The 70,533-nt window shown below is 43.1% G+C and overlaps 4 protein-coding genes across 6 annotated transcripts in view; 2 read left to right on the top strand and 2 right to left on the bottom strand.

Annotated features, from left to right (window-relative positions):
• Nucleotides 1-10,875, top strand: part of CABP4 (calcium binding protein 4) — a 16,201-nt gene extending 5,326 nt beyond the window's left edge. The window contains exons 2-6 of the mRNA XM_072985378.2: nt 4,307-4,337; nt 4,976-5,119; nt 8,206-8,315; nt 9,915-10,062; nt 10,771-10,875. Of these exons, the coding sequence (XP_072841479.1) occupies nt 4,307-4,337; nt 4,976-5,119; nt 8,206-8,315; nt 9,915-10,062; nt 10,771-10,799 (462 nt within the window). The 3' untranslated portion in view covers nt 10,800-10,875. The remainder of the gene's footprint in view (nt 1-4,306; nt 4,338-4,975; nt 5,120-8,205; nt 8,316-9,914; nt 10,063-10,770) is intronic.
• Nucleotides 10,876-14,336: 3,461 nt separating this feature from the next.
• Nucleotides 14,337-22,256, bottom strand: ACY3 (aminoacylase 3). Of its 2 annotated transcripts, none has more exons than XM_020806057.3 (7): nt 22,119-22,256; nt 18,819-19,071; nt 17,557-17,752; nt 17,346-17,442; nt 16,064-16,171; nt 15,203-15,312; nt 14,337-14,669 (listed from the first exon to the last, which is right to left on the bottom strand). In XM_020806057.3, exons 2-7 carry the CDS (start codon nt 19,049-19,051, stop codon nt 14,475-14,477), a joined length of 939 nt encoding a protein of 312 aa, XP_020661716.3. In that variant the 5' UTR covers nt 19,052-19,071; nt 22,119-22,256; the 3' UTR covers nt 14,337-14,474. The 2 variants fall into 2 exon arrangements, with proteins under 2 accessions (XP_020661716.3, XP_072841478.2); XM_072985377.2 differs by having other exon boundaries at nt 18,819-19,108; nt 22,119-22,198.
• A 3,974-nt stretch (nt 22,257-26,230) lies between these two features.
• Nucleotides 26,231-42,592, top strand: TBX10 (T-box transcription factor 10). The gene is made up of 8 exons (XM_078387140.1): nt 26,231-26,237; nt 34,269-34,530; nt 36,400-36,501; nt 37,630-37,801; nt 38,087-38,242; nt 39,291-39,358; nt 40,275-40,363; nt 42,219-42,592. The coding sequence occupies exons 1-8, from the start codon at nt 26,231-26,233 to the stop codon at nt 42,491-42,493; spliced, it is 1,131 nt and encodes a 376-aa protein (XP_078243266.1). The 3' UTR covers nt 42,494-42,592.
• Nucleotides 42,593-43,440: 848 nt separating this feature from the next.
• Nucleotides 43,441-69,525, bottom strand: TCIRG1 (T cell immune regulator 1, ATPase H+ transporting V0 subunit a3). Of its 2 annotated transcripts, none has more exons than XM_072985374.2 (21): nt 69,408-69,525; nt 64,080-64,431; nt 63,504-63,624; nt 62,818-62,896; nt 58,585-58,814; nt 57,747-57,838; nt 57,061-57,187; nt 56,734-56,816; nt 56,141-56,234; nt 55,186-55,398; nt 54,516-54,666; nt 53,950-54,089; nt 53,071-53,228; nt 52,875-52,965; nt 50,279-50,397; nt 49,727-49,940; nt 48,197-48,310; nt 47,135-47,248; nt 45,369-45,486; nt 44,900-45,071; nt 43,441-44,568 (listed from the first exon to the last, which is right to left on the bottom strand). In XM_072985374.2, the coding sequence occupies exons 3-21, from the start codon at nt 63,618-63,620 to the stop codon at nt 44,487-44,489; spliced, it is 2,508 nt and encodes an 835-aa protein (XP_072841475.2). In that variant the 5' UTR covers nt 63,621-63,624; nt 64,080-64,431; nt 69,408-69,525; the 3' UTR covers nt 43,441-44,486. The 2 variants fall into 2 exon arrangements, with proteins under 2 accessions (XP_072841475.2, XP_072841476.2); XM_072985375.2 differs by having other exon boundaries at nt 69,404-69,515.
• Nucleotides 69,526-70,533: the final 1,008 nt, after the last annotated feature.

The following is a 70,533-nucleotide window of genomic DNA, read 5'->3' as shown; positions in this document are numbered from 1 at the left end:
CCCATTTTTGTGATAGAGATAAGAAGTTATTTGGACAGAGCTACTGTTGATGTTCTCAATCCTTGGTCACTGTTTTTAAAAATTCATTCAAGATACCTTTAAGGAGCTCTGAAAACTACAGATGCACAGACATGCACGTAGAATTCTGTGATGCAAACAGCCTTTTTATTGCAAATACATGTTTCAACCAGCCTGACCGATAATTGTCCACATAGACATCATCAGATAACCAATACAGAAATCAAATAGATTATATAACTGCAAGTAGAGGCAGGAGAAGCTTCTCCCCCTCCCCCCAAAGCAAAACCGTGTTGGACTATGGTATGGACCATGAACTGTTGATATCAAAAATTAGGAGGAACAATGAAAATGCCTAAATATGATACAAATAACATCGCTGAAGAAGTTAGAGCATGTAAGGAACAAATCTGAGCAACTAAACTCAATTCACTATGAATAACAAGAATTGTAGATTGAAACCAGATATCTATTCAGGGGAGGATGCACAAAAGCTGTTTCTGTAGTCACAAGAAGAGAAACGTCTTGATGGATTACTACTGAAATTTTTTAAAGGATAAGCAAATGTAAAGGGTGATGGAAAGCAGGTCAGAATCCATAGAGTAGCTTTTCAGTAACATGCACATAGGGACAAAGAGCTGTTACAATAAATGGTGAAAAAAACTAAAATTACAGAAAAGGAACAAGAGATTTTATCCATAAGATCCAGAAAATCAAAGGGAAATATAAACAAGATTAAATAATAATCATGCGCCATCAAGTCAGCTCTGACTTATGGCAACTCTTTTCAGGGTTTTCCAGATAGAGAATGCTCAGAATTGGTTTACTTCTTCTGGAAGTGCCTTGGGATTGTGCAGCTTGCCCAAGGTCATACAGGCTGGCTCTACTCATAGGAGACACAGTGGGGAATCATACTCCCAACCTACCTAAACCACTGCGCTATCTAGCCAGAGGTGCTAAAAAGTCAACAGGAGAATATATTATCTGATCGGGATAAAATAAAGTGAAGATAGAAACAACATATTAAAGAACTATACAGAAGAAATGCAAGGATGACATATTCCTTTAAAGGAAAATCCTTTGAGAAAGAACCAGAAATTTTAGAAAACAATGAAAACTGTTCTCAAAGGAAGAAATAAATCACTGAAAGCAGTAGAGTTGTTTTGAGCCACAGAGCGTCTATCAAAAGCCTAACAAGAATATCCAAATAAATATGGAAAATAAAGCAATAGCCCATATAATGGAAAGCATTCAATATACAGTACTTTCCAGTCTCAAAGAAAGATGATGTAAAAAAGTGAGCTAATGTGGGACCATCAAATTAATTTCCTATTCAGTACAGTGATGCTCAACATTATACACTAAATTCTTCTTCCATATGTATGTGGGGTAAGAACATTGCCTTCCCCCCGTCACTACTTCAGCTTTACTTTTCCATTTTGACTGCTTTTCCATCTTGAGCTACATTATTATGATGTTTAAATTGTGGTGTAAACTGCGTGAGAGTTGTTTTTATGCTACTTTGTTGTAAGCTGCCCAGAGAAGACGCTGTCTAGATGGGCGGGATATAAATAAATAAATAAATAAATAAATAAATAAATAAATAAATAAATAAATAAATAAATAAATAAATAAATAAATAAGAAAGAACTGTCAGATGTTCAAGCTGGCTTCAGAAAAGGGAGAGGCACTAGAGATCCCATTGCAAATATACATTAGTTCCTGGAGTGTACTAAGGAATCTGAGAAGAAAATCTGTTTACATTCTTAGATTACAGTAAAAACTTGCCCTGCCCTGCCTTGCCTTGCCTGCACTAATTACCAATTGCATCCCAGGCCAGGTTCAAGGTGTTAACAGTTACTTACAAAGCCCTTCACAGTTTGGGACCATGTTACCTATCAGAGCATCTCTCCCCAAGGTCATCTTCCCATGCCACCAAATCCAGACTATGTTCCTCTGAGAGGCGATGGCGAAGGAGGCCAGAAAGTCCTGAACAAGAGGTCAGGCCTTCTCGGCAGCTGTCCCAGCCCTCTGCAATCGCCTCCTGGTGGAGCTGTGCTTGGGAGTCTGCTGAGAATGCATCTTTTTCATGAAGGGTTTGAAGGCAAACTGTATTGAATTATTCACCTCTATATGCCCATACGCATTTCACGATGACATTAGGTTTACAATGTTGGTGCTTTTTGTTGGGAGCTGGTTGTTTTATTTAGTTTGTACGTTGGCACTTTATTCATTTATATGTACACTGCCCAGAATAGTGCTGTCCACTTATGGGGAGATATGTAAATAACAGAAATAAATAAATATGTTGTGTGAATCAGGAAAAGCCGTGTGTCAGTTTAAAAAATAGGTGTGTTACATTTGATTGGTCTAATACATAACCTACACTTTGGACAAGAGACCCTTGCCAGGATAGAATGGAATGCCATCCTTCAATCTCGAGAGATTATGGTAACGTGCTCTGTATGGAGGACTTGGAGAGTGTCCTCTCCAGAGCACAAAGCCTGGGTAAAATAATATGGAGGATAGGCTGTTACCCAAGCAGCAAATCCCCCCTCTCCATGTCATTGAAATTGTCCAACGGAAAGGCAAGAACCAATACAACTGGTTCCAGTGATGTTGCAGGAGTTGCCAGAATGGCACGAATTGCCTCCGGGACTCCAGCTCCGGATTTTGCCTCGAGGTTAACTCCTGAAGCCTCTTCCATCAGTGGATAGAGCCACAAGGCAGTGGAGGTTTGAAATCGGAGTTTTTCTTCTCCTAGATGGGCTGCTTTCCAAGGCTGAGGAGCCCCACCTATCTTCCCATCTTGCAAAAAAAAAGAGAGGCAAAAATGTATCTTCCTACCTGTTCAGTTGTACAACTAATTATACAGAAAGCTGGATTAAATTTAAATGAAGGGGTGGAAATTGGTGGAAGAAACTTAAATAATTTAAGATATGCAGATGATATCATAGCACTATCAGAAAATAGCCATGATTGGAACTCACTGCTGATGAGGCCCAAAGTAGAAAGCGCAAAAGCAGGATTACAGAAGGCAAAAATAATGGCCAGTATCCTGTTCATGCTGGTGTAAGGTAATGCCAGCATAAATGTGTTGGGTATTACACCCAGCAACAAGGAATTGTGCTCTGCAATGCACAATTGGTCACATGACCCCGGCACAACCGATTGTCCAATGCGCTGGCTGTAATGCTTTGGGAATAGCACTTCTGCCTCAGTGCTTGGACAACTATCATGGGCGCAAAACTGCATGCAGGTAGTCATGCAAAAGGATTTGAGCCAATGCGTGTATAGCTTTAATATTTGACAATGAAGTGTCTGAAACTGTTCCTGAGAAATCGGGCACCAGAACTTGCGCTCTAAGAGGAACAAGTCTCCCAGCCCATCCTCTGTGCTACAGGAATACAATTGCTTGTAATGACATTCTTGAGAGTTCAGGAAGGAGCGAAGAGGTGGGTCCATTTTTTATTAAATACCAAAGTTCTACCAGCTCACACCAACAACCATGGAAATGTGTTGAGGGGAAGGAGTTGCCAAGCAGTTTCAGCCTAGCAGACCTTTTTCATTTATTTATGTATTTTAGATTCACTGCACTGAAAGCAAGCAGGAAAATTAGGTGCACTGTTTCTAGGCTGACATAGCTGAGAGGCTCTTGCCCCATCCCTGGAGAGCCCCTGTTGAGGCCTTGCTTCCCACCCATAGAGCTCACTATAGTGGCAGGGAGGTTTTCTGCAGTGACAAAACTTCCCTACTATTACTGATGCAGAGTCTCCTTCACCTCATCCTAGCCTACACATTGGACCCAGGGGGCTAGCATTGTTCTGCTTGAAAATAGATTAATGTCTCTTACAACTTTTTCCCCTCTGTTTCCTCTTCCATGTCTTTAACACTGCTGAAGGCAATTCTAGATTCAGTAAACAGATCTACACTACACAGTTGCAAGTGGTTTGATATCACTTTAATTGTCATGGATCCATTTAAGACATTTGTACTTTGGGATCTGTGGTACAAATCCTGGAATGTGATTCCCTGCCATACATAGTTCACTATAGATCTCTAGCAGAAGTGCACTATAGATCTCTAGGAGAACATTCAAAGTACCTCACCAACTTACAAATCCTATAGCATTCTATAGGATTGAGACCATGGCAGTCAAAATTGTATCAAACCAGTGTAACTGTGTGGTGTAGACACACAAAGCACTCTGCAAGGAAGCTTATGCCTTTATGCATTGTTCTCTTTCATCCTCTCTCTCTCTCTCTTTCTCTCTTCCCCCCCCCTCCAGGAGAGGGAGCTGTCCACAGTGGAGCTGGATGGTGAGTTGGCATTGATGTGGGAAGTAGGAAGTTGGGATAGATGGACTAGGATCTTGGTTTCATCATCAGAGGGGAGGGGAAGCCAGGACTGAGGGAGGGTTTGCTTTGAGTTTTGACCAACGTCCTTTATGTTTTAATCAAATTCATGGAGACTCTTCAATGACTCTACCAAACATCTGCATCTTCCTCTACCTTCTCCTTTGCCATTACTGTGGTTTTGTATGCATTTTGGTGCTATAGAGGGATGCCAGCATCTCTGTGCTACCTGCCACTTTGCCTCTTATTCCAGGGTGTCAGTGGCCAATGAAGGGTATGACCACTGTGGGTGGACAGGTAAAAGAGATGGGGGCAGACCCTCTTTTCACAGTTTGATTTAGAGTGATGACTTACCTTGGCTCATAATTAACTGCATTAAATCCCTGCAGAAACATATCCTTATTAGTGCATAGGCCAGCCATTCAGATGTCTAGCAATGATTCATAGTTTCAGGCAGACGCTAAGGCCATGCTTGTACTTTCTGTTGTTCTTGTTCCCTTTCTACTATGACATCTGTTTCCTGAATCCCCATATGAGGAAAGAGGTCAAGATAGGAAACCTTGTCTCATGCCTGTAAAATGTTTTTGGAATTTTGTTCACAGAGCTGCTAGATGCCTTCAAGGAATTTGACACTGACCAAGATGGCTACATCAGTTATAAGGACTTAGGGGAGTGCATGCGAACCATGGGCTATATGCCCACAGAAATGGAGCTTATTGAGATATCTCAGCACATCAAAATGCGCAGTGAGTTGGGTGTTTATGTTTTTTTTCCCCATCTATAAGATGCACATCCAAAACCAATCTCAAGAAATGCCATCCAATCCCTGTTAACCTTCTCTCAGAATTGCATCAGTTCCTATAGTCTCTGTTTACCAAGGGGAGTCCAAATTTGCTGATGTTTATCCTGTTCATAGAGTTCTTCTGAAGTCAGTCTGTTCTTAGGGTAATAAAATATTTTGGCTAAGATCACATGATATACTTCCACTGGATCCCATTGCTTTCCCTCTATCAACGATGCCCCTTGTCCTCTGCAGCCCCTTCAGGTACCCAATGAGCCCATAGAGCCTGATCTGGCAAGTAGGAAAGTCCTTTTGACCAGGTTTATGGCACCACAGAGGGCTGCAGTGGGAGGCTGAAGAGAAGGAATTCCAGAATCCACTGGTGTTGATCACCAAATAACATTACCAGTGCAACAACTAGCAGGTTTATTTTATAATTACCGGTAAATAGGTTGCAGGACTCTGTATGGCTTAGCGCAAAAAAAAAAAAAAACCCTATCCATTTTTCAAAACCACATGAAGACTTCAAGTCATCTTTGTTGAGGTACTTTCTCTGTTTAGGGTTGTTTTTGGTAGTCTGAAAATTGGCCCCTGGATCCATTCAAATTGTTCATTAGTGCTGTAGAAGCCTTGTTTGGAGGCTGAAGGACGGATGCATCTTGACTGGGCCTAGCACACCATGAGACCATTTGGGATGCTCTTCCCCAGGTACCTCCAGTTACCATAACATGCTCGCTCTGTATCAAGCAGAGGGAGAGTATTTTGAGTTCTACGATCCCAGTGATGCATTGAATTAACTCATGGAGATGCCACTGACATTCACTCTTGGCCAGCTCATTTTTGTTTGACATGGCATAATTCTTGGTTGATTCCATTTGTTTTACTGGAGGAAGGGTGGCTGTGTTTATGTTTTAGTATATTTTAGACCTTTTCTTGTTTTAATTGTATTTTATTGCTTTAAGTACATATGTACTTAATATCTATTATATCTGTCAGGATCAAAGGCAGCTTAAAAGCAATTTAATAAAGTAAACAAACAGGGATACAGTACAGTGTAACATTTGCCACTTTATAAACCACAAGTGGTTCGGTTATTTTTGATCGGCTAAGACTTAAGATGGATTGTAACATTTTAGAGAACAAGTATCATTTGACATTGCAATTCCATGGGATGTCAAAGTTGAAGATAAAGAATTGGAAAAATTAACAGAGACCTGGCAATTGAAAAATCTTGCTTGAAATATCAAACTTCAATGGTCTCCGTAGTCATTGGGGCTTTGGGAACAATATCAAGAAATTTCACACAGTCCTATAAGCAGTTGCGGATCTCAGAAATAACACCATCAAAGCTTTAAAAACCCTGACAATATTAGGAACAGTATATATACTACACCAATATTTAAAATACTTAGGTTTTTGGTTAAAACTTGCATTTGATATACAATACCAGTCAATGTTTTTATAATTTTGATTGACTGTGCCTGATATATAATAATAATACCTCAGTGGTCCCCATTGTCATCGGGGCTTTGGGAACAATATCAAAAAAATTCACACAGATTTCAAGCACAAACTTATGAAAAAATCCCAATATGGGTAGCACTAATAGAAGCATTTTCATTTAAAACCTTGAACCAGAAAGGAAGGTTAACCACATATGAAAATCTGCTAACAAATGAGTTGGAGATACTGTAAGGGATAAACAAGAGCTCGAAAAAATGGGTATAGCGGTGGACTGGTGGTCAATGGCAAAATTAGAATCAAGATACAAAAAAGACAGGGCTGTGGGTTTTTTTAAGGGCAAAGTTCAGGTGGATAGACTGTGGTTATATACGGATGAAGCAATAATTAAGAAAATGTATACCTATCTATTAGAATATGAACTAGAAGATGAAAGGGTGAAAGAAACAATGATAAAATGGGCAAATTTTTTGGGGTATAATGTAGATCTTGATAACTGGACAATGATGTGGAAAGAAAGCAATAAGATTTTGAAACCAGCAAATTTAAGAGAAAATGTACTCAAAATGTTTTACCGATGGCACTATACACCCATACGATTAGCAAAAATGTCAGAGGGTAACAGTAACATATGTTGGAAATGCAGGAAAAAGGTCGGAACTTACTACCATATGTGGTGGACATATGAAAAGGTCAAAATCTATTGGACACAGGTATGGGACTTAGTAAAAGAAATTATACAGCAGAGATTAGAGCTGAAACCTGAAATGGCATTACTGAATGTCATTTCAGGTGTAAATGACAATAAATTGAAGCATTGTCTTATGTATATACTCACAGCAGCTAGATTACTCTGGGCCCAGAAATGGAAAACAGAAGAGGTTCCGACGATGGAAGAGCTGTTAAAGAAACTATGGGACATGGCAGAGTTGGACACTCTATCAGAAGCATTGCGGGAATAGCCAAGAGACTATGTAAAACAAAGCTGGGGACTAATATATCTCTGGGCCCAGAAGAAGACTGAAGTTTAGGGTGAAATTTAGGATACATGTAGAAATTTATTAGTATATGCTGTAAACAGATATAGGGAGAATAGAGGACTAATGAGGCTGGAATCCTTGACCTCCAGGGGGGGCACTTTAGATAGAGGGGTTAGTTTAGTTCTCTTTTTTTTTCCTCTTTGCTATATGGTCGTCTTTTTTTTTCTCGTCTCTTCGTTTTGGTTTTCTTTTTCTTTTTTGGTATCTTGTGGTATGTTAAAAAATTCAATAAAATTCATTTAAAAAAAAATTCACACAGTATTAGCAATTGCAGATTTCAGAAATAACACCATCAGAGCTGCAACAAACAACAATATTAGGAACAGTATGTATAGTATGCCAATGCTTAACAGATACTTAGGTTTTTGATTAAAACTTGTGTCTGTTATACCATTCAATGCTTTTGTAATATTGATTGACTGTGCCTGGTATTTTTGAATAATAATAATATCAACCATTCTTCCTCTCACCCAAAGGCATTGCTGAATTTGACTAGCTTCTTTTCCTATGCTTTGGGGAAGTCACTTTCCCTTCTTCTCTTTCCCCATAGTGGGAGGCCGTGTAGACTTTGAAGACTTTGTAGAGATGATGGCCCCAAAGCTGCGGGAGGAGACAGCTCACATGGTGGGTGTGAGAGAGCTGAAAATCGCCTTCCGTGAGGTATGTACAAATGAAAAGGCAGGAATTAGGGAATTGCAATATTTGTTACCTATGTGCATTATATTTCTATTGTCCCTACTATTGAGATGAACTGTAAGACTCAGAGAAGAATTTAAATAGGCTCCGACTGTGATTGGCAGCTTGACAAGGAACACAGCAGGCCTGGAAAGGGGCAAGAGATTCACAACTGCCCTAGCCTCCTTTCACCACCAAAACAAGGCTGGACTCCATAGCAGATCTATTGCACTGACTATATCAGTGATTCTCGTACCTGATTCTTATACTGTACAGGATTTCTCTGCAAGTTAGCCTATACAAAATAGCTGATTTGCAAAGAAATATTGTATAGGAAGGAGAAGGTAAGATGGAGGATTCCCCCCTTGTTTTGCTTTACCAGACACATATTCTTAAAGAAAAGGTGAGGGAGCTGTGTTTTTGCTCTTCAGCCCACTCTCTGTCCTTTGTCACTTTTAAATCAACAGACATACCTTTCCCTTCCAACAGGGCACAAAATGATACCAGTTTGAGAACTAGTATCATTCTCCCTAACCACATTTTGAAGACATGTTTTCTGATGCAAACTTGCTCGGTGGACAGCATATCTCCATGTCAATTACATTCTAATCTATAAAATGTATCTATCATAAGGTTGCCTATGTTTGCTTTGAGTGCTCCTAGCCATAGCAGGTCTACTGAGTTAGAAATTATGATTGGCAAAATGGGTGACTATCTTTCATGCATCCCCTCTTATGTGAACTCATTCACAGTATTGACAAGTATGCCCCCTGGTTTCCAGGACAGGAACAGCAATCCCTCTTGGCCATCTGATTAATGTTTGGCCTGTGTTATATTTATGCTTTTTGTTGGCTATATGCAGTTAGTAAAATTGGGGGGTGGAGGTGGAACTATGCTCAAAAGCACTCTTTCTGTCCTAGTGTTTTGTCTGTGCTGTCTCTTTTGTGGTGTTCTTCTGTGCAGTTAACGACCTTCTTAAATGAGAGACATCTGCCACAGAGCTTTCATATTATGAAATTAGGAGCCACCTTTCCTCATAAAGAAAAATTATTAAATCTCACCTAGATAGAGGTGCATAACCTGCAATCAGCCTGTCACATGAAAATGAGATATAGGCTCCCTTCATTTCAGGGCCAGCCCAAAACATTTTGCTGCCTGAGGCAAAGATAGCAATTCTCACCATATCATGCACTGAAGTGAACTGGATTGGCAACTGAATCTTAACTTCTACATTGTCAACAGGATAACATCATTCACCACAGTCAAGAGCAGCTGAGCCCAGGAGGTATCACACACACACGGTTCTGATATCGAAGAGAAAGGAATGGTTGGAGGTCTAGCACTTCTCTGTGCTATGACAGGCATAGGTGGAGGCAACCAAAAACAGTTATAAATATTCCTCAGCTCAGGATAGAGGAGTGGGAATAGAAAGGGGTGAGCAGTATTAGTGAGTGTGGGTAGCATGAGAAGAAATGGAAGAATCAGGGTGTGGGAGAGAAAGTAGTGGGGGTTTTCCAAAGAAAGGAGCGCATGAGAGATAAAGCCATACAGCCTGTCTCTAATACGCGTCCTTTTTTCCTCAAGTTTGACACAGATGGAGATGGAATGATCAGTCTGGCAGAGCTGCGGCAGGCCGTGACGGCTCTGCTGGGTGAGCAACTCAATGCTCAGGAGGTGGATGAGATCCTGAAGGATGTTGACCTCAATGGGGATGGGAGCGTTGACTTTGATGGTGAGAGAACTGAGTGCATTCTCTATTAACCTTCCTCTCTTAAATCTTGGGCCTACCTGAGGCATCAGGGCCTTTGCCTCAACACCAGTAAGGATTGGCTGGTCATGCAGAATGCCTCCATTACTAAAAAGGGAAGAGGCAGATTTCCATTACAGTACTCTCCACCGCGACCCATTGGTTATAGATGCAGAGCGCTGTCTCTGTCCTGCAAAGCACAAGCAAAAACTAGAAGGTCCCCCACCTCCTTATTCATCTTGGAAGGTTATGTTGCTGCCTTCATCTACCTACACACACACCCATCTTTAAAGATAGAAAAACCAGGTTCATTTTTCCCAAGGACAAATTTATTCGATTCTGTTTCCAGATCACAAATTGAATGTTTTTTTTTAAAAGAACCTACATGAAAACTTTTATACCTTTTTTTAAAAAATGTGGCTTCCCATAATGTACATGCAGTTTTGCAGGCAGACCCATCGGCAAGATCAGGACCGGGACAAGTGGGAAGTGAGGCACTGGAGAAGGGGTTACATTGTCTGAAAGGGCAAGATCTTTGCATGGGGATCAGATTTCCTGGGGCCTTGTGAACTATCCCATCAGTATTGTCTGCTCTGTTGGTGCATGAAAACAAAGAGAGATGAATGAGAAACATCCTTGGAAACTCCAACTTGGGAACTAATTCTTTTTTTTCCCCCTCCCCTTCCCCACCAGAATTTGTGATGATGCTTTCTGTAAGGTAACCATCTCTGGAGAGGAAGAGACTGTCCCATCACGTCCATCATTGTTGTTTTTGATAACCAGAAGGGGAACCGGCTGCCCTTGTATGGCTCTTCACCTCCTGAAGAGAATGGGGAAATCAACCCATAGAAGGCAGAATTCTCTTCTCCCAAGCTTGGATCCTTCACAGGCGTTCCTGAAAACCATGCAAACATTCACCTATTAACTAGTCCAAATGGTGCAAAGTCTCTCAAGGGGCAAATGTGTAACTTCACCCAAGGGGAACTGCCTTGTCCTGAGGTAAATTGGCCAAGCCAGACCTAGAGAATTTGTCTGGAAGTCTCCTGTCTTTACAGAAAGGAAGTACCCAACAGCCCATCCCAATGAGGATGGGCCTAGACATTTTGCCTCAGGCACAGAAAGACACTCCAAAATCCCAGCCATGAAACAAATATGAAGGATGGGTGATTTTTCCGTGTCTAAGCTTTTTGTGTGTGTCTCGGCGTCTTCCCAGAGTTCTTGGAAAGTTGTTATATTCAGCGCAACTATCAATCTTTAATTCCTCAGTTATCATGAGCTGGGCGGTGAAATAAGCCTCCCTGTGGATCAAAACAGGGACATGAATGAAAAGTCTGTTTTCCAAGGCTTTCAAATGGAAAAGAGCCTTAGGATCCACCCCATTCACTAGGCTACAGTTGTGGGACTCTAAGGCTGTGTCTGTACTAAATTCAGCAATCAGCTTTTGTTGAGTAGGCACAACAAGCCCATTTCCAAGGCAAATTTCTCTGGACATCCCATTGCTAAGTATTTCCACAAATTATGAAATGTTCCTCGAGGGACTAAACTGCTGAAGCCAGAAATTGTTCACTATTGTTTAGTTCAGTAGTTTAAGCCCCAGTTCAAATCCTGCCCTCTCCAATTTCAAGAGTCAGTAGGACTCCGTGCTGCAAAATAGTAGGGGAGGCACCTAAATCAGTGGTAGGCAGAGCACATACCCTGAATAGAGATGCCCCCAGAATCCAGGCCTAATCAGTCAACAACACGCTGAGAGAGGAGGAACTAGCTCCCTCGCTCTCTGGCATTACTTTTTCAACATGAAAACGTGTATGAAGAGAAAATTCTGCTAATGGGTAGGCTCTGGAAAATCTGGGTTATTGCTCCCATGTGGAGTCAACATATGACAGGAACTGCTTTCCATGTGGAGAAAATGATAAGAGAGAAGGAAAGAGCTAGGCACTCCTCTCTAAGTGTGTTCATAACAAGCAAGTAGGTAACAACAAGGTACAAAGGAAGAGGGCTTCGGTTGCAAACAAATCCTTGTGAAAATATTGCCAAGACGTTGCTACAGGATTGGGAAAGGTCCTTGCCTGAGATCTCTAGAGAGCCATCACACCTTGCCTTATGTGGCCAAAGCACAGGGCAATCCCAGGGAATGGGAAAAGGACAAGGAGCCATTATATGCTACTCCCACTCCCCTTTCCCCTACATCCCAGAAAAATATTAAGTTGGGTGGGTGTGTTTGTGTTGTGAACATTTGCTTGGATAGAATGAGGCTTTATCCCAGACTGTTTCTAAGGCTGGCCTGGAAATAGTTGTTAAATGATTGATGATAGATTTTTATGAAATACAGATTTCATTCATTCATTCACTCAGTCCACCTTTTTAACAGTCATTTATTACTCACTTAATTATAGCTTACCATAATTAAAACAATAAAATAGTAAAATGCAGTAACTGTTAAAAAATACAGTACAAGCGATTTAGGAACGGAAGTTTCTAGTAAAACTACTTTGACTTGGCAAATTGGAAGTCCACAGAAATAAAGATGCCTTCACAAGCAGACATGAGATAACTGGGCAGTCTGAGAAGATATCATCTGATTTTTATGGGACATGATGTTCCACACTAATGGTGCCACCACAGAGAAACCACCACCCCATGTCCCACCATTTTACTTCCACCACTGATGGAACACACTAGAGGGTTTCCACCATTTGATTTTAACAAATGGACAGGCTGATATGGGAGAATGTGGTCCCTTTTGTATGCTGGAGCCAAGCCATGTAGGTCTTTAAAGGTCGTGATCAACACTTTGATCACTTTGTCCCCGCAAACTGAGTGGCAGCCAGTGAAAGCATTGCAAAATAGACGTAATATGCTTCTGCAGCTGAATGTCTCCTAACACTTGCTACTGTTTTCCGCTTCAAACATTTTTCAGACTAGCAGCCTCAGGTAGTGGAGCAGATTGCTGCTGTCTTATCTATTTGCCACTAAGGCATGGATTGCCATAGTCATGGCAGACTTCAGGAACAGACATAGCTGACTCACCAGTTAAAACCAAGAAAAGACAACCCAAATCACAGCTGCAGTCTGAGCGCCCAGATATTTTGCTACAGGAAAGAATCCTTGACAATAAGTAGCATCCGTTAGCTAAAGGTGAAGGTGTTGATGTTTAGTCCAGTCGTGTCCAACGCAAGGTGCTCATCCCCGTTTCCAAGCTGTAGAACCAGCATTTGTCTGAACACAGTTTCCGTGGTCATGTGGCCAGCACAATTAGACACAGAACACCGTTCCCTTCCCACTGTGGTGGTACCTATTTATCTACTTGCATTTTTACATGCTTTTGAACTGCTAGGTTGGCAGGAGCAGGGACAAGCAACAGGAGCTCATTCCATCGCTTGGATTTGATCTTACGATTGCTGGTTTTCTGACCTTGCAGCACAGAGGCTTCTGTGGTTTAATCTGCAGCACCACCACGTCCCACCAGCATCCATTACTCCCTGGCAACTCTGGTTGTTGGTGAAGACTCGGCAAAAATAGAAATGGAGCATGTTAGCAAGAGCCCAAGATGACACTCACGCTACACTTCACAGCCACTACCGTGATAATTGCTTAGTGCTGGAAGAATGTGGTGTGTTCACATTTTCCCTGCTTAATTAATAGAGGCACAGGCGGATCCTGAGACCAGCAAATAAAATTGAAAAATGCAGAGATTGAACAGCTCCAGAGAGCCTGCTGCCCTAAAGCTTTGAAATTCTTGACAGAATCCTCCAAGTTCTAGGGAAGTCCAGTTCCCAAGTCTTCTCTATAAAAAATCAGGGCAGAGAGTAAACGAGTCTCCAAGAATTGTAAGATGGTGAGCCCTAAAGAAGCATGCATTCTTGATGAGACTCTATGACTTCTAGGATCAAGAGAGAATCTTTTTCCCAATCTCTCTCTCTCTCTCTCTCTCTGATTCCTAATAGTTCTGTCACTGTGAAGAAGCAATTTTGGAGGGAAACTTGACTGTGAGGAAAAAGTGCTTAGACAGTCCATGAATGTATTGGAGGATTTAGATCTAAGTCTGTAGCTTCAGCATTCATGCTACCAGAACACACTGATTTATCCAGATATTTCAGTTTTATCCAACAAATATGAAGAGATAGAAAACATGCTAAGGAGCAGCTCAGTGCAAATTGATTGCATGAAGACTCCATGGACTGTTTTAAAGAAAGAAATATCATATACACTGTACCACAAACATGGGAAAAGCTTGTCTCTAACAATAAATGTCTGATAAATTTGATTGGTTTTTGATTTATTGTATAGTGTACCTGGATGAGTCATACAGCAATGACTTTTTAGGATATAAAATATAAGGATTTCAGTTATCTCCTTGTGATTTATGGTTTGTTTTCTCATTATAAAACATGACTTGTTTAAAACTTCTTCTGCAGCACAGGTAGTGAGACAGTGCATTTCTCTGTCTTCAGAAAGGCTGTTTTCTTCTCATAGTACGCTGCCTCGTTGATGAAGACAGGGTAGGTGGTGTCTTCTCCCTCATACAGAATATCCTCCTCACTGAATGTTTGGAAAATGGGGTCCCCAGGCTTTAAGGGTTGGAAATCTTTATCCTAAGGAGATGAACAGTTGGATTATTGGCTAAAATCAAAATAGCCAGAAGCTTCACTCACAAGAACAGTTCCAGTAGCTTCTGTATAAACATTCTATTGTGGAACTAAAGGAACAACAAACCATCCTCAAAGAAACTAGGACTCATGCAACAAGAATTCACCACAGTCACCATAGCTTGGGATGATACATGCAGACCTCCCAACCTTGAGTCCCCAGATATTGCTGCTGATGGAGAATGTTGTAACCCCACAACATTTGAGGGGATGCATGGTTTAGGAAGGCTGCAAGAAGAGGAGAGGTTACATCCGTCAATTAAGATGATTTTTTTTTTCAGGGTCAGATTTCCTCTCTCAAAATTATGGTGCATGATACACTTACTCAGTTCCTCATGTATGCAAAGTTATAAGGCCCCCGGCCTCTGTTGCATTGTGCAGTGGCTACAGAGATGCATATGTATATGTACTACATTACATATCTCAGGAACCCACATGTTTTCTGACTTTCTTCTGCCACTCCTTCTCTTCATACTCACCTGCAGATCTGGATGTATCACAGCAGAAATTTCACCACTTGGATAGCGGGGGAAGTCCACAGCTCCAGTGACTTTGTATGTTTCAATATCAAAGGCTGGGAACAACGTGCCTAATTAAAAAGAGATGACTAGACAATTAGATTGGAGAACAGGCTAGCATCCTAGTTTATACTCAGCAGCATTCATACTGAGGAATCAATTAGGGAAAACATGGTTTCCCCACCATCATCTATTTACAATCACAATATACAATCACATCTTGTATCTGAGTATTTGTCAAGGCTTCATATTAATGTCAGCCTCAATGTATGCCTTCAGGTATAACAGCACTAATCACACAACACAACAGCTAGGAGGCATATACTGTACGTTGAAATAAGATTTATCCATGGATTCATTGTTGAGTGATACATGATGGGTGGTTGACAGATCAGTCAGTTAGTATCACTCATTGTCAATCAATCTGGTTATTTGTCTGGCTGTCTTTCTGTGGCCAGGATCCTGTTGCCTACACTCACTAGCATAACTTCATAGGTGTAAAGTTCTGCAACAAATTTCCATAAGGTAAGAAGTCAGTGTAGACATGTGACTGTGATAGCAAATGCCTATGCTGACTTCTTGTGACAATTTGCTACTGACATTTATAGTGATGGCATTATACCAGTGTAAAATATACAATAGGATTCCAGCCTCTACATATCAAAACAATGGAGACTACCAAGGTTTGCCAGTAAAAGTGTAAAAGCCATAAAATATTATTCTGGGTGTTTGAGTCACTAGTCAATTTGCAATTTCCATTCATTTAGCCCAACCTCCAGTCCCAAGAATCAAAACAAAATGAGGCGTGATGGGCTATGTCACCTTTGTTAAACAGCTCTATGAAGTCCAGAGCATAGGCCATGATGGATCTCATCTGAGCCAGGAGGTCCGCTCGTGCCACTCCTTGGGGCTGGGGACCCACCTCTATTGCTGTGAAAAGGATCACATGGATATGGATTATTTCTGAAATTATCTTGCAGAGCCATTGGCTATAGTATGATGTATATTACCATTTGCTTCCTATAAAGCTTTTACATAGTTGAGACTTGAGGTACCCAAGTGTGCTCATGGTGTGTTGGTCTGCAGCAGCAGTGGGTGGCCATGATGATTGAGGATAATGACAGTTTTAAACCAGCACAGTTGGAGATCAACAGGTTGGGGAAGATTAACATAGATCATAATGGCCATAGTAAGGGCCCCATCATGTGCATGTTTCCCCCTTACGTAGCTTCCTCCAGCTTATTGGGCTGAGCACCTCCTAGTATGGACCATTTGAATCACATGTTTATTCCATCCCATCATAAGAGACAGACAGTGCAGTTCAGTGCAGTGCAGTAGCTGAGAACTGGACTTTGAGTGAGATGAATGTAGGTCATTGGAGTTTCACTTTTCTTATTCTTATATCTTAATAGAAGTTCTGTTTTCAGACAAATGTACATAGTCAGAAAGCATAAGGTTTAAGCATAAGGAGAGGCCATAAGGCTAAGCATCGAAGAAGAGCAAGTATAAAATACTGTAATAGATATGGAATGTAGGCAGTCAGTCATAGATCAAGAGTCATGGTTGGATTGAAATGGATTGGTGGGCATGATCACAATTATTATCAAGGTTTGCTAAAGATAATCAACAGATAAAGTTAAAACGTTTAAAAGATAAAGTTAAAGTTTAAAGATAAAGGTAAGGTATTCTAACCTTTCTTTGTGTGAAGCTTGAACCTTTAATTCTCATAATGCCATATCCTATTTCACTTCAAACTGTTCTCTTAAACTTCTGTAACTGAAGTGAACAACTGTTCTGATGTCTAAAAAGTTCTGAGAGGATGGATTGCTATGTTACCACTTAGGTTTTATTCTTTCATATGCCGACATGCATGATCCAGATTGGATTCTGGCACCTTCTGCAGGACTCCAAAGAGTACCATATGATTATACATTGCTACTTCCTTCATGATATTGAATAATAGTACAATTCTCTTCTAGTAACACCTCAAGAGACTTACTCAGCTGCGCTGACCTACTTGCAGAAACGCTTGATCAACATCAACCAGGATGATTAGTGCAGGGTTTTTCTCCCTCTACCAAGAAAGTCCAGGAACGCTCCTTACCTAGTCCATTTTTGCTCACGGAACAGACGGAGTACGTCTCTTCCTGTGGGTTCTGCTGACTGAGTAAGATGGAACAATGTTTCACCTTGGACTGTTTCTGTGTAGACAAGAAGAAGGGAGATTGCACCGGGCAGGGGACAGTCTCAGCTCTCCTGCCCTGAGAATGGTGGAAAAAGAAGATTTCCAGGAAAATCTTAGAGCGTGGCCTCACCTGAATATAGCTGCACATATGCAAAGTTAACAGACAATGCTCAGAAGCCACAATGAGGCAGCAGCCCATGTTGGCTGTGGTGTTGTGTAGGTCAAATATGAACTCATAGGCTTGAGATGACCCTTTGGGCCCAAAGTTCTGGTTGATCTCCCGGGCACGTTGGACCTCATAAGAATCTGTATCCGAGCCCTTGGAGCTGAAAGAGAAACACTCAAAACAAAGGTTGTGTGGACAGATTCTTAGGCCCGAAAACTGTTTTCACTCAGCACAGGAGTAACTGAGACCACACTGTACTTTGGAGGCAACTCTGAGGCTGGAGGCCTTGAGAAGGGGCTTAACATACCTGAGCATCTATAAGCCCAGTGTGCAGTAATGCAAACTAAAATAGTTGACTCTCTCTGAGAGCTTGGAAGAGTTTCTTTTAAACAAAACGTCAGCTCTCAGAATCCCCCATCTGGCATGGCTGCATGGCCCCATCCCATACTTGTTGTGGATGATGGGAGTAATGTCCCCTCCGGAGAACTTTTCCAAGTTCTGCCTTCTTCCTAGTACAGTGGTGCCTCGCTTAACAATTGCCTCGCTTAACGAGGAAATCACTTTACGATGAGGTTTTTGCGATCGCTTTTGCGATCACAAAACAATGGTTTAAATGGGTTTTTTTCATTTAACGATGATCAGTTCCCTGCTTCGGGAACTGATTTTCACTTTACGATGATCAGCAAACAGCTGATCGTCGGGTTTCAAAATGGCCGATGGCTGAAGAAAATGGCCCCCCGCTGTTTTCTAGGGCGGATTCCTCACTTTACAGGCACCGAAAATGGCCACCGTATGGAGGATCTTCGCTGGACGAGCAGGTATTCAGCCCATTGGAATGCATTGAATGGTTTTCAATGCATTTCAATGGTTTTTTAAAATTTCGTTTGACGATGTTTTCGCTCTACAGCGATTTCGCTGGAATGAATTAACATCGTCAAGTGAGGCACCACTGTATAATAATAACCATGCACCATCAAGTTAAATCTGACTTAGGGTGACCCTTTTCAGGGTTCTCCAGGTACAGAATAATCAGAAGTGGTTTATCATTCCCTTTTTCTGGGGTCTCTTTTTCTGAAAGACACAATGGGGAATCGAACCCCCCTACCTCTGGGTTCCACAGCCAGATACTTAAACCGCTGAGCTATCCGGTCAGTAGCTTCCTAGGATACCACCACTGCAGAATCATAGTTCTTGCTTCCTGCAGAACAAGTAAATTCAGTACTCACTTGAGAATATCCGCAATGAACGAGCGATTAAGGTCCCTCCCGATGTAACGCACACACTTCTCAATCGCACGTGGGTTGCCCAAGAAGGGAGTGGCCTGGAAAGTGCTGCGGCACAACTCGGAAGTGTTGTTCAGCCAGTGCTTGGCCAGATAAATGCCCGACATCTCATTCCCATGCGTTCCTCCACAGACTGCCACATGCGTCAAGGAGGGAAGGCGGTGCAGGTGCGACATGACGGTGGGGGTTTCAACTCCTATAAGAAGAAAGAAGGCCTGATGGGACTGCCCATCCTTTCATTGGAAACAGGGAAATGAAGAATGCCTTCATCATCTGCCGTTCGTTCAGCCAACCTACTTTCTTCATCTCATTCAGCACTCATTACTTTTATCGTTTAATGTTTGGTATTTATTTTATTTATTTATTTATTTATATATCATATAAATATATATCATATAAATATCATATATCATACTTTGGCCAAGTTAAAAGTGGAGAATGACCAATTAATAAATTGTTGGGCAGGGATATCAGCAAAACAACTCTTATGATCCTTAACAATAGCTGGAAGTCACCACCCTTTGAAATTTAATATGCTTTGGTATTTCACAAGACAATATTGGTGACACAACAGAAAGGGTTTGGCAGAGCAACTGGTTCACACCAGTTTTCCAGGTGCAAGATTGAAGAAGACAAAGAGGAATTATTTAGATTTTGAGGGGAGTACTACTTAATGAAGTATCTTGGGGTTGAGCATGTACAGATTTGAGAAAATCCCTCCATTTGCCTGCAGGGGATTTCTTTACCTGTTATAATCTGGATTTTAAAACATCTCTTTATCTCTTCCTTTGAGGGAATCCTTTTAATACTCGCATTTTTGTCCACAAATATCAAGTAGTGACAATTAGAGACTACCAGATGGCATTCATTTTGCATCACTATGTTTAAGCACACAGTAGATAGCATTGTTCTCATGAAAACATGTTTGAAGAATGGGGAGGATTATACTCTGTACCTAGAAAGCCCTGGAAAGTGTCTCCATAAAATGGCATGTACATATTATATGTTATAACAAATAAATTTAAACAGAAAAGCTAATATAGGCATAGTGAAAGAAGCTCAACAGAATGTATGCATTCATTCAAACAAAAATATAAATTATAGGAGTTTAGAATTATAGGAGTTTTAGTACATCTACATGTGCAAAGACAAAGGGGCATCATTGTTTTAATAGTAGTGCTATAACTTTTTTTTAAAAGAACATAATCTTTAAAAGGAAGGTGCAGTTTTACTGACTTCTTCATTTTTGTTCAAGAAACAACATTCATAATTGGTTTATTTTCAAAGGTTTAGCAACTGTTTAGTACATTGTCAATCATCCACCCATTGCTCTGAAAGCAATTTTCTATACCTAAATGAAGGAATGGGACTCAGATAAAAACAGAATTTTTGTCCCTACACTGGTAGTTCATATTACAACATAATGAAATTTTAGGGATAACTACAGCTGTAGTCCGCATTGATACCCATAAACTTTTAAATGAGGATGATCTTCCACTTAACAAAAATCTAGGTATTTAGAGAAGCAAATTTTTGGAGAATTTGTGGGATTTGAAAATTCTTTATACATTGCTCCTTGAGGTGCAGGAGTTCACCTGTGAAGTCTGATGCAGAATTAGCAGCTGTCTATCAGCTAAGAAATTGTCCTCTCTATCATTACCACCACCTCTCAAAGCATGCTGCCTTTACCCTCTTAAACATGACCCTGATGGTTGTGATCGCTGTTGGTTGTACAATGGATTTCCTGCCAAAGGCATCAACTTGTCACAATTGCCTCTTGTGCTGAAGCAGACAGAGAAAGAATTGATGAATTTCCTTCCAATAAGCCAATGAGTCTGTGTGCCTGACTGAGTCCAGTCTTGAGGGCAAACCTATTGGGAACTGGACTCAACTTATGTAAGCATCTTGAGCTCCTTAAGGCAGAACTGTGACTGATGACCATTGCTCAGATGTGGAGCTATAACGTTACTGGCCATGTCCGATCCTTTGCTTCTTCCGTTCACCAATTTAAAACATAATAAATGACGGTGGAGGAGGGGTGGGTTGAGGAGACTGTGGGAAATTATAAATTTCAGATCTTAGGTGAATTTATCTGTAAATCCAAACAATCTGGTTCACTTATTTTCTTGATGGCTGTAGTATACCCAATTGTTCTACTGCTCTTGATCCTACTGACACCCGCAGAGAAGGAACCAATCCAAATGATTAGCATTTAGAAGGAACAAGTCTGACACCGGACAAAAAGGAATACTGTACCAGCATCATGCACAGCAAAACCCCATATTTAGACAGAGCAAAACCTGTTTTAGAGGTTAAAGGAAAAATGTGTAACATTCATCACCAGATATAGAAATGTCATCTCAAGATATGATGGATAACAGCACACTTTGAAGAAGAGGAACAGGGTGACAAAAAAGGGGGGTTGCTAAATGCTCTCTGCCTTCCCCCACTAGGAGAAAAGTAACTTGAAGGAGGGTGGTTTTGAATGTACAAAGAAGGAGAAGAGAAGAGGTTAGCCAGGCTTCTTTCTGGTCCTTTTCCAATCTTGGCTATAGCCTGAAAAGTGCTTTTCAGTTCTATAGACATAAATGTAAACTTTTGGAAAATTGATAGTCAACAGTGCCGGAAATATGTGTTGACTCTGAGAAATGGCACCCATTTTGGGTGAAGGAAGTCATTTGTGACTTCCTTCACCCAAATGTCTGTGCAGAGCTACCACGGTTGCGCTTATCAGGTGGTGCCAGAATGTGAAGCACAATACAGTATCTCTCTGTATGCTTTGGACAGTGAGATCATCTGAGGGTGGTCTTCCTGCATTGATGCATCCTCTCTAAACCACATATCTTTGGGTCATATAACTGAGGCAGGGATCTGTGGGTTGTTTTGGTCCCTCTTGGGCAGTAAGGTGACTCAAAGGAATCAGGGTTAGAAATGTCAGAGAAGGAAAAGAAAACATTCTGGGGATTCTTGACCATGGAAGTTGCTTTTTGTATCACAGTCCCTATAATCCCACAATCAGCATGGAGACTTGTAGCTCCTATTGTTTACTGCAGTATTGTGACCAGAATACTTCTACAGGGACAAGTGCGACAAAACAGTACTGACAGTGAGTATTACTTTTTGCTCTGAATTCCAAAGCATAGAAGTACTTCAGGTAACCTTAAAGAGTCCTTTCAAAACACACCCTTAGGACCTGGCCTCTATGGTTGCCCCTGGCAGTGCACAGAATATGAGAACTCTTACCAGTCAGAACTTCCAGCTGATTTTTAAGGTGTCCGAAGTGGTTCTAGATCAGGATAGTGTCTGCCAGCTCAGCTCAGTGGAGACAGAAACACACAGAGTCAGGAGAGTGGATGTTTAACCTTTGCCTCTTGTGGTTGGAGCTCAGTGAATGATTTTCTCATTGCAGTTCCTCAGTGAACTATGAAGCATGCTATAACAAGGCCAAAGTACCGCTATACAGTATTTTCTTAAAAGGAATCCAACAGATATTAAAATGATTAGAGTTAGGGGGAGGCTATGAATAATGCTACTGAGTTCAGTTCCCCTCTGAGGAAATGACACTTTGGACAAGCAGGGTTCTTGTAGTATATGCTTCACGCACTTATATACCAATGGAACATTTAGTGGAGGCAAAAAGCAGATAGCCTGATGAGGCTATAAATCTATAACCTGCCAAGGAGAGAGGTTTGCACCTCCCAGGTTCTTTATTTCAGATACCTCAGGGTGCAAGGGCTTTTTCATTTTGTTGAGGGCCTTTTTTGGGCAAATCTGTAGCATCTTATCTACAACAGGACAGAATCTAACTTTAGATGTAACAAATAACAGGTGAATAAACAGAGGAGGGTTGCAGTCTAAATGGGTCAAAGTTAGCATCCAATATTTAGAAGCAATAGACGAGTGCTGAGGGTGATAGACCAGAAAGGACGGAGGTAGGCTTGGCAGTTGCACTCTGTGGAGCTGCAGGATATCGAAGCACAGAAGACACCATCTTCTTTTTATCTTGTTGAGTTTTTGTCGAGTATAATCCATTGAGAAATGTGTCTGCCTTCAGCTTTCTGCAAAATATCTCAGCGTAGACACCTTTTCACATTACTGACTTCCAGATATTTTATCCCCTTGCCTTCTGCTCCCTACAGCTGATACTTTTTCCCCTCCTGCTGACAGCACCATCTCCCCTCCCCACATCTGGCCTTCACCCCCATCTCATTGCTTTCTTCGTTGGCTGCCCATTTATCTCCCTCTGTCAGCAGCAGTGGCAGTTGTAATATTCTTCTAGGCAGGTATTGAGTCCCAAGATGAGGAGGTGTGAGAAGACACAAAAGCACAACTGTCACTGACTGAACAGGAGGAGGAAGATGGATGGCGGGAATGGGAAGGCCATGCCCCAGAGGCTGGGGAGGCTGGCCTGTGTTTTTTAAAGGAGGTTTTCTATTCTAAGAAGCACACCTCCTTTATCCATATACAACCCCAATGTGAAGGTTTTAACTGGTGACATTTTAGAGACGTTGTGCTCTCATCTCTCTCCATCCCTGGATGGTGAGAAATAGTATAACACACACATATATATTTTAGCCTCATTATGGATCAAGAACCATCCAATATCTGCTCACTACATAATTGCCAGCTTATGTCCATTTTATATATTGCTCTCCTTTTTCTGGACCTCTCGATCAACTTGCCAATTTTTCCTCTTGCTACAGTGATACCCCATGTCTGGGCTTAGAGGTCTGGCCGTTCCCAGTGCCTAAACCTCTGCCAGATTTGGTTTTGAACCACGCCGTGCATCAGCATTTACTTTGAGGGCTGAGTGTGGAGAAGAGACAGGGATGGCTATTGGATGGCTAAGGCACAGATGTCTTCACGTTGTTGCCATTTATTACAATATCCAGAAATGTGGCAATACTTCTCTTGTTAAAGAAAGGCAAAGATTGACGCCATGGCTGTTGATGGCTTTTGTTCCCTGAAAGCTGACATGATCTGCCAGTATCATGGCCTTCCCAGCTTGCCTTTCAAAAAGGTAGTACAGGAGAGGCTAGATGTCTTCCGCACTAGCCTGTGAGCTCCCTTGTGTTAGCTTTCTTACTGTGCTTGGTTTGAGATGGTTGTTTCATGTGCAAATCAGCCCTTCATGTTGCTTGCCAATGCAGGTTCACCCAGTGTGGCTGTGTGGTTCTACTATGTGGTTCAGAGGGGCCCATGAGAAGGAAGGAAGGAGCCACTCTGTGACCCTGAATAAGGCTGTTTCCTGCTACCATCAGCAGAGTTCTACCTCCTTGTTTGCCTTTTCTCTCTCGGTGTAACTCCTGCTAGCAAAAGAAAACAGAGCAACTAGAAGTCGCTGTTTCTCCTGTTGTTTCTCTTTGCCCTTTTCATTGGTTTCCTGTGTTTAGGGTGTGCTTAAACCAGGCATTATCATGGAAGAAGAAGAAGAAGAAGAAGAAGAAGAAGAAGAAGAAGAAGAAGAAGAAGAAGAAGAAGAAGAAGAAGAAGAAGAAGAAGAAGAAGAAGAAGAAGAAGAAGAAGAAGAAGAAGAAGAAGAAGAAGAAGAAGAAGAAGAAGAAGAAGAAGAAGAAGAGATCCAGGATGCCCTTGGAACCTTTATCCCAGAGAAGGATTCAAAGGGCATTGTGGGTATTCCTCAGCTGTGCCTCCAGACTCACCATTTTGCCTCTGACTCTGCCCTTCTCCCAGTCAGTAATTTGTACCTGGCTCCAGCTATGGAAACTTGAGAGGCTAGTAAAAAAAAAAGAAAAGAAATGAAAAGAGAGAGAAAAGCCTGGACGAAGACAAAGGGCTTTGCAATGTTCCTTGTAGGATCTTAATTTCATGACTTAATAAATATCAGTATTTCAAGACGTGAAATGAGGCAAGAATAGAGAGTATTTATTTATTTATTAAACTTATATACCACCCATCTAGAGCATGTCTACTCTGGGTGCTTTACACACATATAAAAAAGAAATAAACTAAGAAGGTATAAATGAACTAAAGATAGATTATACACTTTTTTTGTGGGGGAGGGGAGAAGCAGAAACTTTTCCCTTCTTTCCATGGGCACCGTATTCTGTGCCTCTTTTTTCCTTGCGCAGAGCTTGCACTCATATCTCAGGGTGGGACAGATGGGAGACGGTGCCTTTTGCCTCAGAAGCCAAAACTTCTTGTTACATCTCTGATCAAAGGTAAAGGATCATTATAGTTCTTATTTCTTACAAATGTTGCTCTCTTTCTCACTCCTCACTTTATGCACCAAGCACACTTCTCTCCCTTTTCACTGGAAGAAGACGGTTGTATTTCTCTGGAGCTACTACAGTTCCCAGAATATGTACAGGGAACTTTGGCACTCTTCATGTGCCATGTCCAGTGGGGAAAGAAATAGCTTGTTTTGAAGAAGGAGATTGTAATCCATGAGATCTCCGAGTAAAATAAGTCTGGGAGTCTTAAAGATCCTATGAGACATTGCTGTTTTTGTTTTTGTTATGTTCTCCAGCACAGTCTCCTTCCCACAGATTAGTTTGGAAATGTACACAGAGAAAAGATTGGCCTCAAATGCTCCATTGTTAAGATGGCAAGATGCAAAGGGTAGGAAAAGGCAAGGGGTTCCTGTATCTTGCACCAGTTTGGCCCACAATCTAAGCTGGGAGAGATTCATCCCACCCCTTTGGGAATGAGCTGCACAGATGATGGACCGCCTTGGGTTATGAATGCAGAGGAGGAAATTTCCATAGGCGTTTCATAATATCATCAAAGCTACATTAGTTAAGACATGCTGCACTTGCCCAAATCCCTACCTTTACACAATACATAACAGTCCTCAAGAAGCTGACACTTGACATCTCTTGTCTATATGCTACAGATGTGGTCCTTTCCATCAAGGCCTCCATCCTGGTCTCCATAGGGATCCCTTAGCATACTAACAGCAAATTAAAGCTATTGCGCCCACAGTCCCCTTTAGCCCTCTGGCTTTAGCAATATTGTCTAGTGAGGATGTGGTCCCAAAGCTGCTGCCCTTGGTCACCTGCTCATCCCACTCATTCACTGCTTAGGATTCACTACATGGCTATGCTGTCTACCCAACTGCCTCTAGCAACCTGTACTGATGATCTCACCGCATCACCCAACCAAGGCTCTTCCTGATCCACCCTTTCCCCTGCCATGTTTCTCATTGGAGGGAGTCAAAGTCTCTCCTGATACATGCCCACCTCCTGTTCTCAACCTTGCTGTAAAAGAGAATAAAATCGCTCCAATCATCTCATAGATCCCATTCACAACACTGCTGAGGGGACGCAACAAGACTGAAAGGAAGGACGAACAGAGCGGCACAGAACCATTTTCACGCCATCCAGCTGCGTACAATGTCAGGTAAAGCCTGCTGGGTACTGTGGGAGCCAGATATACATTAGAGCTTGGAAAAAGTTTTTTTTTTAAATTTTATTTTGAGTTACAATTCTCAGAATTTCTGAGCCAACATGACTTGAGGCTGTACAGTCCACAAAAGTAACTGTGCCAAACTCTGAGATGCATCTCTTACTGCTCTGGAACCTAGCAGTTTTCTCTTCAAACATTTAATTATTTTTCTATGTAAGCCACTCTATTCACTGCTGTGAGCCAGGAGTGGCTGCATTCATGAGACCCCGTGGTTGAGTTTCCATTTGGTTTAGCAGCATAGTTGAGCCAGTGAGTTGTACCTTTTCTGGGTTAGCATGCCATGGGCTGCTTTTCAATTAGAAGATGGTACCGTTTTGGCAACTGGAAATGGAAGATGAAGATGAGCACCACAGAGCTTAGCATGGACATGTGACTTGTGTTTTATGGCGTGTGGTCTCATACTATAATATATATTTCATACATCTTACACAGAGTAAGATTGAGGATACTTAAGATTTACGAGTTCTAGTTGTCCACTAGAATGTTGTAATTTTAAAAGAGGGTTTAGTCATATTAGTCTGTGCTAGCATACTGGCAAAAACAAACAAAAAGAAAAAATAAAGAAGACAAAATGTATTATCAACAACTTTGAGTTTCTGATTTGGGGCCATGTATAAATGAATTTTTTTTTTTTTTGCCATGTAGTCCCACTCTTATATCTGAGGAAGTGGATTTGTCCTTGAAACCTCAACATTAAAATACTAATGTCTTTAAGATGACATTACATTTTTGTTTTCTTTATTTTAAAAAACATTTTGTTTGTTTGTTTGTTTTACTTAGAATATTGCTGTTCATCAGGCAGGGCAAGGGCAAAATAGGGGTTCCAAAAGCCAAGTATCGAACTGCAAAAGAAGGTGCCTCTTTGATTCCTGCCTAGTTTGCTTTTTTCAAGACCCAAACTGGAATTTGCGCACAGATCCTTCCGCATACAAATCTATATATATATTTTCTGTCACACACAGGCTTGATTTCAGCTATCAAATGTTGGATAGGAAAGTGGTATTTTTTAATTGTTGTGATGATTAAACCATTAAGAGTTGCTGCAAATTACTCAGAGGTCTACCAGTAAATCCCAATATTCTTTTTGCCTGCTCCTGATCTAGAATTATGAATAGGACTACCAGATTTAGGGGAGAATGGATCTAATTACAGAGAGTTACTGAGAAACCTTCAGATGTCCTTCTTTATGAAGCTTTACAGGGGGATGTATTGCATCTGCTTCTGTGGTAGCTAGTATGGAGAAAGGTTATAGAGTCAGAGGGACCGTGGCAAGAGAATATTTCTAATAAGAGCCAGAGACCAACAGAAGAGAGTAAATAATTTAAGGACTGCACACAATTATTAACGTAACACAATGCATTAATTAATTAAATCCTCTACTTATATTAAAAATGGTAATTAAATATTGATACCATGATGCAGAAGATAAGGATGGGATGTTGCCATCTCCTGAAGCTCCAGCCACTTGGGTTGGGCTCCCTCGATGACAGGAGCAATATTTTACCTGTTCTTGAAGAAGACGTGAGATGGAGACATGGTTCTTCCATTGGGGAACAACTCCGTCAAACCAGGTGGGAGCTGGGCACCCATTCTGCTTGGAGTGCTTTCCAGCAGAAGTGCCCAGTTGGCCACTATATTTAGTAGCTCTTATTTCAAACCAGTGAGCAAGACTGATATTACTGAATTGGGATGGCCACATGTCCATCCTCCAGCTGTAGGGCAACAAGAGGGTAAACCTCATTTTGATTGTATTGTCTATTAGAAGGACACTCCATGTCCACATCTGATTTAAAGATAAAGAAGCCAAAGGATGAGAGCAGGGACCTTGAAGATGCCCCTTCATCACAAGCACCTGGGGAGTAGACTGTATCCCACAAGTCATCTTGCCAAGGTCTTCTGCCCCTAAGTGAGTGTATTGTAATTCTGTTTAAATTATCATAATCATCATTAGCTTTATATCTGCAAACACACATCAGCATATATTGTATGAGGGTTTGGCTACACAGTAATATACCAGGGTTGGGGGTCAGAGTCAGTACAGTTGAATTTGATGCTTGTTCTGGTGACTACATGACATGAAGCTAATTCCAGGAAAAAAATAGACTGTTTCCATGGCTATCTGGTGCATTTTGATCTTCCAGCAGAGGCTCCTCATATTCTACCAATTGTGCACACACTGATTTTGTTTCAGTTTCTGCTGTGTGGTTGCCTGTCTTGGCCCAAAGGGGCAGTAGGGAGAGGTGATCCCTTTCCTTGGGAAAAGGAGCTGGGGTACCTGCACAGAGAGGGCAGTTCCTGCTTCTTCCAGCCTGATTCTCTCCCTGAAGTTCTTACGGCTGCTCTAGAAAGAGGTGATGTGCCAGTGACCACATTGCCATTGTTGGGTGGTGGCTGCAAAAACTCTCAGTTCGCCACATACAGGATCTACATCTGCTTCTTAGCATAGAGACTATCCAGTCTTGAAGTGGCCCAATTCAAGTAATGAAATATTGCAAGTCATGTAATATTACTTGTGTGGTAAGGTGAGTCTAGCTATGAATTTTGTTTCCCAAAGTGGAACCTACCAAGTGCGGCCCTTCTCCAGTCCCTCATCATCATTGGGACCAACACATGAAAAAGTTTCTGGGCCCCAGTTCTTGCCTTTATCTCTTCCATTGCCCCATCTGCCCTGCTGCATGGCCCTGCCCTAGCTATGAATTAAGGCTCTTATGAGTCCTTGTAACTAATATACAGTTTTTAACACAATGTAAATTGCAGCCACAGGAGCATGATCATTCTCATGACGGCAGTGAGTGCATTATCACAAGTGCAGCCAGCAGTCTGACCTTTTCCTCTCGTGGCGTGCTGGTTATGATGCAAAGCTCTAACACTACTTGGTCATTGCATTGTAAGCTACGTGTACAGAAATGCAGCTGACTGCGGATGAAAGAGTGTTTCTTTATGGGGTAAACAGCATGGTACTATGTTCTTTCTTTGAGCAGGGGAGCCACGCACACTTTACCAGCATATTTGGGTTCAAATAACATTTTGAATTTATACTAGGATGCTTTTTCACACCAGCATGCACCAAAGGAAATAAGATTTTTAAAATTTTAAATTACACTTTTAAACTAAACACATTAATAAAATACAACATTACATTTGCATTCTATTTACACAAATTACATGCAAAAATAATAATAATACAAAGCCATCATGAATGTGACTTCATTCAGCCAGGGGACCATTATATCTTTTTTTCTTAACCTCCTTATACATGACCTTCAAACCATCATTTAAGCATCCTCATATCCCTTCCAAAAATACATATAATCTTGATTCAGCTTTTCCCCTTTCCCTTTACCTGATACAGCATTTAAACATTCATTTCATACCTCGTTAAATCTATTTGTCTTTAACTCTCCTTTTTTTTTGAACTTGATTTCCAAAGTTTATCATTATTTGCAATATGAAACTGGAAAACCCAATTTTACTTCAATTTTTTTTGCAATGAGCAGTTGTGCTGCTGTTAATATATTCATTATCATTTCTTTTTTTTACATTACTTACATAATCATTTTCTATTAAAAATAATAATGCTATTTTGTTGATATTTCAATACTAAATTTCAATATTTCTCCAATCTCTTCAAAAACTTTACATCATACCTTTTGTACCACTTCACAATTTCACCATAAATGCAAGTATGTTCCCAATTCTTTATCACATCTCCAGCATTTCTTAGAATATTTAGCATCTACAATATTTAGTTTTACTGAAATTAAGTACCATCTCCATGTTATTTATACCCGTTTTCTTTTATACTAATTTATGTAATTTAAAAAACCCTTTTATTCCAAATTTTGTTCCAATCTTCTTCATCTACTCTCCCAACATCTGTCTCCCATATTGTTTTTAACCATTCCTAACTGATCCTCTTCTTTCTTCAAACATCTGTACAGTATACCCATTCTTCCTTCCTTTTGCCTTTCCTCCTTCAAATTATCCAGATTCTTTATAATACTTTCAAGTTTTGTCAATTTCCTATCTATAAATCTGAATTTCTCACTACAGTATATTTTATCTAGCGTTCCAGTTTCATTAAATTTAACCTACTTAATAGTTTCCTGCAAACCTAATTCTTAATTATTCCTTATTTTTAATTTTTCCTTCCAATGTATATACCTGTTTTCTTTTTAACGTGTTTTTCAGTTCCTTTCTCCTATATCTTGGGAAACTTTTCAGATTTACTACTGGAGTGAAAGGTGATATTCCAGGTCAAAATACTGGTCTTCATTCATTCCAGGTCATTTATTCCAGGTCTCTAATACATATTTATAAATGGGTTCCGGGTCTTTTTTATTGTTCTTTTAATGTTACTATTTTTTATTTATACCAGCAATTTTCTTGTAACTCTCCCGTTTCATATAATTCTTGTAACACTGTATCGTCGTTGTCGTTTAGTTGTTTATTCGTGTCCGACTCATCGTGACCCCATGGACCAGAGCACGCCAGTCCCTCCTATCTTCCACTGCCTCCCGGAGTTGTGTCAGGTTCATGTTGGTTGCTTCGCAGACACTGTCCAGCCATCTCATCCTCTTCGTCCCCTTCTCTTCTTGCCATCACACTTTCCTAACATCAAGGTCTTTTCCAAAGAGTCTTTTCTTCTCATGAGATAGCCAAAGTACTGGAGCCTCAGCTTCAGGATCTGTCCTTCCAGTGCGCACTCAGGGTTGATTTCCTTTAGAATTGATAGGTTTGTTCTCCTTGCAGTCCAGGGGACTCTCAAGAGCCTCCTCCAGCACCACAATTCAAAGGCATCAATTCTTCAGCGGTCTGCTTTCTTTATGGTCCAGCTCTCACTTCCATACATCACGACAGGAGAAACCATAGCTTTGACTATTCGGACTTTTATTGGCAAGGTGATGTCTCTGCTTTTTAAGATGCTGTCAAGGTTTGTAATTGCTTTCCTCCCAAGAAGCAGGCATCTTTTAATTTAGTGGCTGCTATCACCATCTGCAGTGATCATGGAGCCCAAGAAAGTAAAATCTGTCACTGCCACCATATCTTCCCCTTCTATTTCCCAGGAGGTGATGGGACCAGTGGCCATGATCTTAGGTTTTTTTGACGTTGAGTTTCAGACCGTTTTTTGCGCTCTCCTCTTTCACCCTCATTACAAGGTTCTTTAATTCCTCCTCCCTTTCTGCCATCAGAGTGGTATCATCTGCATATCGGAGGTTGTTGATATTTCTTCCAGTAATCTTAATTCCGGCTTGGGATTCCTCCAGTCCAGCCTTCCGCATGATGTATTCTGCATATAAGTTAAATAAGCCGGGGGACAATATACAGCCTTGTCGTACTCCTTTCCCAATTTTGAACCAATCAGTTGTTCCATATCCAGTTCTAACTGTTGCTTCCTGTCCCACATAGAGGTTTCTCAGGAGATAGATAAGGTGGTCAGGCACTCTCATTTCTTTAAGAACTTACCATAGTTTGCTGTGGTCAACACAGTCAAAGGCTTTTGCATAGTCAATGAAGCAGAAGTAGATATTTTTCTGGAACTCTCTGGCTTTCTCCATAATCCAGCGCATGTTGGCAATTTGGTCTCTAGTTCCTCTGCCTCTTCGGAATCCAGCTTGTACTTCTGGGAGTTCTCGGTCCACATACTGCTGAAGCCCACCTTGGAGGATTTTGAGCATAACCTTGCTAGCATGTGAAATGAGTGCAATTGTACGGTAGTTGGAGCATTCTTTGGCACTGCCTTTCTTTGGGATTGGGATGTAGACTGATCTTTTCCAATCCTCTGGCCACTGTTGGGTTTTCCAAACTTGCTGGCATATTGAATGTAGCACCTTAACAGCATCATCTTTCAAGATTTTAAATAGTTCAACTGGAATGCCATCACCTCCACTGGCCTTGTTGTTAGCCAGGCTTTCTAAGGCCCACTTGACTTCACTCTCCAGGATGTCTGGCTCAAGGTCAGCAACTACATTGTCTGGGTTGTCCGGGATATCCAAATCTTTCTGATATAATTCCTCTGTGTATTCTTGCCACCTCTTCTTGATGTCTTCTGCTTCTGTTAGATCCCTCCCATTTTTGTCCTTTATCATGTCCATCTTTGTGCAAAATGTTCCTCTAATATCTCCAGTTTTCCTGAACAGATCTCTGGTCTTTCTTTTTCTGTTATTTTCCTCTGTTTCTTTGCATTGTTCATTTAAGAAGGCCCTCTTGTCTCTCCTTGCTATTCTTTGGAAGTCTGCATTCAAGTTTCTGTAACTTTCCCTATCTCCCTTGCATTTTGCTTCCCTTCTCCTCTCTGCTATTTCTAAGGCCTCGTTGGACAGCCACTTTGCTTTCTTGCATTTCCTTTTCTTTTGGATGGTTTTTGTTGCTGCCTCCTGGATAATGTTGCGAGCCTCTGTCCAGTTCTTCAGGCACTCTGTCCATCAAATCTAGTTCCTGAAATCTGTTCTTTACTTCCACTGTGTATTCATAAGGGATTTGGTTTAGATTATACCTGAGTGGCCCAGTGGTTTTTCCTACTCTCTTCAGTCTAAGCTTGAATTTTGCTATGAGAAGCTGATGATCAGAGCCGCAGTCAGCTCCAGGTCGTGTTTTTGCTGATTGTATAGAGCTTCTCCATCTTTGGCTGCAGAGAATATAATCAATCAATTTCGATATTGCCCATTTGGTGATTTCCATGTATAGAGTCACCTCTTGTGTTGTTGGAAAAGAGTGTTTGTGATCACCAGCTTATTCTCTTGATAAAACTCTATTAGCCTTTGTCCTGCTTCGTTCTGAACTCCAAGGCCAAACTTCCCTGTTGTTCCTTTTATCTCTTGGCTTCCTACTTTAGCATTCCAGTCCCCTAGAATGAGAAGAACATCTTTCTTTGGTGCCAGTTCTAGAAGGTGTTGTAAATCTTCATAAAATTGTTCAATTTCAGTCTCCTCAGCAATTCTGGTTGGTGCATAAACTTGGATTATTGTGATGTTGAAAGGTCTGCCTTGGATTCGTATTGACATCATTCTATCATTTTTGAGATTGTATCTCATTACAGCTTTTGTCACTCTTTTGTTGACTATGAGGGCCACTCCATTCCTTCTGTTGGATTCTTGCCCATAATAGTAGATATGATAATCATCTGAGCTGAATTCGCCCATTCCTGTCCATTTTAGTTCACTGATGCCCAGGATGTCAATGTTTATTCTTGCCATCTCCTGTTTGACCACCTCCAGCTTCCCAAGGTTCATAGATCTTACATTCGAGGTTCCTATGCAGTATTTTTCTTTGCAGCATTGGACTTTCCTTTCACTTCCAGGCACGTCCACAGCCGAGCGTCCTTTCGGCTTTGGCCCAACCACTTCATTAGCTCTGGAGCTACTTGTACTCGTCCTCCGCTCTTCCTCAGTAGCATATTGGACGCCTTCCGACCTGAGAGGCCCATCTTCCAGCGTCATATCTTTTAGCCTTTTGTTTCTGATCATGGGGCATTCTTGGCAAAGATACTGGAGTGGAATTGCCGGTTCCTACTCCAGGTGGATTGCGTTTAGTCGGAACTCTCCACTATGTCCTGTCCATCTTGGGTGTCCCTGCACGGCATAGCCCATAGCTTCTCTGAGTTACTCAAGCCCCTTCGCCACGACAAGGCAGCAATCCATGAAGGGGGTAACACTGTATCACCCCATATTATTTCCTTCTTTTGCATTATAATATCTGGAATAACTCTTAAGTGGTTTGCTCTATAATATTTACTAACATTTGGTAGTCCTAAACCTCATTATTTGTGGTAAAGGCCACATCTTTTTATTTAATCCGGTTCTCCAAAGGGATGAAGTGTGGTGCTATGGCCCAGCTATTTGAATCGCAGTGATGGAAAAGCAGAACTGAGCTGATCTGCAAAGCAGATATTGGGCTGCTGTGGGGGTGCTGCTCTCAAGGGTGACTGGGGCCCATGATGCCAATTTCCTTCTCTCCTTTGTCTAGCATTCATTGCAGCAAGCCTGAGTGTACTGACATCTGATGGCTGCCCCTTCTCCCCTAGCCCAGTGGGAGCACCGTGTCTGCTGGGGACCAGTCCAGAATTTGAACACTATGGAGCTGAGGGACCACTGAAGCAAGGGGGCAGCTCCCAGTTGGCCAGGAAAAACCAGTGTGTGTCTGGTGTCACTGTGCAGCTGGAGATGAGGAGCCTTTGGGAAGAGTTCAACAGTCTAGGCACTGAGATGATTGTCACCAAGGCAGGAAGGTAGGTATGATACTCCAAATTAAAGAAAGAAAGAAAGAAAAGAGGCCATGAAGACTGGGAATCTGAGTTCAAAGGTTTGAACTCTGAGAGTGGCAAAACTGGAACTACGGCAATCTTTAACTTATTCCAGTGTAATGAAGATTAAGGGATTAACACTCCTTAATCTTTAAAAATTTTTAAAACTCAACAAAGCTTGGCTCCCAGCACTGAAAAATACAGCCTGCAAAAGGTCCACGAACTCTATGCAGCCACAAGGACCACTGATCACTACACACAAAAGACCAGCTAACGACACCCATCAATCAGTTACAGATAATCTCTCCTCCTTATCACAACAATAAACCACCCAAAAACTGATCACCACAATCACCCATCTCCTGAAAAGGACAAAAGCTGATCCCACAGCTATAACTACTCAACTCCCAAACAAACAGCAATAGAGCATGGACAGAGTTCTGACTCCTGTCTTCTGAAGATGCCAGCCACAGAGACTGGCAAAATGTTAGGAAGAACAACCTTCAGAACATGGCCAAAGAGCCCGAAAAACCCACAACAACCACGATTAACACCTGATTGCAATGCTAATAAGGCTGTTTAAGACAGTAGGTCAGTATGCAGGAAATGATCTCAGGAGACAGGGAAGCCAGAGACAACAGTAGAATAGGGCAGGCTGTCAGAATGTATGCCGTTGCCTCTGCCAGTCTTACAATTTCTAACATTACAGCTTTAATTGGTTAGAATGTTTCCCACCCAACAGTAATATAATTTGGCTGAAATCTTCATGCATAGCTAAGCAAATGATGTAACTTTTAGAGGCTAATTGCCCCAAGTTGCCAAATCATTATTGGCATTATTAGTTGCACACTGAGTCATACAAGTCAGTATGCAACAGATCATATAGTGACTTCTTAAGGCAATCTGACCCCAACAGTTGTGCCGTTTGTGTTGCACCTGCATAACTAGGAAAGAAGATTTGAGGAGTTCATAAGGTTGTGAGGTTTTTTTTTAAAGCTCAGTATAGTTGACAAAATATGTTTGTTTGTTTTTCTAGAACTGTTTGAGTCTCTGCTACGTATGTATGCCAGCGTGACAAAACTCTGCCTTTCATAACTCTGTAGGTCAGAACCAGGAGGAAGATCCAAATTTAGGTCAGGGGTTGGCAGCTAGCAGGTTTCTAGGTGAAGTCCCAGGACTATTATCATTGGCTATGCTGACAGGAGCTACAGTCTGACAGCATTTTGAAGACCTCATACTCCCCAGACCCGCTTTAGGCATTGTATGAGGAAGGTAAAGAAGTGGAGGTCCAAACTGTGCCTTCCCTTCCCTGGCAGGGTGAACTCTGGAGACTTTAGACCACAACTTCCATCAGCACAATTGATTCAGGCATGATGGGAGTGGAAGTCCAAAACATCTATAAAGTACCTTGTTGGGAATGCCTGCCTTATACCTTATGAGTTTCAGTATACCACCTACGTATAATGATCTGGTGATGTTTCTAGCCCCTAGGACAAGAGCTGTTGTGGAACTCCCACTACGGTGGGCAAGACACGCTGCCCTTCCCCATCCAGAAGGAAGCAGCTTGCTCAGTGCCAGTCTCGGCACTGGGCTTCTGAGCACCACGGACCATTGAAGAAAGAGACTCGCTGAAAGTCTGGTACTCAACTTTGTAGACCCTTCAGAGGTCCTGAAGCTCTAGGAAGCTTTCCTAAGTTTACTGATTGCCTATGGTAGCCATAAACCTGCAGCCTATCCTTTCCCTACCTCAAGTCATTGCAGATTTCTAAATCATTTTCTTCCCAGTGTAATGTGGAAGTGGAGGGGCCTTGGGAAAGCAGAATCATCTTGCAGACTCCTTTCTCCCTATGACAGGAGAATGTTCCCAACCTTCCAGGTGAAGATATCAGGCATGGATCCCTTGGCTGACTATGTGTTGCTCATGGATTTTGTGCCTTTGGATGACAAGAGATATCGGTAGGTGTCCAGACGACGGTCAATTTGCTCTGGGGATGCACGTTCTGAATGGTTTCTGCTGGTGTTAGGGAGTGTGCCAAGCCATCAGAGTGATTCTGAGAATTATCGTTCCAAAAAAATAACTTTTCCAAACTGTGTTTGGAAAATCTGTTTTCAGAGAAGATGAAACATTGTAATAAAGAAGGGGGCAGCCCTCCCTAAATACGAGCAAAATGAAAGTTCCTCATCCTTACACTGGAGTAACCTCTGCTCAGCCCACACCACTGGGATTAAGGTCAAAGCACTTCCACATTATGGAATTGAATACATCTCAGTCACTTCTTGTGTTTCGAACACTCTCCTTGAAAGGAAGCAAGTATTATTTAGACATGTTTTTAGTGAAGAAGCCTGAGGAAGCCTAATAATGAGATACAGCTCAGAGCATGCCCATTGCACCCAGGTAATCAAAGGATTAAGAACAGCACTACATTTTCCTGCATTGTGTAGGGATGCAGAAAGGAACAGGGAATCCAAAAAGTACACAGAGAAAACATATGAAAACATACTGCTGCCCAGAGTAGACCTTTGGTCTAGATGGGCGGGGTAGAAATCTAATAAAATAAGTAAATAATAAATAGGTTTATCAATACAGTATGATGTTTTGACTCAAATCGTCATACGCAGCTCAATCTGCAGAACGGGAATGAAGTCAGCAGCAGCAAGGAAGTTGCCACTGAATAAAGGCATCTTTTGGCAATCTTGGAATGCAGGCAGTTTTGTCCCATTCTATGCATGTCGCGTGCACCCTCCAATTGTCAAAGGAAGCCTTTAGTCAGCAGTAATTGCCTACTGCTTCTGCTCTTTCTCTGAGCGCTGGATGGGTCCAGGTCACAGTGTCCATACAAAATGGAGGATAAGGTTTCTGTATCTTTAGCAGATGTGTGGACAGGGCATTTCAGAAGGTGCAGAAGAAGAAGCTACACCTGCCAAAATGTCTTTTTCTATACAAATGCTGAAGATACAAAAGCCTTAACTTCCACTTCATGTGGCCAGTCAAATCTTGTCCTTGTCATGATGTTCTTTTTTGGGGACTGAAAACACTTCTTCATCAGTCATGTTGGGAAAGGTCTTTGTCTCTCTTCCATACAGATATGCTTTCCATAGCTCTGCTTGGCTGGTAGCTGGCAAGGCTGATCCAGCAACGCCCGGCCGTGTTCACTTTCACCCTGACTCTCCTGCCAAGGGAGGCCAGTGGATGAGGCAAATTGTCTCCTTTGACAAGCTGAAGCTCACCAACAACTTGATGGATGACAATGGCCATGTAAGTTATTGAAGGACTGGTGCATGGATAGCATCACCCTATAGTTTTAGATGGTACTGGACTTACTTGTATCTGGCAAATATTGGGAGTTTGTTGTTCGGCTGCAACTCCCAACATTCCTCCTCATTAGTCATGCAGGATAGGACTGACTGGAGTTGCAGTTGAACAACATCAAGCCTTCTATGGGACAATAAAGGTGTCTTGATGTGACTGGGCGGATAAATGGGAACAGTTAAACGAACATCTTTATGGTTTTATTAAAAGACCTCTTTTTTTATTTAATAGATCATCCTGAACTCCATGCACAGGTACCAGCCCCGCTTCCACGTGGTGGTAGTAGATCCACGTCCAGACAGTGAACGTTATGCCCAAGAGAATTTCAAATCATTTGTCTTCACTGAGACTCAATTCATGGCAGTGACTGCTTACCAGAACCACAGGGTGAGAGCACAACACTCTGAGGACATCTACCAATATTGTTGGTGAGGACTGACCTATAAGCAGAGGTCAGTGATAGTGCCCTGCAAAATGTGGCTGAAAGCTGATCAGTTGATCTGTATAATCACCCTCTGAAATCCTGTTGCTCAGTGGAGACTTGGGGAGTCCATTCTTCCCCAAGTTCCATTGATTCAGATGTGCCTACTCTAGTTGTGACTTACTATGCTGAAGTAAGTCACAAGAGCATGACCATTTGCATCAGCGAAGCTTACAGAAGTTGACTCACCAAATCTACACTGATTCAATTGCCCTACTCAAGTGTAACTTACTGTGCTAAGCAACAGGATTTCAGCCATCATATCCTTGGCTCTGGCACTCCAAACTGTGTAATATATTCCTAAGGCATCTTTAATGGTACTGAGATGATGATTGAACAAAAAGGTTTAATATTGTTGTGGACTGTAGCAAGTAGGAATGGGTGTGGGCTGAGGAGGTTCAGTTCCAGATTCCCACTTAGATATGAAACTCATGAGGCAGCCTTATCTTCCCCCTATGCTTTCTCACAGAATCAAGCTGCATGACACCAACATATGCGACCTTAGCCTCCTTTTGTGTGGGTGGTGAGTGGGGATGTGCTAAATAAATATGTATTAACATGTGTGCAGGAGCTCATAAGGTATAATGGATAGTGTCAGATTAGGAGACCTGGATTCAAATCCCCATTCAATCATGGCACTAATAAAACCACTCTGTAAACATCTCACATACCTTGGAAACTCTGTTAGGGCTGACGTAAATCAGATGGCACTTGATGGCACCTAACACACAAAATCTGTGCTTTTCCATTTTTCCTGAACATTCAGAATAGTCGTTTTAGTTTCACAACAAGTGGACACAGAAAAGGGATCTCTTTAATTAATGCCATATCACAGTGCTTAACATGATATCCGGTGTTGCCCTGGGGGAGTGGTAAAAACATCATGCCCCTCATAGGAAAGGGTGGTGGTGTGGAAGCTGTTCTCTATTTACAAACCCCTCACTCTCTTGGCAGATCACACAGCTGAAAATTGCCAGCAACCCATTTGCAAAAGGGTTCCGGGAGTGCGAGCCGGAGGATTGGTAAGTCAGTTGCCAAATTGCTGCCCGCTCAAAAGTGGTGGTGGTGGAAGGGCCAGTCTCTTACATGAGATGGCTGCAAATGGGCCAAACACATGTTCTCCCATTATAATACATATACATATCCAGAAGCAAGCACCCCTTAGTTCAATGGGAGATGGGAGTGTGTGGATAGGATGGCACTTGCTGGAATAATGTTGTCCAATAGCTGCCCTTACCCTCATCAAAGGTTACCATTGGCCTACTCAGATCCGGGTATCCTAGACCGTGGATTCTCCAAGATGTAGGGTTTTTTAAAAAAGATAAATTTCCAAGGTTCCTCTGCTCCTGATTACTGACAGAAAAGTACAGTAACTCCCAATAGATACTCAGATGCCAATTGCTTCATATTTTCAGGATTTTCTCTTTTCCTATCCCCAAAAAATACACACAAAAAAGTGGAACGCTCATTATGTTGCTAAACTGCTCTGTCTGCTATCAGCCAATTCTAGACTTTCCTTTTGTAGAATTTAGCACTGTTAAAACTATGTGGTTTTATCAACATGTGGTGATGAAACCAGGATGAAGCTCGTGTCAGCAGCCTTTATCCCACCCTGGAAGCCAAACAAAAATGAAGGATCTAGGAACTAAGAGCAGTAAATAAGAACAGGAGGAGCAGGGCGTGGGGGGAATAAATCCTACGAGCTCCCTCGACAAAAGAGACAGAGAACTTTCAGCCCTCCATGGTCTGGCCATTCCAACTTCCACACTCCATCACCATTATCCATGCCAGAGACGGGAGTTGTAAGCTGAAAAATCTGGGAAACCAAATAGTCCCACCTTCTTGCTTGGGAGGTCAGTTCTTCATTTTAATTCACACACTTTATCTATCACTGATGAACTCTGTATCATAATTCTCTCTGTCTCTCTTTCCCTGTAGGCCAGGTTTACCCGGGCAACTCTTAGGCTGCTTATCTCGGAATGGAGGTGCAGCTACCTTAGCCCAGCTGCAGGAGATCCCAGAGAAAGGTGAGATGGAAGGGGGAAAAAGATACTTCTTCTATATAGAGAACTACATTGGAAAGCACAGTCCCTATTCAGTCTATATGGAGAAAACAATTAGCCCTGTTCTACTGAGGTCATAGAGCCTCCCAATATCTGAACAGGCATTAGAGGGTTACATTGGACCAAAAAGATGCAGTGCTTGCTCTGAGACCACAGAGATACAACTCCTTTCTGAATATATGCTTTCTTCACACCCCTCCAGTTCTCACTGCAATGATGGTGGGCTGGTCATCAACCATCTCTGTCCACCACTGGACTCTTGTTCACCAGCTTCTCATGTTCTGTCCTCAAGATTGTTTGTATTTAACTTTTTCTTTTGTGTTTTTTTTGGGAGGGGTGGTTTTTGTTTTTCTTGAGCACAGAATTTAGTACTGGATGCAGCATTCAGTTGTAAATCTTAGCCCCCCCCCCATGTTTCTAGTCCATATGGGCGCAAATAGTAGCTTGAAAGCATAATTGTATCTAGAAATGACTGAAAGCAAGAGAAGCTGCTGAATCAGAGCTCCCATCGTTAGGAAGCAGCATCCCACTGCTCTACGTCTTTTACTTGTCCAGGTGGGTATTAGTAGCAGTGGTATAATTTATGGAGATTCATACAGTGGGGTGTTTCTTGAATCATAGCTGGATTTTTCTTTTTCAAATTCCACTGTATAAAAACTCTGGTCACAGTAATGCAATGCTCGTGAAGGTGGTTAAAATATCTCTTAGGCCTGGTGCCAAAAAGACAACTTGGCAACTTAATTCTGATAGAGTAAGGTAAAGGTAAAGGTTCCCTTGACAATTTTTTTGTCCAGTCGTGTTCGACTCTAGGGGGTGGTGCTCATCCCCGTTTCCAAGCCATAGAGCCAGCGTTTGTCCGAAGACAATCTTCCGTGATCACATGGCCAGTGCGACTTAGACACGGAACTCTGTTACCTTCCCACCGAGGTGGTCTCTATTCATCTACTTGCATTTGCATGCTTTCGAACCGCTAGGTTGGCGGGAGCTGGGACAAGCGACGGGCGCTCACTCCGTCGCGTGGATTCGATCTTACGACTGCTTGGTCTTCTGACCCTGCAGCACAGGCTTCTGCGTTTAGCCCGCAGCGCCACCACGTCTGATAGAGTACTGTACTTAAAACCTTCAAAGACATTTTTATTCCTGTAGTTTGAAGCATTTGAATCATATTGCTTAGATAGATGGGATAATCACATTCCACAATGTTATATATGTCCACTGAGAAACCAATATGGGAAGTTCCACACAATCTAAAGAAACTGTATGATAAGTACATGTGAAAGTTACTAAAATAATATGGAGTTTATTATTTATTTATTTATTTATTTTATTAGATTTATACCCCGCCAATCTCATATTTATACATCATAGTTTTCCTGCCCAAATGCAGAACTCTTGTGTTCATCCCTGTTAAACCCACTCTTTCCTCATGAAAACACAGTCCCTAGTCCTGGCATATCTTTCCTAACAACAGCCAGGCATTCACTCCCAGGATTCTTCTCTGTCGTCCTGGGCCACGATCTTCAACGGCAAGGAGTGATGGAATAACTATACATGGCCCATGGTCATTCCCCTTCTTGCCCAGAACCTCGTAATCACCTGCAATAAGTTGATGAGCCAGCAGCATTAAAAGAAAGGGTGGGAGACACAAGTATTTAGAAGAGAATGAACTGCACAGGGATGTGTAGCCTGCATAATTAACTTGTAAACCGCCCAGAGAGTGCTTGAAGCACTATGGGGCGGTATATAAGCAGCACGCTTTGCTTTTTGGTTTCTCGGGAAGGATCTTTCAAGCTCACTACAGCTACTTTTCCCTTTCCAGGGTTTACCAACAACCAGCATCTCCCTCCTCCCCTTCTTAGAGAAGCTTCGCAGCTCCAGCACCCACCTCTGGTGACACCAACCAGCCTCCCTGACATGTGCATTGCTCGGCGGCCCTTGAATGAAGCATCTGGGGCTCTGCCCTACAAGCATCTTTCCTATCACAGCATCTATGTGGGAGCTCGTTCACGGGCAGCACCATACACACTCCCCAGTAGCCGGGCGACCAGCTTCCATGCGCTCAACATCTACACAGCTGGAGGCTATGAACAATGAAGGACAAAAGTAGGATGGACAGATCAAGCCCCTCCCTACCCCCCTCCCTCCTCTGGCTGAATCTCCACATCCCAATTTCACCTTCCTTGTCTAGACCACTGCACTATCCAGCAAGGATATCATCATCCATGCCAGAGCTTGCCCTCCTCCGGAAACACCTGCAATTTATTTAAGCCATTTATTAACACCCAAGGCAAAAAAGTGACATTCTTAATCCATGCTCATCAATTCTATGGTGTCAGAACGTAGTTGGTGCAAAATCAGCTTCCTTCCAAAAGTATGAGAACCCAAACTGACAAGGAATATACTTTACTGAGTATATACTGAGCCTTCCATTTCCAGTTTGTGTCATTCCCCTTTGAAACATCCCACAAAGTAAAAGCAAGGTCCTGGGGTGATTTTCCCCTTCCCCAACCTCTGACATCCCTGCCCCCCAAGAAAACAGCCTGAAAAAGACTGGCTTCTGAAGATTGCCTCCCAGAAGCATCATGGCCTCTCAATTTTCCATCATCCCCTCTAAGGCCTGTTTTAGGTCTTAAAAGGCTCTTTTAAGAAACAGAAAGTGCCTGACCACTCAATTCTTTTCTTTGCCTTTCCAAAAGGTTCTTAAGGCCTAAACCCAACTCATCAGTTGTGAATTGGGTCAACAGTCCAGCTGGGTCTGCAGATGGCTTGAAGAACACAATGTCCATTTTGGAAAGATGTTTTTCGGAGTGCCACAAGTGGCTGACAGGCTAGGAGGCCACAAGTGGCTGACAGGCTAGACATGCCCATGCCTACTGTACAGCCTACAATTATAAACCAAGTCAACCAAGCCTCATGCACAGAAAACTGGTATACTCATGTGCACAGCCCATACCACACCCTTAAACTCTGCTCTGCAAAGCCTAATTGACAAACAGGCTTTGCAACAACAAGCAACAACAAAAAACCCTGAGAAGCAAATATAAAAATGCAGGGAGACTTTATGTTTTTATTGTGGAATTTAGTGGTTACAGTGATGGGACAAAATTTGAGGGGGGGTTGGCACAGAATCCTAGAAAAGCCTGCTCATGGCACTTGTCCTTCTCTTCAAATGCAGGCCTCTGCAGTGGGAGTGAAAGGTGCTGCTAGGACCACCTTGCCTTCAATATGAAGGAAAACTGTTCTGCGTTTCATGCTCCAAGCACCTTGTCTTTGGAAATAAATGCCAGCTGAATTGATCTCTTGCTGCTGGCATCTGATTTTCCTACTAGGAACAGGCCAAGCATTGCTAGACTAACCTGCATATATTAGCCATCAGCATGTTAACTAAAAGTGCTGATATACAGAACCGTCAAATCAGAAGAAAGTTTTGGATCTAATCTACAGCTCTACTTCATGTATTGGCTTGTGAAGTTTATGCTCAGATTCCTTACCAGAGGAATAGTCTTTCTGGGAGAACCTGCCTCTTGGAAATTGACCCCTGCTACGATTATACTGTCTATTTCCAAAATGAAGAAGGCTACTGCTGCAAATAAGCCTGGGTCACACGGTAGCTCTGCAAGCACACGCAGGTAGCATCGTCCATATTCTGATGTTCCTTAAGGCCACAGGTATCCTTCCTAGCAGCATTTTTACAGCTGCTAAAATATGCACAAAGCAGGCTGGTTCAGCTGCAAGTCCTGGAAGGAAGGTGGCAGGGAGCAGGTTCTGTAAACCCTCCCCTTAATCTCAGAATTCCATTCCAAATACTGTACTGATATTTCATCAGCGAGGCAGTACAGGACCTCGCTTTAATTGGGATGGACAGTGAGAAATGGGGTAGGCAGTTCCTCCTCTAACTAAGGGATGAGATTTAAAAAAGCTCTGTCACATCATAGGACAGGAGGCACCGCTGGTAGAAAAAGGAGAAGCAAAAGGTAAGTCAGTCAAGTTAAAAATAAAAGGCAGCATAAGCCAATCTGTTTTTCCACTGGCTCACGAGGGCACAAAGTATCACTCCTCTTTGGGAAGAAGGAATCCGCTCAGTTTCTCAGTCCCAGATGTCTTCAGTGAAGGTGAATGGGCGGAACCGGTACCCGGCACCTCCATAGAATTTGTTCTGGAATTCCACCCTGAAAAAAGTTAAGTTTGATCAGGACATGTCTTACTGGACTAACTCACAGATTGTAACCCACCCAATGCAACCCCAGTCATTGCAACCAACAGTCAACTGCTGGGAGTGTCTTCTGCCATGCCCGGCCCCTCCCTCCCACCCAGAACACCAGGCCTGGCCCTTGGAGGAGGATCATCTTAGCGGTCCCGCTCTGTCCAAATCTCGCAGCACAAGAGTGAAGGCCAAGGCACTCTAAGCTGAGGGATGAGGTAGCAGCTGTCGCACAAGCTTATGCATCACTAACAGAACTGGGAGGAAAAAGGGGTCTAATGTGCACATAAGGGTCTTACCAGTGCAGACGCAGAGCGTGCAGGAAAGCCGAGAGCCCCTCCATCACAAGCAGGATGGCCACCGTCAGTACCGCAAAGAAAGCAAAGATGGGCACAAGCAATACTCCACCCTGGTACCCCGTCATCCGGAAGCCATTCCTCATCACCATGCTCCACAGCACCTCCGAGAGCTCTGCGGATAGGGAGGGAGGGAGGGACCGTCAAGGAAGCGCAGGGCAGCCAAACATCCACTCCCCCCTCCCTACTGCACACCAGAAACCTTTGGGGGTGGGGGGGAGAGGAACGATTGAAGGCAAAGACTCCTCACCAATGTGCGCTCACATGTGCACACAGAGCTTTCTCTAAAGGTTCAGAGGCACCTGCCAGCCACAACCTCTACCCGTCGCTGCCCCACCACCCCCACCATCACCACGAGAGATGTGTGCCTCCTGTTCTGTGCCTCCCCACCCCCACCCCTCTTGAAACTCACGTGCATGGGCCAAGCTGAGAGCCCAGAGACGCAGGTAGGAGGCAGTGTTGGAGATGCAGCCCAGGCAGAACTCAATTGTGTGGATCGCCTGATGCATGAACACATCGGAGAAGTCAAACTGAAGGGGAGACAGGCAACCATCAGGATGCGGCCAAGGATTAGCCTGAAGCCCCGCACTGCTGTCTTACTGGGAAATGGGATCCAAGGACCCGAAGGAGAGTCCCCTGAAGCTCCTTCTAGAGTCAAAAGGTAATGTTTTGGGGGCAAGAGGCAACGGGAAAAGAAACTAAGGCTCTAAGGATTCTTTGTAAATGAGCAGAGCAGGAGTGGGCAGTTGTGTCCCTCCTGATTTTTCCCCCTTCTTCTTCTACAGCTCCCAGTGCTGGCTGGACAGCTCAGTGAGTCAGGCATCTGGCTGTGGAGGCAAAGATTGGGAGTTTGATTCCCCACCGTGCCTCCTGTCAAAAAAAGCCAGCCTTGGTGGCCTTGGGCAAGCTGCACAGTCCCAGGGCTCCCCCCAGAAGAAGGGAAAGGTCAACCACTTCTGAGTATTCTCTACTTAGAAAACCCTGAAAAGGGTAATTGTAAGTCAGAATTGACTTGATAGAAGACAACTATTATTATTACAACTCCCAGCAGCTTCTGCAAACACAGCCAGTGGTCATGAGTTCTAGTCCAAATGCACCCAGAGGGCCACGGCTTCTCACTGCTAGATTAGAGACTTCCAGGCCAAACTGATTTCTACAGAAAACAACACACTGCCAAAAAAAGAGAGGACCATACTAAGCCAGATTCTGAGGTTTTGCTTTTGTGTGTCTGCCTTTACAGCATTCCGTACCTCCTCATCCTTACGGTGCACACAAGAGCATGCAAAGAGTTCCAACAGGGGAACCATGTCCCTTCCTCTCCCAAGCAAAGCCTCCCACCTTAGACAAAGTCCTGATGTACATCTGATTGATGGGAATATGAAACATAATAAAAAGCTGGATGTTTTCCACAGTATTCAGTTATTCAACCTTTTAAGAAAAGGACCAATGTTTTGAGTACATACACGTTTCTCTATTTGGTCTGAACCACACCCAGAGGGACCCACCAGCAGCTGTCCTGGTACACAGCCTCAACAGGCTGCAATAATTTGCTTTATAACTGTGTGGGCTCTTCCAATAACAGAGGTCTGAGAATGAACCATTGCAATGGCTTCTCGTCAGCAACCCTTACAGAGTCACAAGACTTGAGAACTCAAAACATGTTTCAAGCTCTTGTACTGTCAAAGCTTAACTCTTTCTGAATAGGAAATCAGGAGATCTCCGTGGATCTGCTAGAATTAAGGACTGGAAGTTACTTTCTTAGTTCTCTGTTGGCCTGCAGAGCTTCCTCAGAGTAATTTCTCTGCTTTAAGACTTTTTTTTTCTTCTGTGGTAGGTCCTTTCAAATACAATTGAAAATGGGGAGGGCTTCTTAAGAATGTGAAGCTTACAATTTCCTCATCTAGCATCTTCCGGCATTTGCATTTATACACAGACTCATGCATGCGCGCGCATACACGCGCGCACGCGTGCACACACACACACAAATATGTAATTTCATTACATATTTGAAAAATAGAAGTAGGCCTTTCAAGGTTCTTAAGAATAGATTGACCTGTTTCAGTGCTTCTGAATGAAGCAAACAATGAAGTATTCCAGGTAGGTGGCAATTCTGCAGTTTTAAAATGCTTAAACTGGAAGGAGGGGAAGGTTAAGCAAGTTCCCAAAAGTTGGTGTTACCTCCAATTCCTGTTTGTGATTTGCGCGATCCAGATCATCCTCGGCAACATTGACAGATCTGCTTGGCTCTGAGTTTAACAGAGATTGATGCTCTTCTGCAGTGGAGGGATTGGGCTGGAAACATCCCAGAACAGGCCTTCAGTTATAAATGAAGGTATCACACACAGAGAGAACAGCTTCCCCTCTCACTGCCTTACCCGGCTTCCATCCTGATTCTATACTATGACATTTTAAAGCACACAAACCCCACAGCTCTGCTATCCTTACCATATGCCACCCAAAAGGGATGTATCATGCAGCCCTCTAGAGCAGGCTTGTCCAACCCGCAGCCCGAGGGCCGCATGCGGCCCAGCTGAGCTCGTAATGCGGCCCAGTGCAATTTTTCATTTTTAAAGAAATTCCAAAGTTTCAAGTTACACTGCCGGCGCTTGTGGCTGGAATGTGGCTGGGGCATGTCACAACAGCAGAGGGGGAGAGAGGGAAGGAAGGAAGGAGTGGGAGGGGAGGGGACAGGAGGGCTGTGTGACTGCATTGCGTCGTCCCCGTCAATAGGTGGACCCCCTTCCGGCCCCATAAAGCTGCCAGAGTCGAAGCTGGCAGCCTCTGCCCTCTGAGATTGCAGCTGCCGGTAAGCGCACTTGGAGCGGGGCTGCGGAGGACGGCTAGGGCTGCCCCCCTCATGCGGTCCAAACCAAATGTATGTGCGTCCCAAACCAAATTTTCATCTTCTAATGTGGCCCAGGGAAGGTGAAAGGTTGGACACCCCTGCTCTAGAAGCTGGTGGACTGCATTTCCCATCAGGCTGCGCCAACATAGCTAATGGTGAGGGATGCTGGGAGTTACAGTCTGAAAACATAGGGGAGCCACATGTTCACCATCCCTGATGTACATCTTCACTTGAGGTACCTAAGTAGTTCTCAGGGGCTACAGCCAATCTTTGAGCCCCTTCTTAAAGGGCTCCATACCAGTCAACCCACGCAAGGGCACTGACCATGGCCTGGCAAAATAGCAGAGGTGATATGAACTAGAGACCCAAACTCAAGCACAGAAAAAGAGTCTTACCCTGAACTGAGAAGCCCTGTGTCGATGCTGGCACCAGAGATATAAGGGCGTCCCCAACAACAGGACAGGCACGGAGATCAGGGCCACCACCACCAACACGATCTGCACTTGGACCTGCAACAAATGAGAGAACTCGAGCAACCTCTTCTCTCCTAACTCAAAGCTGGGCTAGAGACCCACTGGCAGAGGAGTAAGCAAATCGTTACTTGGGGAGGACTATGGGCCTGATTATAGATCTGAGTGGCATCGTCCTCTCTCTTTTTTCCTCACACTTAGGCCAAATTAGACTTGTTAGTCTTTAAGGTGCCACAGGATTCCACGTTGCTTTTGTTGCAACAGAATAATCCAGCCTTTCCACTCAATAATATAATTGCAAAGAGACAGATCAAAATGTTACAGTCTGTCAGCTGGAAACGAAGGAGACAAACCTAGTACTGTCCTTTTAAGGGGTCACGTATCACAGACACAGTGTTAGGGACAAGCAATATAGCAAACCTGATGCTGCTTCAAAACAAAGCATTGTCAAATAAACAGGGATGCACTCCTAACACCACAAAAGGAAGTCATGCTATTTGGGTTCCTCTGTTAAGTGCCAATTCCTTGTACTGATAACAGATTTTTTCAAATCAGAGCAAAGGCAACCAGAAATATACAAAAAGAAAATGAAAAGGAGTAGGCAATAATGGATTTAGGATTTGAGAAAACATAGCCCAATTTGGGGGTAGAGGGGGTCCCCCGGGTGATGCATTTTGTCTTCTTCCCGAGGTTCTCATTTGTTCACTCTACTTAAAGCCTAGCAAGTCAACTTCTGTCCAGCTCAACCAGCGCTGTGACTTCATGGAGTCATGGAACTGACTTCACTAGTCAATTCACACATGTACCTTCATCACTTGGTGCCATTTACATTTGTGGATAGGTCATCAGCCGGTGACAAGAAACGGTTCACCTTTGTGAAACAGCCATCACCGATCAAGCGCCACAGAACCGGCCACATCTAAAGAACGTTTGGTAACACTGCCGGCGAAAACTAGCTTGCAAATTAAGCCGCAGTTCATCCCACAGATGATGAATGAACGAAGGTGAACACCAAAGTTAGCTCAACTAAATACTTCTGTAAGCAACCAGAACTGCTGGATAGCTCAGTTTAGGTCTCTGGCTGTAGAGCCAGAGGTTGGGAGTTCAATTCCTCACTATGCTTCTTTGACATGGGCTGGACTTGATAATCTATAGAGCTCCTTCCAACTCTGCAGTTCTATGATTGATTGACTGATTGATTTTATTATCCCACTGGCCTGCTTATGCCATTCGGCAGATAGGATAATCTACCTATTGCAAGCAATCTTCAGAGGTATTGGAATATACTGTCTCAGTTTATTTAGAGTACATCATTGTCTTGTTCAGTCCGGCAAATTCTGAGTGCAATCATGTCCTGGTGGAACAAGCCAGGGTAAAATGGGAGGAAACTCTCAGGGAACTTGGAGGAGGAAGTACTTCCTGGGGAGGAAACTTAACAAAGTCACAAGCACTTACCTGGTATTCAAAGAGTGGAAGGTTAGCTTTATTCTCCGCGAACAGGAACATGTCAATGAAGTGGATGAGAATGCTGGGTGCCCACCGAGAATTAGAAACATTGTACATCACCCATTTGTAAAAGATCATGACCACAAGGTAGCCGAAGAGGGACAGCAGGAAGACCATCTCCGGAAGGAAAACCAGTAGAATTTTGTATAGGTGCTTGAAGTGGCTGCAAGTCAGGTAGAAAAGAGTAAACATCACCAAGAGAAGGAGTTCTAGACAATCCTCAGGGACATATAAACATCCTGCTGGATTGGCCCAAAGGTTAGCACCCCACAGTCGCCTGTAAGATGCCTCTGTGAGACATAAAGTCTAGTGAAATACACTAACTGTGGTTCCTCAGGGATTGGCACTAACAGCCAGGCAGAGCTTTACATTCCATGAAGTCACCTAGCCCTGTCTTGGTAACCTCTTTGCCAACTTCAAGCAACATGGGATTTCCACACAACACAAGGGGAATAATGGTGGGTTCCTTAACCTCCTTCACAGGAATAGCCAGGCACTTACATGTGGTTGAAGATACCAAGAAAGACCCCAAAGGTCATGTGCACAATGCCCAAGATCACGGACATCTTCATTTTGAAGGAGTTCAGAAAGGTGAGATGATTGACAGCCAGACTCCAGATCTGATTCACAAGAGTAGGAGGAAAAGAAACGCACACACATAAGACTGTGGACGTATTTTCCAAAGGGAAAAGAAGAAAAAATGGGGATAATGGACTACTATAATCTTGACAGACCTAGAAGTCTCATCCTGAGCCACATCTGGATACTTGACAGAAAAGTACACTACTTTAAAGCAGTGCTTTCCCTGAGAAATTTCCATTTTTAAAAAGTCCAATGCTTCATAAATTCATAGAGATTGCTAGATAAACTTGGCAATTTCATTGGTAGTTTTCAAAAGACAAGGGAATGCATGAGAAAATAATCAGGATTATTGATTTGTAATCAGGAAGGGAAAATAGCATCACAAATGCGCACAACAACCCAGCCAAAACAAAAACAAAAAACAAAAAAAGAAGGCAGCAATTCTTTTGACTGGCTACAAATATTAGATTAAAACCAGAGCTATAATTCTTATTTCATTTTACCTTGCAGGCAAAACCAAGATTCAGATTACTTTGTTCTTTTCACTTTCACTAAAGGTGCACATAATTTTGTTCATTTCTTTTCTGGAATTGGGGAAATGTGAAATGGCTAGATAAGATTTGTTTCTTTTTTACCCCAGCACTTGCAGCAGAGACGTTGCTTAGCAAGCAAGAGAGTCTTCTCTCCCATGGGGGAAAGGGAGCCTGAGATCAAAGCTTGGAGACCTTTTTTTTTAGAGATTATAATTCCCAGAGTCCTTCAGTCAGGAGAAACACTGATTAGGTTGGCTAGGGGATTTGGGGAATGGAAGTCCAACATTTAGGGACTCTTCAGATTGTAACCATTATTTGAAATTGCCACATGTATCTTAAGGAAGCTGCCAACAGCAGCATACTGGAAGTCTTTCAGTGACCACGAACAGAACAAAGGGAAAGGGAAAGATCTAACACATGCTTCCCAAACTCGCTTTCTGTTTCTCAAAATTTCTTGCTTTTGGTGAATACACACAGCTAGTGAAAAGATGAAATGAGACTGGCCGCCATTGCTAATCACTGCCTGGTATGACCATCTCTTAGCACATGGATGAAAATACTGTGACCCTCCAGACATAAAGGAAGCTCATACAATACTGACATCTTTTCAAAATCCTCCACCAATACTCCAGTAAAACCGATATATATATATATGTTTTATTTATTTTATTTTCTCCTAGTCAAATACTGCAATCCAGCAACTGGGACTGGAGGTTAATACAGAGCATCTTGTATTAATCAGAGAACTTTTATAAAAGGAGAACTTTTATAAAATTGTCTGGCAATGGTATCTAACTCTGGTGAAATTAAATCAATGGGAATGTGACAGTGTGATGAAATATTGGCAAATGGTATTTATGGAAATAAAAGAAATAATCAAGCAAAATGTAAAAGTGTGCCCTAAAGTAGCACTTTTATCAATATTTCATAAGGAGGAATATAATTGGACAACTCGAGAACTAATTTCTAATTTATTACCGGCAGCTAGATTAATGATAGTGAAGTACTGGAAAATAAAACACGATTTTCAGTTAAATGAATGGTATAAAGAAGTATGGAATATAGCTATCAATGATAAATTAATGTGTAATATTAAAGTAAAGAAAGGACTGCTTAAAAGGCATACTTTTGCACAAATTATTGATCATACATTAATAAAATGAAAGGGAAGTGCATCATCGCAAGAAATGTTATAATTTTGGAAAGGGAAGGGGAATCATTGAAGGAAAGAATTGTTTAGATCTCGATTGGTCCCAGTGGGGAAGGGCAAATAGTTATAATTTTAAAACAGTATGCATTAAAAAACTGTGTCTTATTTGTTTTTCTGTTTAATTTTTATTTTCTTTAATTTGGAATGTGTAGTGTATGTAGGTTTATGATAAAACATTTTAAAAAAACTAATTATAGGTCAGCTAAATATTACAAATCAGAACTTGCTTAGGGCATGGGAAAAGGCTCCCAAGTTAAACGGTTAGACTGGAATGTCAAGTGCCTGCCTCCCTTCCTTCTCTTTAGGGAGAGCTGGCTTCAACTGCACAACGAGTCACAAAATTCAGTGGCCAACCTGGGACTGACTGGTCCTTCTCTCTCAGCCATGATGAACTAGGAAAGAAGACTTATGTATGTCAAGTGTTTTGAAAGGCAGGATACAAATTTAATCAAAAATTAATAGCAAAACCCATGTAGCTGATTTTAAGCTAACTGAAAAGTAATAGTTTTCATAAATAATACCCAGAGACCTTCGGGTAGTGTGGGCGGCATATAAGTTAAATAAATAAATAAATAAACAAATAAACAAATAAACAAATAAATAAATAAATAATAGTTTCCCCACAAGAAATCCTAAAAACAGAAAATTTCCCCAGCATAATTAAAGAGCCCCTAACCACCCTTCATTTCACACACCAAGCAATAGTGAACAAGGTTCCTAAAAGCCATATCAAGGTTTTTCACACAGATTTGTTCTTTCGGTATTTACTTACCGGGTCTATCCCAAAAGGGTAGGGACCATTGAAAACTCCTGTGATATTTGGGTTCAGGGGAAGAACAGGGTTTGCGTGGATATAGTCCCAACTGTAAGGAAAAGGACACCTTCTGAATATGAGCGTGATGAGGCAAAGGAAGAGGATGGAAAAAGGATGAGGCAAACATGGCTTTGGGGCACAGGCAGGATACTACCTCCATTCTGATTGGTTGGCCATTGCAGCAACACTCCAAGCAGAGGGGAAGATGGTGGTGGCCTTGCTGAAGCATTCGTTGTAGATGAAACCGGTGTACACAGAGAAGGCTCCCATTAGAAGGATGAGGTATCGTCCCTCAAAGAACGTTTGCCAGATCTGGGGAATAGTAATTTAATCAAAATAAAGACAAGTGTGTGGGAGTAACAAGAGAGAAATCTAGGAGGTAGTGTTTTATACTGTAGTGCTTAGAGCATAACTGAATATCACTCGGTGGATGAGGACCTCTCTGGGGATGCTCACTAGCCATCCCCAAACTGATTGTGGATCATCCTGTGACCTTCACACCAAATTTCCTACATCAGCAGTAAAAAAAAATTCCTTCCTCTTAAACAAGATGCACACTCTCTACATGCCTTGCTTGGAAAAGAATGATTTTTTTCCTAAGAACTGGGCTTCTGGGAAGCGTATGGCTTGTTTTAAAAGAAAGGTTGTCCTATATGTCACTACCGTGGTGACGAATTCAATAGCAGGGGCCAAGGAAGGATTCCCCCCCCCCCAAAAAAAAATCAGACAGGTTATGTTGTGTGCAGCCCTCATACTGCCAATCCTGGGTCACAATATCCATCTATGACCTGGAAGACCTATTTTCAAATCTTTGAAGTTTGCTGGGCAACCTTGGGCCAGTCAGAGTATAACCTGCCTTGCAAGTGTGTAATAAAGCTAAAATGAGGGTAGAGAAGAAAATCTATTTACGCTGCTCTGACCTGCTTCTACATACATGCGTTCCCAGGTCTGATCTTGGGGCAAGTTGCAGAAATCTGGAATTCCCCACAACTCTTTCCCCCACTCCAAGCATCTGTCCTTGGAGATGCCTCACCTCATTTTCCACCTTCTTCATGCCAGGACTATTCTCCTTTAGCACCATCCAAAGGGCAAAGAGAAACATCAGCAGCCCATGGCCAATGTCCCCAAACATGACGGCAAACAGGAACGGGAAGGTGATGATGGTGTAGGGAGCTGCAAAGCAGATCCAGTATCACATCAGAAGCCCAGAGAAACCTTTCACATCAAAACACACCAAGCTACCTGCGCTTCATACAACCCAGCCCTCAATGTCCTGCAGTCCCTCCTTTCCTTTGAACTATAATCTAGCTGGATAAATATAACAGTTATCCTCCTAGATCCTTCTCTGCTTTCACCGATCACAATGCACCCCCTAATCCACACTCCAGGTTTTGTTCTTCTCTCTTTTTATGCCACAGCCAGCCTGCCCATCAAATACAAAGCTTTCCTTTCTTTGGGATTGGGGGGGTAGACTCACTGCCTCCAACATCAGGGGGCGATACCTACAGCTCTCTTCCCCCGCCCCCAAGCATATGTGCCTCTGAGCCATCAGTAGGCCTCTGAGAGGAAAGAGAAGGTGTCTGTTGCTGATCTCCTCACCTGGGTTCACTTCCTGATAACTGGCCACCCCATAGGCATCAACAATGTTCTGGAAGCCAGATGTGAACCTGTTGGTGCGGATGAGGGTAGGGGGGCTCTCAGTGCAGGGGATCCGGTGGGCAAAGGACTCCACGGCAGAGCCGCTGCGGTGCTGAAAGGGCAAAAGATCAGGCAGAGAAGTTGAGGAGCTTCAAATTGATTGAGACGCCCAGGAGACCTTAAATGCAATGTATTATTAAGGCTATGTGCACAGATGTACTTCCAGAAGAAGATGCTCTAAACTTTGAGAGAAAGCCCCTAAGGGCTGTGAGTCAACTCAAATAACTCTATAGAGACCAAGTGTGTTCATTGGCCATGGAATACTGATAGGAAGAGGGAGAATGGAATGACGTGTCCTCAAAAAGGGTCTGATTCTCGCCAACCAGCTGTAACAGGAGCACCCCATATCCCAACACTGCACTAGAACAGAACTTGTCAAACTCATATTTAACACCAGTCAGATTTAACACCTAAAGCAGACAAATGGCACCTGCCTGATGATTAAAAACAGGAATAGGGAATTAGACTGAACAGTACATTGGAAAGATAAGCAGAGATGTTGAGCATAACAGGCACCGCAGAGTAAAAGAATGTACAGGGAATGTTCAGAGAGGTGTTCAGTAACACTTACCGATCCATCCCTCAGGGCCTCCTGTACAGCTGGGAGATCACGCACGGGACACCACACTTCCCCAATGAGGCACTTGTCCGTGATATTGAAGCTACACTGGTTGAGGATGAAGTAGATGGCCTTCATCTTCTGGATCTGCACTTGCCATGCAGGAAGCAACAGGAGCACCTTTTGCAGCACTTGGTCCAGATACTGCTCCGTCTGGCCTAAAACCTGTTTTGCAGAAGAAATGTCGGGGCAAAACTGAGATCATAGACTTCAGGCACAAGGAAGATTTTGGGTGATGGAGGAAGGAAGGAAGGAAAGAAGGAAGGAGGGAGGGAGGAATAGAAGGCACTGTTCAAACAAATCATTCCCAAAATTGCCTGTAGATGTAGTAGCACCCAAGGCTGCAGACTTGCATTGGTAACTGCAGAACAAAAATCTTGTTTTCTACATGATCGCAGTCTTCTACAGCCACTGTGTACAACAAAATCCTGTTGATTGCTTCTATCTCACTGAGCCTAACATGACAAAAGCATTTAAATTGAGTGGTGGAGGGTAGTGGGGCTCTCAGTGCTATTCTTCCCACAAACTTACAGTCTGTGGAACAAACACATTCCGCTGAGTTGAGTGGGGAAAGAGGGCACAGTGTAAGGTATACTGGGAAGGCAGGATGAGACACCCATGTACCTCCAGTGAAGAAGTTTGGATATTAACAAGGGAAACATATATGGAGACTGAAAAGCAACTGTTGAATTTTTAAAACTGCCAGATCTTCTACACTGGCTAGTCAATATGAATGAGGGGGAAAAAAACATACAAATAAATAATAATTTTTAAATAAGAATATACACTCTCATTTCAACACCAAAACAAGAATGTTTCATTTCCCAGAATTGGCCATCTACCAGTTTCCTTAACCATCTGCATTCACAGTGTACTCTCCAAGAAAAGATAAGCTTTATCCCCTTACTGTAGTTAGATCTTCAATCTGGGTGTGCAGCCGATGCAGAGTCTCCCCACGCTCGGCCTCACTATCAGCATATGGATAGAGGTGGCAGTGAAAGCTGGAAAGGAACATGAGAGAGTAAGAACGTGCACATGCACACACACACACACAGAAACAGACACAAACACAGACAAATAAATGTAAGGCAGGAGATGGCAAAAGCTCACAAGGGGCACTTTGTTAAAAATGATTTGGTAACTTAATCACTCGCATGAAGGTAAGCAGAACTGCTCCAAGGGTTATGGAGGACATTCAGCTTCAGATTATCTCCCTTATCTTAAATATTGAAAAAGTCAGGTCAGGACTATACAGGCTACTTTGTTTGGATTTCAACTCTTGGAATTCCTCAGCCTCCTGAGCAAGTATGACAGGATGCATTACAGGTCAAACCAAGGCAAAGGTAAGGCGGTGTGGAGTGTATGACGGGTGAGAGGATGGCACCAAAGAAGGAGAAGCATCATCCACAGAAAACAAGCAATAAGCAGACTAAGACAGCAGAGGAGGGCAATGTTTATTTACAGATGCCAAAGGAGAGATGCAGTAACCACAGCACTTACCAGTTGGCAATCTTGCGGATTTTCTGCCCAATCTGTTCACCCCAGTAGGAGATGAGGAAGATGACCCAGGTGATGCTCTCTCCCTACACAGGAGAGAGGACAGGTTCCCTAGAAGCCTCTGCACCAGGCTGTGGGGGGTGGGGGAAGAAGCACTTTTCTAGGCTTCTTTCTGGGGCAAAACCACAGAAGACCCTGGTGGCTGATCTTGGCTTGCTTCATCCACAGCCAGGTCCCCCTCTGATATTTGTCCTCCCTTTAGTTTTGTGGTTCCTCAGAGTCCTACCTTTGCCTCTCACCACCCCTTCTGTTCTTTTTATCCCATCTCACCGTGACAGGGTTTTCAACAGGCTCCGGCATCTCTATGAAGTGAGCAATGAGGTAGCCACGGCAAGCACGCCAAAGCAGCCGTTCAAAGGAATTTACTCGCCATGGATGGATCACACCTGCCACAAAGCTTGAGGGATGAAAAGGAGAAAACACAAAATTCACATTTAAGATTGCACTGGCATGGCTGGGTCCATAGTATGAAATGACAACACAGCAGACACTTAGCTGTGTCCATTTCCAGCACACAAATGCTTCACAAACAGTAGCGCTTAGGACAGAGGTAAGCAAAGTGAGATCAATGGGCTGCACAGAGGCCACCCAGGGACCCCATCCGCCCTTGCCCCAAAAATCGGACTAACCGTGGCCACATGTAGCCCCACCCAAGCTTCTGGGGTATGTGATTGGCCATTTGAAGGTTATTCCACTTTTTGTTTCAAAAAAGACTAGCGGGGACTAAAACAGGGCTGTGGAGAGGGCTGAAATCACCTTTGAATGTCCAAATGTATCACCAAAAGAGGTCATGCCTCTTTGTATTGCCTGGGAGATTCTGGGAGCCACTATGTAAATAAAGAATCTTCCAAAGCTGTGTTTTTTGACCACAGCAAACGCGTGGTTTGTTCTACAAGCCCAGCAACCCACATAGATGTTAGGCGCCCTATGTGAATGATCATTCCCTCACAACTCACTTTATTCTTAGGTCAATCCGCTGTGCCATGGATGGGTCAAGGAGAGGATCTCTGTCAGAAAAAGCGTGTTGGAATGACGATCCCAATGGTACCTGATGGCAGGGGAAGAGTCTGTCAGAGAAGAACTGGAAACTACCCCAAAATTCATGAATTGTAAATCCAATGGCCACCCATCTCCTTTCCATACTGTAATGTGTTCAGGCTTTGACAGCTTGCAATAATGAAAATTCAAGATACAGCCCACATTTCCTAGGGTCAAACTAGATTCAGACTACTCATATTTTCAATCCAATATAGCAGCCATGCACAATGTAGCAAATCAAGAAAAAAGTAAAACAGAGGAGAGGGAACAGCATTCGGTTCTCCGCACCCGAGAGCTCTTTTTCATACAAGACTTAAGCCTTTTCTACCTCCTGACATACGCAAACAGAGTAAAAGCATCTCTGCAACAGCTATGTTTCAATATGGCATAGTAAAACAAACAAACAAACAAACATCACATTCTGCTCACATCTTGAAGGGTTTCATTTAGAAGCCAGAAACTATGATTTAGGTCACCTTAACAATGCTCCTCATCCTTCCTGGTCATTCTCCACATGTCATCTTTCACCACACCATTCAGAACAAGGTCTGCCTCATGGTACATCTGGCAGCTCTGAAGCAAAAGCATGTACTCCATCCTCAAAACATTTATTTGGAAAAACAGAGTCCCATTTCATCCAACCTGACACAGCTGGAGCCCCTTCTGCTCCAAGCACTACCACGACCACTTGCCACTCAGAGAGGCGGAAATGGAACAAAGAGGAAGGGGTGGTGGGCGTACAGTAGGATTACTTACCAATTGACCAGTGAAACGCTGTCCTTCCTGCAACACTTGAACATGCTCCCGCATCTCCTGCAGCCGGCTGACGAGGGCTTCACGATTGTGGCTCACCTCTCGCAGCTCCTGCGCCAGTGTCTCTGACTGCTCCTGAATATTCAGGGCATCACGGGATGATGGAGCCGGCAGATTCACCTCAGGTGGCGTTAGTGACAGTCCTGCCTTCCGCACTTCCTGCACCAAAAATGCTGGAGAAGGAGAAGGAGGGTCATGGTGAGCCTCAGCAAACAGGACTGCCACTTCCTCGTAAGGTAACAGAAGACCAGACTCAAACAACTTGTCATACAGATCACCAGATGTGCCCTCACAGCCCAGCAAGGAAGAGGAAGGGAGCTCGGAGCCCTTCAGAACTTGCTGAAATACCGCTCCATAATCCTTGACCACTAGCCATGCTGGCTCAGTCTTATGAAAGTCAGAGCCCAAGAGCATCGGAAGGGACACCGGTCCCACCCTGTTCCCATCCCTGTCAGCCGCTTGGAAACTGTATAAACAGCAGAGACTAATAAACCCTGCACAGCTAGGGGAATGCATCTGACTTGGCCAGTCACAAGTTCTCCAGACCCGCCAGAGACACAGCTAAAATAATTCACTGGCTTTTTCAAAGAGGTTTGCAAAAGTTTGGAATTTCCTACAAATGCAAGATCCTAAACATTTTGAAAACTACATCATTATGACATGCTGAAAGCTTCCCTTTACAAAAACTGAGAAAGTTTTGAACCCTCTCAAGCTGAATAGAGGTCAGAAAAATATATTTTTCTTTCTGCTGCATACAATTGAATTTAGATCTTGTGGGGGTCCAGAATGCTAGAAAAAGTATAGAAGAGTAGTATATATACTACACCCAATGATGTAGGGAGATTATTGTTTGTATTTTACAATCCAATGTTTTTCATTTCTGTAAACTCACTGCTTCCCAAATGAATTAAACACAACACATGGATATAGTATGTCAAAAATAAGAACTTCAAAGGAAATCATTAATTTTTTTCAGGTTGTTAAAGAATAGAAAGGGAGGTGGAGTCACAGTATATATCAAGATTACACATTCTTGCACAGAAATACAGGAGGATGAGATTGGTTGTCCCATTGTGAGCATCAGGATTAATATAACTGGGGCAAAATACAAAAGGAATGTGGTAGTTGGGATCTAATACCAACCAGACAATCAAGGACAAGATTGCAAGAACTTCAAAGAGACACACTATAGTAGTAATGGGAGATTTCAGTTATCCTGGTATTATTCCATTGCAAGGTGTCATAACAGGAAAAGGAGTCCAAGTTGGGTGGAAGTTTCTTAAAAACAAAAATTTAAAGGCAGAACTACAAACAACTGCAACAAGAAAAAAGGTGGAAGAGATCAATGTGGCTTGACAAAAAGATCAGAAAGGTCTGAAAATAAACAAGGCACATACAGGAAGTGGAGGAAAGGTCAGACCACAAAGGAAGAATACAGACAAGTAGGAAAGAATTGCAGGGCTCCTTGTCAAACTGGGAGGAGATAACAAAGGGGGTACCACAAGGCTCAGTTCTCCTCAACATTTTTATTAATGACTTGGATGAGGGGGTGCAGGGAATGCTTATCAAAGCTGTAGATGACACAAAATTGAGTGAAACAGCTAAAACCCCAGAAGGCAGAAACAAAGTCCAAAAAGATCTTGATAGGCTCAAGCACTGGGTCGGAAACCACAAAATGAAATTTAACTGAGATAAATGCAAAGTTCTACACCTGGGGTGGGGAGCGGTACCCAAATGCACAGTTACAAGATGTGGGGGTTATTGGCTCATTAATACTGTGTTTCCCTGAAAATAAGACAGGGTCTTATATTATTTTTTGCTCCAAAAAACGCATTACGGCTTATTTTCAGGGGATGTTTTATTTTAGAGTCATGTCATCTTCTTCAGGTTGCTGCACAATGGTGGAGGGCAGGGTTTCACTTAACTGGGGCTTATTTTTGGGGTAGGGCTTATATTACGAGCATCCTGAAAAATCATACTAGGGCTTATTTTCAGGTTAGGTCTTATTTTCAGGGAAACAGAGTAGTACATACAAGAGATCTTGGAACTGTGAATATGAGCCAACATATGATGTGGCTGGAAAAAAAGGGAAATACTATTTTAGGTTGCCTTAACAGAAATATAGTCTCCAAATCCCGGGAGGTACTAGTCTATTCAGCACTAGTTAGGTCTCATCTCATATACTTTGTCCAGTTCTGGATACTGCATTTCAATAAGGATCCTAACAAACTGCAACAAGTTCAGAGGACGACGACAAGGATGATCAAGGGACTGGAAACCAAGCCATATGAGGAATGAGTGAAAGAACTGGGCATGTTTAGCCTTGACATAAGAAGACTGAGGAGACAGATTATAGCACTTTTCAAATACTAGAAAGGCAGTCATACAGAGAAGGGGCAGGATCTGTTCTCAATCATCCCAATGTGCAGGGCATGTAATAAGGGGCTCAAATTACAAGAAGCAAATTTTGGTTGAATCAGGAAAAACATCCTAACTGGTAAAGGAGTACAACAATGGTAACAAATATCTTGGGAGGTGGTAAGCGCTCCAATGCTGGAAGCATTCAAGAGAAAATTAGATATACTTTTGATTTGGATTCCTGCATTGAACGGGGGCTGGACTCGATGGCATTATACATGACTTCCAACTCAATTATATGATTTTATGGTAGCACCTTCAAGACTACAGGGCACACAATTGTGTGGACCAGCAGCAAAATTTTGCCAGATGCATCAGATTAAGTAGATGCAATAAGAAATATGTTATGTTTGTCTTTAAAGTGCTACAAGACTCTTGTTTTTTCCTACTAAAAATATGTTCTGAACTATTTATTTGTATTTATTAATTTATTTAGATTTATACCCAGCCTATCTAGACCAAAGGTCTACTCTAAACTATCTAAATACATTTTAGCCACATTGCAGCTAGTGTGGCAAAGTGGCTCAGAAACTAGGGATATGAATCAGGACAGTCCCAGTTCCATCTCAGTTCTGCTAGGAATTCAGTATATGATTTAAGAAAAGTCATGTTCTCTCACCTCAGCCCCTCTATCTGCAGAATGTGAGATGAAATACATAGTGATTTGCTTTATAAGTTATAAAGTAGTCTTATAAACAAAGCATTAAAAATAGACAATGGTTTTAGCAAGCCTAATAGTAAATGAAGAAGAGACCAGAAATTGCAACAGTGGTAGAGGCTATAAAACAGAAATTACAACAACCAGCAACTCATATGGTTAACTGCCCGATTCCTCTACATGTTCTTGGAGACAAACAAGCAGACTGTGTAAGGATGTGCTACTGTCAATAGCCAGGAATCAGAAATTGCATTAAGGCTCCAAATCATGTGCTTGTACACAAAAAAATTCAGCCTCATGATTTATTAATCCAATTTATTTGTGTTGCTAGAACTTTGGATTGCAAAGTTCTGGCAGCCTTTCCCAGTCCCCTGCTAGTCACAAATGGACCAGGCAGCTAACATACTGCCTTCAGAAGTTTTATAGATCCTTTGTTGCTGTTTAGACGTGTCCAACTCTTCGTGACCCCCATGGACCAGAGCACGCCAGGCCCTGCTGTCTTCTTATACATCCTATGGGAACCCAATTATTCAAGACAGTGGTTCTTAACGTGGGCGATAATGCCCCCCAGGGGGCAATTTCATTTTTCAGGGGGGCGGTAGAACGAAAAGGGGCGGCGTGGGGGCGCTGGAGCAGAAGGGGGGCGGTAGGGGGGCGCTGGAGCAAGCCAAACCTGTGAAGATGGCTGCAGCCTTTTTACAGTGTGCATGAATATATATTTTCCTCCAATTTTAATTTAGTTTCAGACTTTTTGTCTTGAAATTTTTAGTTCCTGCATTTGTTTTTATGCCCTTTTTATATTTCTTTTTGCGTCTTAAAATTCACTTGCAACTAAATCATTAAATGTTACTTTTTGGGGGGCATTTCATTTTCTTGGAATTTAATTTTGTTTTCAGGGGTCATTGGATTTAAGTGTCTTAAATAAACAAACAAACAAACAAATAAATAAGATATCATCACCGCGGGGAGGGGAGCGATGATAACTTCCTCAATAGCTCAAGGGGGCGTTTCTTTCAAAAAGGTTAAGAACCACTGATTCAAGACATCACCAATGATCAGACAACCCACCCCTGGTTCCCCCACATATGTGTGCCACTCACTGAAGGTTTTCTCCATATCTTCACACCGCCGCACTTCCCCAACAAAACGTCGCTGGAAGGCACTGACATGCGGGTTCAACTGAAAGTACAAGAAATATATCACTAGTTAAGAACTACACAAGGCTGTCTCACCATTACCCTGACTATTAGTTGTCTATTCCCTTCTGCACAACCTCAAGCCCTGTTTCCTCAGGAATAAGACACCAACTCTTCTGTCTCAGGTGTAGACATCCCTGCACATTTTGCTGTGGCTCCAACAAAAATGAAACACCATTCTTGAAAATGCCAAGGGAGAGGAGAAAGAGCCAACTGTATACAACTAGAAATATTCCTTGAATCTAAGTACTGTATACTGCAAGCTATTCTTATATAAAGCACAGATATTTTATTAGCATTCTAGAAAAGATAAAATATTAGCCATCATTTTTTTTCTCCACATGCAGACTAACACATTTTAAGCTGTTAAATTTTCAGGGGTGCAGTGGGAAAATATACTTAAAACACACGAGGAAGACACCAGACAGTAACACAGACTTATACTTCCCAATCTGCTAAATGCCGCCCTAAATAAAACCACATATTTTGTTTATCTGTGGGTAAGCTCTTGCTGTACAGATATTGCAAAGGCTAAACACGCTTGCGTTGGTTTCCCCACTGAAGGGTTCGGCAAGCATTTCTGAACGTACATCGCGGAACTCCACAAGGCCTCGTTCTCCCAGTTCACTGATGCAAGCATACGCTGAAGCCGACTGCAAGAAGAGCTGGGCCAGGCAGACCTCTTCACTGCGGAACATGGAGCCCATGTTGCTAGGGGGAGACCAAAAGAGAGAATCAGCTGACTGGGTAGTGGAGTCCCAAAGAAGTAGCAGCCTGCAGTAACTCCCGGACAGGCCAGCTTTCATTTGCACTGTCCGATCTGACTCTTACTTGGAAAGTTTCATTTTTTTACAATAGCCCTATTAAGGTGAACTGATGTTAGGAGGGTGGGGGAAAAAACCCAGAATGAACAGGAAAATAAGGTGGCAAGCAAAGACTGACAGGGGACAGGCTGCTCATTTGAAATTATAGGCCGTGGGCAAGGCTCTCAGAAAAGGGGGCCTCTGGGTGAAGTGTTGCCAAAAGGTAGAGAACCACCACTTAGAAGGTCCCCAGGGCAAGAAAACTGGAGGATCCCAACAAAGGACATGAAGGTTATGTAACTTGACCTTCAGTGGCTGCAATGGCCTACCAGATCTAGTACTGAAAAAAAGGGCTTTACTTACTTTTAAAGAGTTCCACAATGCACACAGAAGAAGAAAATGTGGCTTATCCTGCAGGCGTAGGCCAGGAGGCAGTCTTCAAACAGCTTCTTTGCACCTCAAATGGCTTGCTACAACTGACATCCAGGCTCCAGCTGCTGACTCATGTGGGGCTTTTTCTTTTTTCCTTCCCTTTGGGATTGCAACACAGTTTCCAGTCAAGCCACGGCCATTTCACAACGTGCGCCTGAGTCACAGCTCCATGTTGCTCTCCATGGCATTAAAATATCTTGAGATGGCAGGTCTGGTACTCAGGCTGACAAACCAGCAGAGAAGTGTTTGCAGGCAGATGCAGCTCAGTGCAGAAGGTGTTGCCCTAATGCAAAGATGGGAGCAGGGGGAGGACATGGCCCAACAATCAGCCAAGAATGTACAGTACATGATTTGTTTTGACTCTTCATTCCCAACAATTCCTGTCCACAAGGTCAGAGGTGCCACAACTTCAAGTCAAAATACAAGGATAAAATAAATAATTTACTACCATTTTATGACATGCAAAATTGGCTGCCTGAGATGACCCACTTCATCCTATCTAAAGGTAAGACCGACCCTGCTGATGATAGCGGGAGATGGCTCCTCTCATGTTCCTCTACTAGAGTGGGGAATCACTGGGTATCTACAAGAGCCACAGAAACCACACTCAAAGATGGATCTAGAACAGGCAATCATTGCTGCAAGATTATTCTCACACAGTATTACTAACACTGCAGACTATCAAAATTTCCGAGGCCATTTTCTTTGGTAGAAATCACATGCAAGAAAGAGGGTAGCCTACTAGCATTACCTTTGGTCTGAACAGAAATGTAGCTGGGAAGAAGGGACAAAATTTGGGACGGGGGGCGCAGCAGAGTATGCACAGTACGGAATCTGGAATGGCCATTTCCAGCACTTTCCTTTAAAAGAATCAAGAAGTCCCAAGCTGGGACTATTTAAAGTTTAGGTAAAGGTAAAGGTTCCCCTTGACATTTAGTCCAGTCATGTCCAACTCTAGGGCGCAGTGCTCATCCCCGTTTCCAAGCCACAGAACCAGCGTTTGTCTGAAGACAGTTTCTGCAGTCACGTGGCCAGCGCAACCAGACATGGAACGCTGTTACCTTCCCACCAATGTGGTACCTATTTATCTACTTGCATTTTTACATGCTTTTGAACTGCTGGGTTGGCAGGAGCTGGGACAAGCGACGGAGGCTCACTCCGCCACGTGGATTCGATCTTACGACTGCTGGTCTTCTGACCTTGCAGCACAGAGGCTTCTGCGGTTTAACCCGCAGCGCCGCCCCATCCCTTTAAAGTTTAGGGGACTCTTAAAGCCCCTTACATAAAAATCACTATTCCTGGAGGCCTCCCAGAGGACAAATTAATCCATTAAAAAAAACTGCTGCTTTCACGTCTCTGAAGAACTGAATTTGTAATCCATGAACATTCACCCTGAAATGTCTGTCATAACAGTGAAATATTTTTGTCTTTGTTGCTCAAGCAGGCTTATGTCTCTCTGCAAACTGCTGCTTTGAGTATCATCCAGACTCTAGAATGACTCCTAACTGGATACTGTTGAAACAAATACTGTATACCTTGTATTAAGGGTTCCTATATCTCATTTATAAAAGCCAGTTTTGTTTTGTGTTGTGGTTCCCAACCTTGGGAAACTAAGGTATTCTTGGACTTCCCAGAAGCCTTCACCAATAGCTGTGTTTGCCAGGGTTTCTGGGAGTTGCAGTCCAAAAATACCTGGGTTAATCAAGGTTGGGAACCAGTGGTATAGTGGATAGAGCACTGGACCAAGACTCAGGAGACTTGGGCTCAGATCTCTGCTTGTCTAGGGAAACTAACTGGGTGGGTGGCAACGTTAACCACTCTGAACATTTCATGTACCTCAGGAACCATTATTCGTGTTACCATTTATTTGAAATCACTTGACAAACATATAAAAACAAAAATAAAAAAGTTTCATTTATAACCGTTTGTGTGCTATTAGGGCCCCCGATGAACTTTGAAGGGCCTCAGGTGCAACATCTCGTATCACCCTTTTGCACTAGCAAAAGAGTATCCAAAGACATGAACACTGCCCTATCCTGAAGACCTCAAAATGAAAGAAACTGGTCTTCACATGTAATCTGTTAATGTGATCTATTAATCTACTGCAGGGGCTGATAACTTGGGTGGGCCTGAGCAGCTTCACTAGACCTTGAAATGTTAAACAGGATGTGCCTAGGCCTCCACTGCCCATTTTTGTTTTTGAGGTTGAGGGAAAACTCAAAACCTGTTTAATGTGGAAAAAAGACCATTAAACAGGTTTGAGGTACGCTAGCCTCAAGCCCTTCTTAGTAGTAGCAGATAATTTTAATCTTTTCCATGTTTTAGTCTTTTAATTTAATTTTAAATCATATATTGTTTGATTTGTCTATTAATATTTAAATTGTTGTGTTTTTAATTGTGTAAATTTTAATGTTGTGAGCCCCTTTGGGTCCCTTGTTGGGAGAAATGCAGCATAATAATAATAATAATAATAATAATAATAATAATAATAATAATAATAATAATAATAATAATAATAATAATAATAATAATAATAATAATAATAATATCGCAAGACTTTACCCAGAGGCCCCCTTTCCTGGAAGCCCCCAGAAGCTGTATGCTTTTGTTGCAAATATATATACTGTATCATTTAAAAAAATCCTGCTGCAACATTAGAAGCTTTGTGAGGGTTAGAAGATCCAACGAAGAATCCTTGGGACCTACACATTACCAATCACCTACACATCAGTAAAGTAGGGCAGAGAGAGAATCTCAATGCTTTCCTCTATGGATCTGTCCTGGTACCAAGTCCCCAGTCATGTCTAAGTTGTGATATTTCTTTCTCTTTGTGAACACAAAGATCTCATATGGCATTTTAAAAATGGAAATACTCTTGGACTCTGACTCCCATGAGGCTGAGCCAGCATGGCTAGTGGTCAAGGATTATGGAGCTGTAGTTCAGCAACAATTTTGTTGTTGTTTAGTCGTTAAGTCTTTAGACTAAAAAAAGCCACTATCTAAACATCTGGTCTCAGACTTCTGACCACTTGTCTGTCGACATACACTTTTCCTTACTATCACATGTGGAGAAAACACGTTGGTCAAACATAGTAGAAATCTCAAAGATAGGGAGAAAAAGAAAAATGTGTGTTAAGGCATGCAGGAACTTGAATGTGCATAAAGCATCGAGATCAATGCTGGCAATACTTAGTTTAAAAGCCTGATAGGGGTGTTGGGGGCAGAATTACAGCCAGGCAACCCTGTATATTTGAGTAAAGGATTTTGAACTGGTAAGTCTGGTTGTAGTACTTTTCCAGCTACAGGAGTTACAGCTCTTTCTGAAGACTTGGGGCCATGCAATATATACAGTATAGCAGAAAGAACAAATATGCCATCTCACCTCTTGGGAGGTTTAGAAAAATGAAAACCAGGCACAGGTCTCAGCTGGTTAAAGACAAATGGAACACTGTCTAAAGGAAACAGATCCAGAAGCACTCTGATTTAGCGGAAACCTCCTTCCCAAGGCTGCACCTAGGGAAATAACTGTGCAAGCTTGCACAGCTCTCCAGTTGTGAATAGCCCACCAGCACCCACAGCTTCTCTTTCTCAGCCTCAAAGAGGTTTTTCACTTTTTGATTTTTTAAAAAAGTAAATGAAGAAGAAATGTAAGAGTGAGTGAACAAATGCTAGCACACCTGCATCACAAAACCATAAATGGGAAAAGTTATTTTTTCGAAACTAACTCCTTGATTCAACCAGCCAGCAAGGCGAGGGTAACCTGGGAGCTGTACTTAAAAACGTTCCCATTTTTGCACAAGACTATATGAGTCAATCAAAGTTCTGACTGACTATTCTTCTAACTGAAATGTTAGGAGGAAGCCAGTCTGAGGCAGTGGTTGAGTGGTCTACTCTGTGTCATATTTGACTATAAATAGAAAACTGACATGGTCAAAAGGAAACAATAACTCCCCATCTGCCTCTCACTCACTCAGATTTTAGAGGCACAGACTTTACCCCCTCGTTGTAACAACGAGGAGAAAGCCATACATTTTCTAAATGAACAGTTTGGTCGGGCAGCCTCTTGGTGCAACAGCGCATAGCCCGCGTATGGGGGATGCAGGGGAATGGCAATACATCAGAAATGAAAGTAAAACCACAGATCTCCAGGCATCACCATGATTGTTTTGTGGTCTCAGCAAAAGGACGCTACAACACATAATGACATCCTTTTATTAGACGCGTAAGTAAGTGTAGGAAGCTCTCCCCCGTTGCCGCATCTCAAATCGTACCAAGCCTAGCTTTCTGACCTCACCGGGCTGCGCTTATAGACGAAGCTGATCTTGCAGCGAACCACTGCAGATTATTCTTTCTAGGTTCAAAATCCATTGGGAAGAGATGGATGCAGCGCCTACGTAAACTCCTCGAAGTAATCCCTTTATTTACAAGAAGGGGGAAGATCACCCTCCCGTCGGCGCCACCCTTCCCTCCCCGTCCACAAATTAACCCCTGAGCGCGCGCGCGCGTGCACGGCCATTCTGGATGCAAAATGGCATTCCAGGAAGCAGGAGGCACCCCGGGGCTTGTACAGGCACGTGGGCGGGTGGCGGGGAAAGGCCGGGTCTCAAGCGAGCGACAGTCGTGCTCCAGGAAACAGCCATTTGCAGAGAGAAAATGGGGTCAATACCAGATATCCCCCGGAACTGGTGCAGAGAAACGCAGAACAGGCCCCAAAGAGCGTCTTCTAGCTGCATCCACAAACAACACCTCCCTCTGGATCCGCAGCCCTGTTCCACCACCTCACTCCCCCCCCCCCGGCCAGTACCAGCACCAACCAATCCAGACGTACCCCCGACTAGTTTTCCACAATCACTGTTTGTAAACAGGCTGCACTCCCGTTGACTACAGATATGAGATAGGGGGTGCGCGGAACTGATCCATATACTGTACAGAACTCCCTATGCCGAATTTCCCTTCCGCAATATCAGAGAAACCTCTCTGATGTTAACCCCTGGGGAAAGAGATGCAAATAACGACCGCGGATGAGAAGATCCGATTCCCTTTCGAACCCGCGCCGCAGCATGACCGGGAGTGGAGGCTTGGCTCGAAGAAGCCGAAAGAGAGAGAAACAAAACCGAACCCGCGAAGCAGAGGAGCAAGAAAAGAGCACCGCCGATCTTGGGAGGAGGTGGGTCCCACGGCGGCGGCATCGAGGCTCCTCGGGATCACGAGGAGAGCTGCAGAAGAACCAGGGCGCGGGCGGGCTGAAGCCTTACCGACCTTGTCGCGATGCCGCCGGCGCAGCAGGCTGAGCGCCTCGGAGCGGGCTCCAAGTACACACAATAGTTGCTTCCTCTTTGCCAGGAAGGGCCGGGCCGAAAGGAGGGCTGCTCTCCCCCCGCCCTGAGAGGACGCCCTGCCTCGCACCGCCGCTCGCTCGGAGGCGCTTCCTGCCGCCCCATTGATGGCGGGACGGCTGGGAAGGGGAGCGCGCGGCTCCGGGCCCGGTTCTTTCTCGCCCCCCCTCCTCCCCCGAAGGATAGGGAGAAGAAAAACATTTGTGCCCTTTCCACAACGTGGGGACTCCTCTACCCTCCGCCGCCGAAGCCTACGTGGGTTTAGTTGGGAGTGAGCCCGCCCCCTCGATTCAGGGGGCTTCCTCCCAAGTAATGGGGCGCGTGGGGTTCCAGCAGGATGGCGGGGCTGGAGAAGCAGAGCCTGGGAGGACAAAATGTGGGGGCCCGCGAGGAGGAGGGGGGGTCTGGCTGGGCCACGCTGGCTAGGGACTGCGGGAGTTGCAGTTGAAAATAGGAACGTTTCCAGGCGGTGGAACGGAGGGCGCGCGTTTTGTTGTCTGTGGTTTCGGCGGTCTTTCCCTGTAAATGTGTGGCAAGCCGATAGGAACGGGAACCCGTGCTCCCAGTTGGGAGGGCAGAAGGGCCTGTGCAGGACCAGGCGGCGGCCTCGCTTGAGGCCTACGCCGTTTTTCTGCCTCCTACGCCTTCGCAACCATGTTTTCCTGCGGTCACATCTGCGCAAAAGGCTTAAAAGACTGGAAACAAAAAAGCTCCGCGAAGCCTGCGAACGGAAAGTTGCTGTGCGTGACGCCGACGAGTACGCCAAATAACACGCTTCTTCGAACCGGATCTTGTAAGAGCCGCCCTCTTGTCGGAAAAGTTAGCTACCATTGCCAACGACGCTTTACTGCTCGAGGCCCAGCCTGTTCCTGCACGTTTAAGACCAATTGATCAGAATTTTCAGACATCTGAAGTAACTGACCTGTTTCTCCCTGGGGGGGTTTCTCTCCTTTTCCCCACTGCTATTGCTCCACTACACTGTACAGTAGTTTCTTTTTCCAAAATAAGCACCCAAAATAAGATGGGGCACCCTTAAATAACTGCATTTC

This window comes from Pogona vitticeps, chromosome 1 (genome assembly GCF_051106095.1).
Source record: "Pogona vitticeps strain Pit_001003342236 chromosome 1, PviZW2.1, whole genome shotgun sequence".
In the NCBI taxonomy this organism is placed as follows: Eukaryota; Metazoa; Chordata; class Lepidosauria; order Squamata; family Agamidae; genus Pogona; species Pogona vitticeps.
Note: the sequence above shows the minus strand (reverse complement) of the source record. Positions and strands in the feature narration are given on the sequence as shown.

What these genes read in the sequence shown, in the direction of transcription:
- TBX10 (XM_078387140.1), top strand. An exon ending in ATTGTCACCAAGGCAGGAAG is followed by an intron (nt 34,531 to 36,399) that starts GTAGGTATGATA and finishes TCCCTATGACAG; the next exon opens with GAGAATGTTCCCAACCTTCC. An exon ending in GAGTGCGAGCCGGAGGATTG is followed by an intron (nt 39,359 to 40,274) that starts GTAAGTCAGTTG and finishes CTTTCCCTGTAG; the next exon opens with GCCAGGTTTACCCGGGCAAC.
- TCIRG1 (XM_072985374.2), bottom strand. Translation starts at nt 63,620, where the DNA reads ATGGGCTCCATGTTCCGCAGTGAAGAGGTCTGCCTGGCCCAGCTCTTC. An exon ending in AGCGTTTCACTGGTCAATTG is followed by an intron (nt 57,839 to 58,584) that starts GTAAGTAATCCT and finishes CCCTGCCATCAG; the next exon opens with GTACCATTGGGATCGTCATT. An exon ending in CGGATTGACCTAAGAATAAA is followed by an intron (nt 57,188 to 57,746) that starts GTGAGTTGTGAG and finishes TCATCCCTCAAG; the next exon opens with CTTTGTGGCAGGTGTGATCC.
- ACY3 (XM_020806057.3), bottom strand. Translation starts at nt 19,051, where the DNA reads ATGTCGCACCTGCACCGCCTTCCCTCCTTGACGCATGTGGCAGTCTGT. An exon ending in CGTGAGCAAAAATGGACTAG is followed by an intron (nt 16,172 to 17,345) that starts GTAAGGAGCGTT and finishes TCCTTTTCACAG; the next exon opens with CAATAGAGGTGGGTCCCCAG. An exon ending in TGATACATCCAGATCTGCAG is followed by an intron (nt 14,670 to 15,202) that starts GTGAGTATGAAG and finishes TCATCTCCTTAG; the next exon opens with GATAAAGATTTCCAACCCTT.